This window comes from Falco rusticolus, chromosome Z, assembly GCF_015220075.1.
Source record: "Falco rusticolus isolate bFalRus1 chromosome Z, bFalRus1.pri, whole genome shotgun sequence".
Lineage (NCBI taxonomy): Eukaryota > Metazoa > Chordata > Aves > Falconiformes > Falconidae > Falco > Falco rusticolus.
This window is the reverse complement of record NC_051210.1, coordinates 2380985-2453073: the sequence shown is the minus strand read 5'-3', so window position 1 is coordinate 2453073 and position 72089 is coordinate 2380985. Positions and strand designations below refer to the sequence as shown.

At 41.5% G+C, this 72089-nt stretch overlaps 1 protein-coding gene across 1 annotated transcript; it reads left to right on the top strand.

The window, feature by feature from the left end:
* Positions 1 to 41140: 41140 nt before the first annotated feature.
* On the top strand, positions 41141 to 70755 carry HAPLN1 (hyaluronan and proteoglycan link protein 1). Its single transcript, XM_037373953.1, has 4 exons — positions 41141 to 41240; positions 53114 to 53488; positions 62520 to 62822; positions 70379 to 70755. Exons 1-4 carry the CDS (start codon positions 41141 to 41143, stop codon positions 70666 to 70668), a joined length of 1068 nt encoding a protein of 355 aa, XP_037229850.1. The 3' UTR covers positions 70669 to 70755.
* The last annotated feature ends 1334 nt before the right edge of the window (positions 70756 to 72089 follow it).

Genomic DNA, 72089 nt, shown 5'->3' with positions numbered 1-72089 from the left:
TTTAAACTTTGCAAATGGTGAAACTTCTCAAATAGCATTACCTCTCATGAAATATTTCTCAAATATTAACACCTCTCATTTGGGGCATGTCCCATAAGAAACCACAAAGCAGTAGTTAAAGAAATAAGAAAGTGATAAAGGAGCTTCACATGGTTATTCAAACACATCCTAGCTATTACTGAAGCCAGGGAGCTACAATCAAGATGATCCTTATTAAAATACACTAATGAGATTTGACAGAATATGAAATTAAGCCTAAATACCAACAATGTCATGCTGTCAGCAAATATGAAATATATTAACTAAAAACTGTTGCATTTGATTTAAGGCCCTATCATGCAAAATGAGAAAAGAGGTCACCCTGGACCTTCAGGGAATCTGTTCTTACAGAAATTTTAATTTTGTTCACAGCCCATGGGAAGAAAATATAATGAATTGCCTTGCTCAGAGATGTAAGAGGTGCACCAGCCACACTGGCAGCATTACAGTTCATATTACCTCATCTACCTACACAAAATATTCAGCTAAAATAGCAATAATCATTGGGACTAGATAGTATGCTCCTTTATTCACATTAGAAATCCCACTTCAACGGAACTGCCGATCCGAGCAAGTGTTAATAATTTCCCAGAACAAGTGGTATACCACGTCTATCTCTTGTTTCAGTCAGATGCAGAAGGAATGGGTTTTGTACATTTTAAGTGTAATACAATAGCTCCTTCCATAGCATGGATGCTGTAAAATAGGTAGAATGAGTCATACATTCCTTACAGAAGAACTCTTTGGGTCAGTTACCCGACAGCAACTTGTAAATGCAGACACCTGAGCCTGTGCAGCTTTGAACAGAAATATTCACTCATCCAAACATCAGACTGCTTCTGCAAATCCAGGCAATGATATTTGCAAATAAAAAAGTGACCAAAAACTGTGCAACACAGTTTCAGTCATACATATTTCTAGGCCAGTTGGCCTCAGAGTGTGAGCAAGCCAGCTTGAAGGCTTAACTCTCAGCCTCTGGATAGCAGCTGGTGTTTTGCCCTGGTATCTGCAGCCAAACACAGTGTGCTCTATCTGCTGCCTTTTTGACAGCCAAGTGGCTACAGCTACTGCCTCCCGCATGGACTTCACGATTCGAACTCTTCTAACACTAAAATTTTTAGAGGCACTATTACTTGAAGTTAACTACAATCTCCCCCATTTCCAAACACCTCAGAAAACACCATTTAGCACAAGACAAATGCACTGCAAAGTTGCAACTCCTGCAGCACAGTCCTAGCTCAGAGGCAGAGCAGGTCACAAGCCAGGACTAGACAGCAGTCACCCAAGCTCACTAGTGTGCTCTCTACCTGCAAAATACACATGTGAAAATACACCACTGGAAAGCTAAAGCTGTCTCTTTTGATATTGGTACAACCAGCTGGTTAAAAGCTGTACTGAGACTGCTCAGTGGACATTTTGGAAACTGGCCAAAATCTTCTCTTCAGCACTTCAATTCTGATAATTTAGGAGGACATGCAAGAGTAAGCAAAAAACCCTACTGCTAGGGGCTTGGATTGGCCTAGTAGTTCAGCAATAAAATGTGGGTTTTTTTCCTGTCTGAATGGCTTGAAAGAGGACAGCACAATCAGGATTGGGGCTTCAGTTTAGCAACATTTTGCTGATATTGGTCCAACACTGAGTGACAACTGCCATGGTCTTCTGCGAGTAGGAAAATCCTTGGACCCGTGTGTTTTAGTTTTGAGAACACCACCACTGCCTGAAATCATCTCTTTCACGCTATCAAATACTAAAGATCAGTCACATTCGTATGGACTGAAAAAATGTTACCTAGTCTCTGTGGGGGAGTATCTCTGATCTTTCTGGCATGATACATTTATCACACACACAGAATACTGACTTTCCAACAGTCACAGCGGACATTCATTGACTGTTTCTGAGAGTCTATGGACATTGCAGTCATACATACTACTTTTAACAAATGACTGTGGTAAAAGCAAATCAAGCAGCATCCAAGAACTGAAGATTTTTTTCATCTTAAGGGCTATCAGAAAAAACAGCATCTAAGACAACTGAAGTTGGTAGCTTAAGAAGTATCTTATCCACTACTGAACTTGCAGTTCAAAGACTACCTCCAATATTCTCCTTATCATTTCCTAAGACATTTTTCAAGGGTTGGTTTTCTTCTAGCTAATGAAATAAAACCTGTTTATTTCTGGAGCATGCATGAACACTCGTGAGACCTTTGAGATCTGCAGGAGGTACAGTGTAAATGCAAAGTATTTTGCTAACTTGCATACCAACCGGAGAAAAATTCCTGCTTTGGCTTATACATGACATTACAAAGTCTTTCTTCTTATCTTCCTTTCCTTTCTGCCATCTTTGATTCTTGATCACACTCTATTTCCATCTCACCAATTCATCTTCAGGGTCTCCCAGGAAAACAGAAACATAATTAAGAACAAAACATATAGAGCTCACAGAAGATAAGAAGAAAAAACATAACTGGTCTGGTGTGTTGAAGAAGCACAATTACTTGCAAGACACATTATTAACACTAAGAGTTCTCAGAAAAGCCTGGAGATGGCCAAAGTTTGTAATAAGTCAAATCAAATTCCAAGGCAAAGATAACATAGATCAGAAGACAAAAATCAATTAATATTCTGGACGGAAATGTGTAAAGTTTGTGTGATGAAGTGCTAAGTCAAAAGGGTATTTATATGAAAATGATTCTCCTGATACTATCTGGCAAAATGAAGACCATGCAAATCCCTTTTACAGATCCCATACATCTATCTCCAGAGAAAGCGATGTTAAAAGTGAGATAATCTGTATTTTTTTCATGAACTTTTTTTGGTGCTCCATTTCTTAAGCAGTAGAAATGAGAATACTGTAAAGAGGAAAAGATTATCTAGCCAGGAGTATTAAGCAGCTATGAATGTCCAAACCCTAGTCCCATCGAAACTTGACAGTTTGAAGAAAACAGCTTCATACGGTAAAAAGCCTAACTTGTGAAAAGAAAGAGAAAACACTGTAGTCTGAGAGACTATAAATAATTCCAAATGGAAAGCCGGTGATTCAGCTGGCATAAAATAATTTCCTTTATTTTCAGTCAGCTTGGAAAACTAATGTTTTAATATATCACCTTTCGATCATTATTTTATTTTTTGCAGAAGTTGCTTGATTTCTCCCCATGCTTGTATTTTTCTTCAGTGGTTTTTCTTTTTTTCAGTAAAAAAAATTTCATTAATATGTAGGGTCTGTTTTAAAATTAGTATGTTCTGCTGCCTTTTTTCCTGTAGATTTCTGTAGCTTTATACTGGTGAGTCATAGTGTCCATACTGCTGAATTTTCCAAACAGAGGAAGCGCATAACCTGCATTTTTCACCATATTGCCACCTTCTACCCTACATCTTCTTCATCAGCAGGATCAAGTCTGCTTAATTTTTGCTGTCAAGCAGACTCCTTAGCAGCCTTCTCCTTTTCCGGCTTAAGACCAAACACCTTACTCTAAAAGAACATATTATCAAAAGATAATCACTCTTATGCTAAAACTGCACAGTCACAACATCTAGTTTTGAACTCAATGAGAACTGAGGACAAAAGCTAAGGTAAACCTCATATTTTTTTTTATGGACACAAAGTTTACATAAATCTTGACAGGTTACTCTAGTTGAGTGTTGTAGCACAGCATTAGTTTCCAGAGCCCTGCAGTTTCTACTAGCTGTTTATCCTTCTTTAAAGAAAGTGATTCACAGGTTTTAAGAGTGTCTAGCAAAAGAAGATCACTGTCACAGGAACTGGAAGGCAAGTGAATAACTGCAAACAAAAATCACGATGAGTGGCAGTAAACAGAACTGAGGGAGCATCTGAAGGTGGTAGTGTCTGTGTTGCCTTTGGAACCAGTGTCACTTGGCAGATCCATTACTGATTAGAAAGATATGTGTAAGAAGAGTGATACTGAAATTTGAAGAAGTTTGTAAATAAAGGAGCACTAAGAACAAAAAACAGTTGCAAAAGAAGAATGGACTATACATTTCTTATAGGACAATAATCTTCTTGCAGGAAGATGTGCCTGGCAGTGTTCGCTAACACCTGGTGTTTTGGCAGATCCTAAATGGACCAGATCACAACACTGAGGAACAGTGATTTTTATATTAGCTGTGTACGTTTATGGTTGCCACCCCCTCTCCCTCTCCAAAACCCCAGACAGGCACCAACTATGGTTATTTGAAAACTTCTAAGCAGAATTTCAGGATGACACGACTTTTTTGCATGCCCTGAAAGTGGCTGGCTAACTGAAGAACTGATCAACCCAAAATCAAGCTAGGTTAAGAAATGATAAACCTGTTCAAACCAAACCAAACCCCTGAAACTTTTCCTCTCCTCTTCTGATTTATCAGGAAGCTTATGTTTTAGATGTTGTTTTCTCAGTATGCTTCTCCTCAAATCCTGAAAAATAGTCACTATTAAGTGGTACCAGTGTGAACTTCCAAAGTCTTTTCAAAAGTGGTCCAATGCAGCATCATGAATCACAATACTTGCTTTTGCAGAAAAGGTCCTCTTTGCAGCCATATTGAAAAGGAACATTCAAAATCTTTGGTACAACGATACCGAACATTCATTTTTGGAGTTGTTGCCATGGTCTGAGGTGCTAGGAATAATAATGAGCAGGCCTATGAAGTTGCCCGTCGTGACAGCTCTCCTAGCTGTCATAATATATTATGTCATAGCATACATAATATCCATTCATCTTATCTGGGCTCAGTTTAAGCACACAGCTTTCATTCTGCATGCTTTCATGGTCAGATACAAGGCGGGGGGAGGGGGGGGGGGGAATCCAAATTATGCTGGAAGAAAGGCAATGCAACAAGCTTCACCACTACTATAGATATGATCCTGCAGTTACTTATGCTTCCCAAAGATGATGAATGCACACGGAGCAGTGATCTGCATGTGGAACTGCTCTTCAGATGGAGTTAACTGAACATCTCTCTGAAACCCTCTATGGTATTTATACAGAAACATCACTATCAAGATATGCAGATTAAGCCTCCAAATGTGACAGAACAATATGAAATCACTTTTTTTCACCTTTGTTGAGTGCTCATCAGGCAAGTACCTTGGAGACAGCACACTGTAGCTCACATTGTGCTGTGCATGTGCAGAGCTTTTTTTTTTTTTAATCCATCTCCTGCAATATCATGACTGTCTTCTTAAGTGAAGCCTATAATTAACATTATGCTTAATTTGAATCTACATCTTTGCTCAACAAGATGAAAACATTTTGCTAGAACTTAATACATAAAACCAACCATACTGCCTCAAAGTAACATCCATCTAGCCTAGCATCTTGCTCAGTAACTTCTAGTCATGGTGGCCTGAAAATGACTATGAAAAAGACAGCAAGGAAAAAAATTAGGTTTTCACTGATACATCTTCTTGGTATCCAGCAACCAGCAGCTTAGGAACTTCCTCAACCACAGACTGCTTCTGAGTAAATACTGTGCACTAGACTTTCAGTTACACATCTAGCTGCGATTGTAAAGCCCCTAAATCCAATACAGCATTGCATGTGTAATTCCAAGTTTAAAAAACAGCATAAAATAAAACAAAACAATGGAATTTTATGAGTTCATTCAATTTCATTCCCATCTCTTTTAAACGTATGTATTGAGCTGGTATCTCTTCATCAAAGATTCAGAAGACTACCTTAGTTTTGTACCCGTCTAGGGAATGCTACGGACTTCCCACATGCCCCTGCCTTCTTTCTCATCCATTAGCATCAGGAAGGAGTAGGTATTTCGCTCATGCTGCTTGTGGGCTTTGTATAACCCTGCATTCTTTTCATACACTGTTAGATGCACAGAAACAGAGCATCCCAGCCCCACTCAGCCCACAGTCCGCACTGGAACAGCTCACCGCCTCCGTAACTCATAAAAATACATGTTGTATCAATATTTAACACCATTCTACTAGCAAATCTTCAAATGCCATGAAGCGCCAGAATTAATTTTAAGACCTACTATAAGGCTTCATATTAAGACACTGTGGCATTTCATTCTTTACTTGTACCTGATTTGTAATTGGAAAATACAGTGAAAAACCATACAGGTTCTTTCTGGGACATTCCTGTTGTTTCTTTTGCTTTACTACTGTATCATAAAACAAAAATAGGGCCCCTGAAAGACTCGCTGACATAAACCCCACAGCACAGGCATTACATCGGGGCACCAGTGGTGTAAATTAGCTGCAGTCTATCAGCTCCTGGCAGCCGGCAGCCAGCTCTGTCTAATTGCAGTAGCTTTCCCCAGACACTTCAATTTCCCAGGCTCTCTCCCAGTGCTATAGCTGGCATGACCCTTTCCAGCTTTCAAAGTATGACTACACCGAAGAGGGGTGAAGGAGGGGAAAAAAAAAGAATAAAGCTCGTCGTCGTGCACTACAAAAACCCCTCACTAACTAACCCCAACCCCCCTACAAGTAAAACAAACAAAGGGCTGGGGAAGTAAGCAACTTGAAAAATAACGGCAGCGGGACAAACTCGGCGCACGGGCCTTCCGGGTGGCTTTAGCCACGCTGCCCGGAGCGGAGGAGCTGCGGAACCCGCGCCTCGCCTCACGGCCCGCCGAGGGGCTGCCGGGCTGGGGGGCCGCGCATCCCCGGCGCCCGCCTCTGCCGCCGGCCGCTGCGGGCAGCCCCACCGCGGTGGGACGAGGCGGACGGGCAGAAGCCGCGGCGGGTCCCCTCGCGGGCGGCAGCCCCCTCCGCGCCGCCTCAGGCCGCCGCTTCGCCCAGCCGTATCCCTCCGCGCCACGGCCCCGGGGCGCGGCCCGGGCGGGCAGGAGGCGGCCCGGCCCGGGCGGGAAGGAGGCGGCCCGCCCCGCGGCCCCCGCTCCCCGCCGCCGCCGGAGGTGTGTTTTCGCGCCGTGCCCCATCAAAGCCCCCTCTGTTATTGAAATGTGAGGCCGCTTCCTCCCCGGCGGAGGCCGCTGGCGGGAGGCGCGGGGCGGCGGGGCGGGCCGGGCCGGTCACCCGCCGCCGGGAAGAAACGTCTCTTTGTTCGGGCGGGAGGGGCCGGCGCGGCCCCGCCTCAGGCCGGGGCACCCCCGGCCACCCCGCCCGGCTCTCTGAGACACCCCTCAGCGCGGACCCCTGCCCCGAGGGGTGCGGGCAGCCGCGGCCCGGCGCCGGGGCGTTCTGCCTGGGGCCGGGCGTGGGCCTGCGCCAGGCGTCGGAGGGGACCCGGTCCCCAGCGTCCCCCGTGCCACCTCGGCACCCCAAACGCCTCGCTGGTGGCCACCTGCACCTCGTTATCCTACAGCGCAGCGATGCGTGCCACCTCTCTATTTTCACTTGTAATAATGACCGCAAACCAACACCCTGATACTTCGAGGCAGAGCCCTGGTTGGGGTTGTGTGGGTGGGTTTTTTGCCTTCCCAGTGGGGTCTGCTGTGAAGTGGCTGATGACACACAGCAGTGGCTGACCCCTTGCTTGGTGACTGGTGAAGCCAGTGTCTTCAGATGTGCTTTTGCACCAGGATGTGTCAGGCTCTGGCATTTCCTGATGGAGTGGGATTGATGGGCTGCAGCCTCTTTTGATGGTGCGGGCTGAGAGTTTTGACACCCGCAATGATAAAAGCTTAGCAGGGTCCAGGCTGAAAAACGACGTTGGAAAGTTGCAGTGGATGTGACACCGTGGGCAAAAAGGGATAAAATGAATCTGCAAAACCAAGTTGCCTGGGTTACCTGTGCTGTCTAATTACCAGGTTGAGGATTCATGCATACGTTTTGTACAGCTGTTGGCAGATCAGGAATCAAGAGCCTTACTTTTTTTTTTTGAAGTGGAGGAAGAGCAACTACACCTGCTTTCAAGTCTAGTAGTATTATTTGGGTCCCAGTGTGCCAACCTGTAGTACATTATCAAGGCTTAGCCTTTCCCTCCCCCTCCCCCCTTCTTTCCTTTCTTCTGTGATGGTTTGGTTTGGGGTTTTGGTTTTTGCTTGTTTTTTTTAAATAACAGGCACATTTAGAGATACAACAACGGCAGCACCTTTTGTCTGCAGTTGTAAGAGGTGACATTTAATGTGCATGCTTTTCATGGCATGGGATATAGGGGGTTAAAGCCACATATTGCATGGGGTTTAGCAGACTCCTTTGGGGTTGTGTATCTCGATGTGAAATGCACCATAATCCAGAGACGTTTGATGCTGGAGGAGCACTTTCACCCGAGGTGGTGGTTAGAAATTGCATAAAGGCTTGGGGCCAACGGTTGCCAGACTGTAGGGTTTTGTGATGCCAGTGCCAGGAGCAACGCGTGTTCTGTATTTGGGGTGTAATAAGAGAACCTGGGCTCGTTTCCTGGATAAATAATTCAATTGGAAGTTGGGGTAAAACAAAAACACAACGGGATCCTGTTAGGTCCAGCTGTTTCCACCCCACTACACATCCCCCGCCTTTCATGCATCACTTTCTCCCTGTCTGAAACGAAGTTCCCACCCTCAGTTAATGGTAGGGTGGGGGGTAAATAAGGAGCGGGGGTGGGAGCGAGCAGAAGCAAGTGGTCAGAAGTATCATGTTTCTCAGGGTGTCACACACCCTAAATCCCTAAATTCAACGGTCCCTTCACGAGGAACACTACCAAATTCTTGTTTTATTTTTTCCTCTTTTTTTTTTTTTTTTTTTTTTTTAGCCCCGTGGAGTTTTTAGCTCGGGACTTGCGTGCGTTGTGAGAGGCTTTTTTAGGTGCGGATCTCGGAGGGCTGGACCTAAGGGGCGAGGACAGGGACCGACTTGGGGGGACAGGGCAGCGTGCTGTGACGGGGCGGGTGGGTGTGGGTGCATGTGAGAGAGAAACCGCGTGTGTGGGTTTATTTTTTCCTCCCATTCCTGGGGTCTGAATGGAAAGCACGTTGAGCTGTAATTAAGACATCTTGGAGGCGTACTTAACTCATGACGTGTTGCTTTTCTTTTCCTCTCGGTGAGAAAGTGGCTCTCTCTTCCCTGAATCGGGTCCTCTGCCACCCAGAGCCACAAAGAGACATTCGGGACATAGGCACACACACGCACACACTGACTTAAGGTGAGCACCAAAAACTTCCTCCGCACTTCGCTGTCCTCTGTTTCAAACTGCTGGAGAGTTCTGAGAGCATCTCAACTCAGGAGCTCTGCACAAGGTAAAAATACTGATCAAACTTTTGGGAAGGGCTTTTACTTCTTTATTTTTTGAAAGCTGGATGGGAATCCAGTAAGCAATGTCTGTGGCACCAGCTCCAGGGCTACCCTGAAGGGATTTTGAAGCTATCTAATTTGGTGGGGCGGGGGGCAAGGGCGAAAGAGGGATTGAAACCGGCTAACTTCAATGTGTTTGACTTTTAAGTGCTCTGTGTTACCAAAGGAGAGATCATATTGCAACTGCAGATTCTGTCTGAAAGACAAAAGTTGTATACTTCTGCTCTGTGGCTTCCTCCTATGGGATTATACATTTCACAGGGATTTGTCTTTCTTGAGGGATTTGTCCATCCAGTCAGATGCTTTTAGCAGTTTTTAGGACATAGGAAAAGGAGGACAGTAGACCTCGCAATGATTTCAGGGGCTGCAAGTAGTTTTGCATAAAGTACTGACCATCCATTTAGAAGTAAAAAGATTTGGCTAAGATGTGATAATTTACATACTGATGTCGTATTTGGCTATTTATTGTCAGGGAAAGCTTGAATAACATTTGGCATGAGTTTCTGCATCATCTCCACTCACCAAGAAAGTTAGGATGCCACAGCATTTCGAACGTGTATCTGCACATCAGCTGGTCCATGGCTATGATAACTATCATTTTACTGGCCGTTTGTTTCTTGGGGTCAAATGCGTATAAATATGTCATCCAGAATGTTTTCATGGCAGAACTGCGTGTGTGGTGGGTTAGATAGGAAGGGTTGGAAAGCCTTTGCATGTTTGAATTAGAGGTTTATTGCGATTTGTGTATCATTAGAAAGGGGATTCATTACTGCTAGGACCTTTTGGGGCAGAAAATATTGCCATGTATGTTGCTGTGTGATGTCATGTAATTGACATAGACTCTGGGAACCTGGCAAAGTGACCAAGAAAATCATGTAGTTTGTTAACAGCGATGCATTTGTGTTAATGGCTAGCAAGACTGTTTTAGTGCCTAAATGTGGAAAGAAGCAATCTGGAAGGATTCCTATTGTTTTGTTAGGAAAACATTGTTAGGAATATGTATGATGTGGTAGCTGAAACATAGATGCAGTAAGGCTGTGTAACTATGGATACACACACGCTCAATCAACATTTTATAGAGACAGAGTATTTTCAGCACGTGGAGAAATGTATCATAAACAGAAAAATTATTATCGGCTCCTGTGGAGAGGGAACCAGGAGTCAGCAGTCTCATGCCAAGGCATGTCACACGGAATGCCAAATTCTCGTGCTGCAAAGAGACAGCTCATGCTTCCCTGGTTTTTCGTATCTAATGAAGGCAGATCTTCAACTCCTGTAAAGCATAGCTAAGTGGAGTTGCTCTGAATTCATTATATGAAACCCTAACCCATGTGTACTTACCTGTCTCACATTTAGTGACAAGGGGAAAGGGAGGAAGGAAGAATGCAGAAAGGAACAGAAAGAAAAAAATAGTAATTTGTGATACTTTTGAACACAACAGTTAAAGCAAAATGGGAAAAATAATTTTGTAGAGAGCAGAGAGCAGCTTTTTCAAGTTAAGTAATAAAAAAAAAAGTCAATGTCATAATCAAGACACTGCTGGTCTGCACTGAAAGTGTGCCAAAAGGCCTCTCTTTCTAATAAGATTCCTGAATGTATAAGCAGATTTCAATAAGAAAGAGAAAAAAAACCCTGGTTCACTATGAAGGAAAGTACTATCCACAGCAATGTCCTCTTCAGAGACATGACTGACAGCGTAATTCACAGCAAAGCATCCTTTCGTAATAAAAGTAGTGGGCTCAGTTTCATTTTCAGTTAGCATAGTTAATACAACTAGCAGCTACTAAAAAAAAATCCCTGAAGTTGTACATCGGCTTGGGACTGGAAGGGGAGAGATTTTAGAGAAGGGTGGAGGGATTCTGCGGCAAACTGCAGTGCACCCTTGTTTTCACAGTTTGTAAAAGGATAAGAAGAACACTTCTATTACAGTTCCCCAACCTCTCTGATCTTATACTGATATTGGCTAAAGGAAATATTTTTGTCCACTATTGCTCACAGTCTGGAGCCAAAAGAACTGTTATCAATACTTCCTTAATCAAGTCATTTAACCTCCTTGCCCTGCAGTAAAAATCTGGAAATAATATTGATCAGTCTTTAAAAAGCGTTTTGAGAACTTCAAGTGAAGAGTGACTTTGGAATTGCTCAAATTTAAATATATTCAAAGTTTTCTAATTCATTGCAAGGATTAAAGTGTGAGAACTGAAATTAATGTTTTCTGCTTTTCATTTGCCTTTTCATTGAAGCGGTAGTTAAACTATCCTTGGAAGTTGAAATACTTTGCATTTCTGTTTCGTTGTAAACCTGACAGTGTATTTCATTACTTAAAACACTCAGAAAATGAAAAGTTTTGGGAAAAAGATTATTTTCATATGGCAAGCTGCTACTGTTGCTTGTGAGGAAGTATTAGACATTCAGTCTCCACTGTTAGTAACTGTAGTACACAGTACTGCACATGAAAAGGCAGCTTGTAGCTTGTAGGTAACAAAATGTTCTTTGGGGTAAAAAAAAGGCTGAATATACTCAGGATTTCAATCAATGGTGTTTAAGGAGGATTAGAGGAAGCAGCTGGCTAAACAAATATTAGGTGTAGAGTGGATGCAGTGGTATAAATTAATAATGCAGTTCTTTATCTGCTGTATGAATGGGAGGTTTTGTGGAGCCAAGACGACCTAAACATGGTCACTGTGTGCCACCTAGTGGACATTGCAAGACGTCTTTCAAAAGATTTTTCTTTTATTCAGAACATCTGCAACTAATCCAGGTGCAGCTTAACTGTAAATGGTTAGTTTTATTCGGTTCTACCATTAAAAGCTATCAGCTAGATTCTGCACCCTCCCCCTCAGATTTTTAGGGGAAGTTCTTTCTGCGTTTTAAGTGCCTATTAGATCTGGTAAAAATCAGTTCAGCTTTTAATGTGATTTGCCACTCATATCTGTTTCCAAAGACTTGTTAAATCATTCCGTAACAAATAGCTACAAATTAACACTTAGTCTAACATACTGAGCGGTTACTGTAAAAGTAAAGAGATTTCTGTACAAATATTGTGGGAGGAGAAGCTATTTTCAGCAGTAAGGATTTCAAAGCTCCTTCCAAAACTCCTTGATCACATAGGATGTGCTTTTGTTAAACCCCGTTTTGTTTTTTCCCTGGATATTTTGTCAATGATAGGCACAGACAAAGAAAGGGTCAAATTATTTCAGCTGGCTAATAAAAGATCATAAATCCTCTCTATCTTCTTTTTCTATGCATGTCATCTGTCTCCTGCTCTCTCAGACCTCGCACACACTTACATCTAGACTGTCCTTTCTCTTTGTTAGGGAAAGGAAAATCGTTTTTTGGTCTACCGGATTGTTTATTCAGTAGGAGATCTTCACGTGCAAGCTCTAAAGGATCCCATGAAACAACAAGGTTTTAAGCTGGCATACTGTAATCTGGATATATTTTGTGACTGGTTTTATGCTATGTGATCAGCACATATGCTGCCACTTCCTATGGTTTTTGAAAATCTCACCATCATCGCAACTTCCACTGCAGTCATCTCCTAGGCACCTAAATGAAGTGCTGAATCTGTGGTTCTGATCCCACAGTTTTCAAGTAAGTGCAACAATGGCTACTGGGCAAAGAGGTGTTAAAATGCTTGCCAAAGTCAAGCTGCCTGTGCTTTGCTTCCTCCTGATTTTCATCACTGTCTGAACAGTAAATCAAACAGCAACATCACACTTAGCAGAACAAACAGTTTCGGTGCCCTTCTCATTCACTTAGCTTTGAAAACACATTTTTTTTTGTTTCTTTTTAGCACAACAGAATGGAAGTCTTGAAAATGATCAATGGCTCTGAAAGCAAACATTTTAAACATTCATTAAGAAGTCACAGAGCGGTGGTACTCTGTACTGGCTACTTCGAAAACTTTTCTCAGGAGTTGTTAACACGACGCATGAGTTAGTGGCTTAATGAGAAGGAAATCTGCCTTTCCATTAATCAGGCAAAGTTTGCAAATGGCGGTCTAGGAAGGTGAAATACCACACCAGCAAATGGGCCAATCAATTTGGTGCTATGCTTCATAGGTGGCTACTTTTTAGCTCTGCCTGGCCTGGTGCTGTGCATCACAAGAGCTGCTAATGGAGCCCGACCCAGACTGTATTAATGAGAGTCTTTGCAAGGCTTGCAAGCTTTTCACTGGTGTCCCTGGCACAGAGAGTCACTGCTGTTTCCTAGAGCAGGGCACATCAGATATTGCAGCAGAATCTACATCATTAATTGTCTGGCATAATAGATATAAAATTGTGAGACTAGAAGAACATCCCTGGTTATATGACTCTTGCTTCAAAAAATGTCATTTTGGCATTTATCTAATAGCAGAACACCATTATCTTGAGACAGCTTTCCATTAATAATATCTCCAAATTACTTTAAATGCTTGCAGCCTACAAGGAACATATGGGCAATGGAGACAGGTTAGATTAGAAATGTGACAGAAATCTTAGTAGTAGAAAACAAATCTTCCAAATTGCACCAGGGGAAAAAGAAGGAAAAGTTACTTAGAGGTGGTTCAAATTTGGTTTGATCACTTTTGCAAGTGGAGGTATTACATTTGGATCTGGTTGGGATTTTTGTGCATGTTAATTTACACTGCTTATGTCATGGTACCTGGTAACTCATCATCTAAAGTGTATCAATAACTTGTTAGTGCATTGTACCATGAGGCATACTGACATCTGTTGTGACTAATGTTTCTTTACATTCAGAATTCCTTTCCTACAACAATGCCTATACGCATAGAGAAGAAGCAGTCTGTGTGCATCTATGCGTATGTATGTGTGTACATAAAAATATATAAGTATATATGCTCACATGCCCTATTAGAATGTGTAATGTAGTTTTTGGAACCTGGTGATTGAAAATCAATTGTGTAAAATGGCACACTGCTGCTGATTTGTAGGTTTTAGTGTACAGACTATTACCCTCCATTGTTTTAAAACTGCTGATTCATTTTTCCACTAGTTAGTGGCTATCAGTGCTTGGCACTTGCGTTTTGGAAGATCATATACACAAAAGGCATGGTACAGTACCACTGCACTGTGAGATTCTGATCCAACAAAACAATACATAAGCAACTTTACTTACATTAGTAATTCAGTGAAATCAATAGAAACTCAAGAGAGGGCTCAGTGAATAAAACTATTCAGCTCTTTGCAGAATGGCACCCATAATACCACACATGGCTGATCCAAAAGCAGTACATAAAGGTCCTAACCTGCAAATCTCTTTAGCTTTATAGACATAGTACCTCAATGATGTCAATAAAGTGTTAAGTAAAACTGCACACTTACAAAGCATAGCGGAATCAAGACCTGCACCTATGGAATGTCTGTGTAGAAGTACATGGTTAATCACAGAATGGTCAAGGTTGGAAGGGACTTCTGGAGGTCATCTAGATTAATGTAGGAAAAAAAAATTAATTGCTAAAATAACTTCCCAAACTCTCCAACTGGAACTGAGTAACTACTCATCTATTTATTAATATTTGAGAAAATACATGCTATGCCCTGAAATGTCTGTGTGGTGGGGTTTTTTTCCCCCATGAATGTATTTTCAAGAGAAAGAAAAAAAAAAAACCCAAGCCTGAGTCGGATGCAAAAATACTGCCTAGAAAAGGGAAAAGCACATTGCAAATTTTACTGTTTTGTAATAGCTGTGAAAACATTATACTGTTGGGCCCAACTAAGAGATTTATAAGTCACATCAGAGAAAAATAGTGTTACTGTAGGGGCAGTGGGTCTTTTACTCAATTGCGGTGGTACATGTATTGCAACCACAGCAGTCCGTAACAGTGCTGCCCCCTTCTGATACACGCTGCTTGTTGCCTGAGATAATTTGCTCCCCATTTTCTAAAACCCGAGATTCTGTATATGCAGTCGTGAAACTGCGGTTTTAATTTCATGCATAACCTGAAAGATTAATGAGGACATTTTTATTTTCAGATAAACTGTGTTTCTCGATTTCAAATGTCTGAAGTAAAATGTGAAGTTTAGCTGAGTCTTTGTAACTTGTTTCTTTACTAGCTTTGATAATACAGATTTCACATAGGTGTGCAAAGTTTGATTCAGCTTTTATTAGCAAGTCAAGCAGGCAAGCAGATCTTTTTTGTTTGGTTTGGGTTTTTGGTTCAGATGTTGCTGTATTTATTCTTTGATTGGTTTGATTAGAACACGTTTTCACTGGTGTACCAAAATAAACTATGGTTGGACTCGGTTATCTTAAAGGTCTTTTCCAATCTAGATGATTCTAAAAACTGTATTAATGCAGTGACTGTGTGTTTGTCTGGTTGTGCATGTGGTGGTGTGTCTGGTCACATATATCATGTCATGCAGTTTTGATGTACTTTGGAACTTAATGGTCAACTTTGTGAGCCAAGAACCAATGAGAGACGGTAAAGATGTTGATGTCTCAGGCATTTTTCAGATTTTGCCCAGCTGGCACAGTGAATAGAGATGATGGTAATTCAGCTGTTATTACTGGTAAAGATAACTCCAGTCTACTAAATTTTTACTCTTTTAAATATTGATTAAAAGGCTTGGTAAACCAGATTATAGTCTGGCCACATTGTACTGCAGATGTGTTCTCTCAAATGTCGTTACAAATGAGAAAAGACACAGAAGTCAACAGATCAGCTTTAGCTTTTGCTAAAGAAGTAGGCTATCAACACATTTGATTGCCAGGCTAAGAGGCACCATGTTCAGAGCCATTTATCCCGTGGCTGGTGCCTGCTATGGCACCCTGATGATACTGTTCCGTGGGCTGGTTTGAAGTGACGTGGTCCCTTATGCCCCCTGCATAAGGGAGCACATAGTAGGAGACAGATAGAAGCACTTGGCTGCTGCAGGGGCTCTATGTCTTTCAGCACAGCTCCTTTGAGCCTGTAAACCATGTGCCCGACAAAAAACTGTTGCGCTTCAGATGTGTGACATGCTGGTCTCATTCTGACAACATAAAATACAAAAAAGCAGAAAAGAGCAGGTAGAAATAGAATGTCTTCACAGGAGCCAGAGGTGCTGTGCAATTAAATAAACAATGATGTGTCATGGGTAGTCCAGCAGGACAAAATGCAATTTTTAACCAAAAATCTCTCAGAGTAGTTCAAAAGAATAATAAAACATTTGTCAGTGTGTCTGAATGGTTCTCTTTAATACCAACATCTGGTCTTTTAGCCAGTGAATGGGTTGTTGCTTCCAATTTCCAGGCATTTCATTGTGTTTTTCCCCATGAGCAGGCTAAGACAAGCATGCAACTATTACATTTTTTTCCAAAGCAACCTCCATATCTGATTGCATCTACATTTTAATGTATGCCTTACTCTGATCAAATCAGACAATAAGAAAAACTTTAAATCTAGTAGGGCATTCCCCCTAGGAGGGGGGGAATGACAGTGGCATGTATAACATCATCATAAACAAGCTAGAAAGATACTGCCTTGATAAAGCTAGTGTGACGTGTTTTCAAACTTGGTTAGGAAACCAATAGCTCACTGTGAAAATTGAAACACATAGCAAATGGGATTCTGCCAGGGCTAGCCAGCTTTGGAACTCTTCAGTATTTTTGTTGGTAACTCGGATAATGGAACAGAAAACAAGCTTAATTTTTTTAGAAAATTCAAAATAGGAAGAGATTAAATTATTTTGGAAGCTATGCTTTAAAGTTAAAATGTTCTTTTCTAATGGCAGAAAAAAATGGGGAAATTTTTTTTTCAACAGAATGTGGCAAACTGGGGCAGAAAGAAAACAATCCACAAAGGTGGATAAGGTTAAAGCTCTCATTTGAGCTTGTTCTGGTGCCAGGTATTGCATGTTGAGAGCTGTATAGGCCAGCTAAAAAAGTCATAAAGAAAATGATAAAAATGACAAGGGCATGGACCTGTTGAGGTGAGTCCAGAGGAGGGTCACAAGGAGGATTAGAGGGCTGGAGCACCTCTCCTGTGAAGACAGGCTGAGAGAGTGGGGGTTGTTCAACCTGGAGAAGAGAAGGCTCCAGGGAGACCTCAGAGTGGCATTCCAGCACCTAAAGGGGATGACAGGAAAGCTGGAGAAGGACTTCTTATAAGGGTGTGTAGCGATAGGACAAAGGGGAATGGTGTGAAGATGAAAGAGGATAGATTTAGATTAGATATTAGGAACAAATTATGAATTGTGAGGGTGGTGAGGCATTGGAACAGGTTGCACAGAGAAACTGTGGATGCTCCACCCCTAGAAGTGTTCCAGGCCAGGCTGGATGGGGCTTGGAGCAACCTGGTCTGGTGGCAGGTGTCCCTGACCATGGCAGGGGGGTGGGAATTAGATGTTCTTTAAGGTCCGTTCCAACCCAAACCATTCCATGATTCTAGGAAGCACGAGTTGGAAGAACCAGCTGAAAAAAGTAGCCTAGCCTAGCCTAGCCTAAAGATGAACACACTGAAGGACAGGTGTAATCATAAGTCTTTAAATCATAAAAAGGAGCTACAAAGATAAAGAAAATCATCTGGTCCCTATGTCTGTAGCAGAGAAAAGGACAAGTACAGGGTGCATATTCCAGGAAGAGAGACAGGAGAAAGAGATTTCTAAAAAATGAGAAGGCTCAGACATAGGTTGTCTGGAAAGCCTGTAAAGTCCCATTGGTTCAGTTTTCAATACCATGTCAGACAAAATGGATAGAAGTATAAAGGTGGTGACTCCTTTTGGCTTTCTGTTGGACAACTTTTCTACAATTCCACTGAATTGGACAGTTTTGCTTGGGAGAAATACTATTGAAAATTATGACGCGTTGATATCTAAACAAGCAGAAGATTTAACAAAATCTGAAGAGGTTAATAAGTTTTCACAGTTGTGGCTCATGAATAGAAATCTTTGTTCTTGAATTTAGTAATGCAAATATGTTATCTTCGCAGATACATTTGAGTCCAGTCTGGCTTCAAATAGCATTTGGGTAAATGGAACTTGAGATTACTTACTTTTAATCATGTACTGCAAACCTGAGACAAAGAAAGCATCCTCACCTATGCATATCACCACTCCAAGTTATTCATTTTAGGTACCAAGTTGATAGAAACTTTAGATTCACTGTTTTTCAAGAAATATCAAACAGCAAAAAATATGCAGAGAATTATGAGGTGTCACTTGAATAGAACATTGGCAAGGAATAATGGCCATCTATCAGAAAATTAAAGCTACCACATTTATGGAAAACAGTTAAGTGTCAAGGGAGAGCACAAACATTTATTTTCAGACCAGGAGACATAGATCCTGTCAAGTCATATGGTGAGGGTGACTTATTTTTGGTGCATTTGATGATCGATGCAGATTCTGTTATTCTATCTGAGGAACATTGGTTCAGAACTGCACCATTACTGAATTACTTCAGTTTGTTTGTTTGGACTTCAGCCTTCTCCTGACATTATTTTAGAGAAATGTGACTTTTTATTTCTAGCTGATTATGAGTTTCAGCAAATCTATATTTATTTCTGTGACTTCCAGCATGCAAAATAGTAATCTCAGAAAACCACCCTCCTTTTGCAGACAATGATATTCATTGATTCTTTTTTTTTATTATTTTATTTTATTACTCCAGAAACTGCCATGGAACTATGATTTACAGGTTTTATGCTTTTAAAAAATATATATATTAGTACCAACTGCCCAGTTTATATTGAATTTCTCACATAAAAGTTAAATAAAGTCTTACAGATGTAGTGTAATAATGGAGACCACATGTTGGAGGGCAAGATCTCACCCTAACAAATACATCTAAAGAGAGGGAGATGGGGGTCTCCAATGTGGAAGCACACCATCTTTGAGTTCCTTTGACACCAAATAGCCAATTTAGCATATTTCTTGTATCAGTCTTGAATACACCCTAAACTATGACCTGAAGTTATTAGAAATCCAGGATCTTGGTTCAATAAATTTTGGCTTTCTGTGTTCTAAGTCCACAGAAATGCCATCTATGAGCAAGAGCTCTTTTGGCAATGGAGTCACAGTCCCATTGTGTCTACTTCAGGGAAATTTATAGATGGTCTTTGTAGTCTGGAAGAAAACCAGAAGCAAGAGCACGCCTCTTCTTTTGCAATTAAAAGTTTGCAAGTTCAGTGACTGTGCAGTGTGTAAATAAATAAGAACAAAAGGACAAATTGAACACTCTGCTGGTCAACAGCTGTAACTTTTTATTCCCGCGTTTTTAGGATGCATATTGTCATTTTGGGAAATCTTGCAGATCTGAAATAAGAAATTAAAAGGCAATTCTGGTTCCCTGTAGGTACATAAGCTCTTCCCAGACTTCAGTAAGGACAAAGGAAATACGTGTGGGCTTACCTCAAGGAGAATTTGGTTCATATTTCTCTGTCATGGAAGCCTGAGCATGGCAGGTGGCCTAGAAAGCATAACAGTCTACTCTTGCATTTTCATAACATTTTGTGGGTTTGTTTTATTAGGTCATCAGTTTTAAAGTCATAATATTAGATGAAAGTCTTGACTCCCACTAAGAAAAATCTTTTTGGCCTTTGCGCTTACAATGGAAATCTTGAATATGTGAACTGCAGAAGTAAATTGGAGTCCTAACTACATGATTTGGTTTAGCAATTCTCTGTATCATTGGGTTCAGTGAGACTGAAAGAGGCATTATCATCTCAGTGGCACCCAGTGACAGAAACAAGAGGCAACGAACCCACACAGAAATAACAGAAATTCTGTTTAAACATAAGTGAAAACTGGGGGGTGGGGGTGGGTGGGGTGTGTGTGATTGAACACTGGAACAGGTTACCCCTGACATGGTGGAAGTGTCTCCATTCTTGGAGACAGTCCAAACCCAACAGGACCTAAGCAGCCTGCTCCGCCTGACCCTGCTGTGAGCAGAGCGGTTGGACTAGACAATCTCCAGAGGCCTTTTCCGACCTCAGCTAATCTCTGACTTTTTCTTTGCTACGGTCAAATTCATATTTGCTCATGTATTATCTAAACTCAGAATACTGAAGAGAGAAAAAGTCATTGATTGTAGCTAAAAGGGCTATGCTATGGGTTCTCTCTTCGCTGCCTGGGTATACAAAAGCACAAGAATAAAGAAGGATGAGATGCTACAAAATGATGCCAAACCTCCAGTTTAGCAGCATTTCCCAATGCTGTTCAAGGAAAGGGGAAGAAGGGCAAAGGTAGTGGGAAAGAAAGGGTAAAAAATACCAAAATTGCAATACTGCTTTTCCTCAGACAGGAACAGAGAGACGTGAAGAGGAAGGTTATCCCTTCTGTGTGTGGTAATGACTGCTGTCAAGTGTTGAACAAGTCTCTTAAAACTGTGTTTAGCTGAATCTAGAGAAGGAAGCGAAGAAAGACCATGTGCAGAAAACACAGGGCTCATTTACACTGTTTCCCAGTTGACTCTTCAATTTCCTGTCATGCAGCCCTTAATTGCTCTTGGCTTTGACCTTTAATGTAATTCTCCGGCACTGAACTGATCAGCATCCCTAGACTGACTCAGGAAGCTATGGGTACTTCATGGTTGATTCAGTGTTAGAAGAGCCTTTGGAAGTGTTATCTTTCATCTCACAATGATTTCAGATATATACCATATAGCGTATTGCTTGGACAGTGAGGAATGAGCCAAAAGATTTGCCTATGATGCTGACCTTTGCTTTCCTCCTGAAATAAAATTACAGTAGAGGATAGCCGAAAGCCCATAGGCACAAACCACACCATTAGGGATAGATAAGTTAGTGCTGGCTGTGTCCTTGTAATACAGTTTATCACTTCACTGCTGCAGGAATTCTAGTATGATTGTAAGTCAGGCACCATTATTGAAAAGCTGAAGACCAGCATCTTACTGCTTGTATCTCCCTGCCCCTGAGACTGAGACTTGGGCTTGCAGGGAATCGCTACTGCCGTCTTAACTCCTTGTTGTTTGAATGCTTTACTAGCAGAGAGAGTGTAACACAGTATCAACGAGAGATTCAGCCCTCTGATAACAGGTATTAATTGTTATCTTTTAATTATGTATTACTTGCAATTGGGAAGAAAGTATTACTGAGTAGTTAAGGCATTTTACTCTGAGGATATTTTACTGTTGCTTGAGAAGCATAGTTTCAATTCCTTGCTCAGATTTAAATCCCTGCATGACCTTGCATAGGTTGGGAGCCCTTAGTCTTTTGGTCTTCCATCTATAAAAACGGGATGATAAAGCTTCCCCTCCGCAGAGCTATGCTGTGAAGATACAGGTATTCTTGTGTCATGGTGTAACCACGTGCTTGGCCCAACCCAGCAGGTTGCTCACTGCCCCGTTAGGATGGGGGAGAGAACTGGAAGGGTAGAAGCAAGAAAGCCGGTGGGTTGAGGTAAAGGCAGTTTAGTAAGGAAAACAAAAGCCGCTCACACAAGCAAAACTAAACAAGAAATTTGTGCGCTGCTTCCCATTGGCAGGCAGGTGTGCAGCCATCTCCAGGATAGCAGTAACTTCTTGCTACAGTAGCATCCACTGTTACAGTCACCCTCCAAAGTGGAAACAGCATCAGCCTTCTTTCTCTTTAATTCTGGGGTAGGCAAACAGGGTGAGACCATGTCTCTTCCAATAGTCTTAGCAACAACCCTGAGCCACCTTTGATAGCATACATATCAAAGAGGCTTGACTTTAATCAATGCATTAGAAATGTATGTCACATCACCCATGTCAAACTTTCCTCTGTTTTCCTTTTATTCAGCCCAGTCAGTGCAGCCCATTTTGTGCATATTTATTTCATAAGGAGCACTGGGCCAGGGCACCATTTTGCATGCTCTTAAGGTACGCTCCCAAGATACCTTGATATTAAAACCAGTTTCTATACACCATGCTCACATCTTAAGCTGAGTATTTATAGCATAAGAAAATATCAGGGATTTTAGAGAATTTAGGGTATTCAAGGTTTTAGCATGTGGGAGAGGACATTTATGACCTTGGAGTTTCAGGAAAGCCCATAGGAACTTAGGCAAACAGTAGTAACGATACTTTAAGAAGTGTGAGGTCTAATCCTGTCCCCTTTGTGTGTAGATCTGATACGTGCCATAGCAATGTGGCAGAAGTGGCTTGTGGAAGGACCAGAGGTTTAAACCCGTTATCTCCCAGCAGTATGTGCCCGTCCACCTGTTTGCAGTAGTTGACTTAGGCAAACTAGCTGAGTATTCCTGCTAAAGCTCTTACCCATGAAAGCATTGTGATGTATTTAAGTAGTAATTGCTACACTTCTGACATGACACCTTTACTTCTCTGAATAAATAGGAGCTGTGGGCCACTCTGAGAGATACCTTTTGAGGCAGAATACTGCAGACTGAGCTAGGAAACATGTAGTTGCTGGCCGCAAGCTCACATTTGGAACATTTTCTTCAGAATCATGAAAATAATACTTTGTTCTTACAAATCTCTTTTCATCCCTATGTCTTAAATTGCATTACAAAGATGGCCACTAGCATTAAGTCATTTGGTAGAAGTGGAGGTAAGTTTATTATTATTATTATTATTAATAATAATAATAATAATAACTTGTTTTGGAACACATTTAGTGGTTTCAAAGCAAAGAGAAATCTTAAGGGTTTTGTTTGTTTGTACACACGCATTATGCAGAGAGCCCTAAAAATGCCGATGCATGCAGATGGTGACAAACTCCAAAAGTTTCTATGGAAATGTCTATGGAAGGACTGCTTCCTGTGCACTGCTCAGAGATACTGTACAGTCACAATGAGATTCAAGTAACAGACGAGCAAAGAACACTTTGCCAGAAAACATTTTCAGGTCAGGATATTGCCTCAGCTAGCTTGCAGTGCTGAAAATGTTTACTGGATTTATAGCGTATCACTACAGTAAGCAGTGGATGTCTCTTGTGAAATTAATAACCTTTGCTTCAGTGACCAAGAAGTATAGACAGTGTTGTTTAACCACTCCTCTTGCATGCTAAAAAACAAACAGTATTTGTCTTTGACAGCACCGATTACTCTGTTTTGCCAACCCCAAAAAGTTAGATCACTTTTCCTTTTTTTCTGATGGCCAGCAAAATGGAAGCTATGCCTACACAGATATTTTTGTCTTTTTCTTTATCCTTGTAAAACATTAAAAACTAGTGGTCACAAGTACCCTCATACACTTTAGCAAGGTTTGTTTACCTTAGGATTTTTTGTTTGGTTAGTTCATTTTTCATAGATTTTTTTCCCCCACAGGTATTAGTGTTGTTCTGGGTGTTTTACAACATCTAGAGGATCTATTTCTAGATGTCCTAGGGAATGCTAAGTAGTAAGATTTTATTCTTTTATTTTCTTACCATGTAAACACAAGAAAGGAGGATTTTTCAGCTGGAGGTGAACACACAGTTGGACACTGAAAAATGGTTATAACTTTTCATGAAGGGGAAAAAGGCTTCTGAGGAAAACTAATTTTTTAATTTTTTTTTTTATAAAATCACAACTGACTGACAAAGTGGAGGTACTTAACACCCACAAAAATTTGCAGGGACTATGCCAAGGTTGGATATTATTGAAAGGTGCTGGACCATGGTCCTGGATGTTCTTTCTTCCTGGCATTTATTGCTTGTTATACCATGGAACAGTAAGGAACTGCACTGTATTGCTCACTGAGCAGCAAGTGTGAGGCCTTTCACTGCAAACACATCTTTTCTTTCCTGTCTGAATAATATTATGGAAAAAGTTTCTTCCAGAATTTTATTAAAAGGTGAATAAACAGTAAATAAATGGTAGCAGTGATGAAGAATTATAAAGAAAGAAATCAGCTAAAGTCCAAATATTGTTTCTGAATTCAGAGCACACAGTGAAAGTCTATGTTGTAGTCAAGGTGCTATTTATAGCTTGTACGTTTAGAGTTTACGCTAGAAATGAGTTTATAACGGAAAGTATGTCGGGTTATGAGTATGCCAGTATCTTTTTTCCAACAAAATCTAATTTGAGACATTTGAACAGAGGTGTTTGGAGTAGGGGACTAGTGCTGAAGCCTTTTTTTTTTTTTTTTTCTTTTCTTATGACCAATTTGAAATCCTTCATAAAATATATGTGCCAGTCCTTTTATAGTAAAAATGAAGGGAATTTCTTGGCTTTTAAATAGCATCTGGCGTTTACAGCCTTTGACGTCCCAGCTGTAAAATAGAGGTCACCCACTATTTTTTAATCTATTTAAACTATTTAATCACACAGAGACTGTAGGGACTGGTGCACAGCCACAGCACATTCTCAGTTCTTTCTCTGATTTTGGTTTTCTTCTCTTGCTGTCATTGTACTCCCAAGAAATGCGATGTGTTGCAGCCACCCTCTGCTTTACACAGAACGGTCTGTCAATTGCCAGTTTGTAAGTATGAATGTTAGAGCTGACTCAGTCTCCACTCCTGTTTCCCACTTTTGTCAGCTGGTAACCTGCAGTCCTTCCTGCAGTCGCACTTTTGCCTTTACCGCCAAAGTCTAGACTACAGTCTGCTTTGTTTAGTATAGCATTTATGCATTTAGAGCTGCATTACATCTGAGGAAGAGCTGTCTTCCCAGGGGTAACCCATGTAAAGCACACCTAGAAGTGAAGTCCCAATCAGATGCTCAGCCAAAAAGTGTTCCTGTCCTCTCCCCCAGCTCCTTGCATACATGCTTGGAGAAGAAACTTGTTTGTTGCTGCAGTTGCTCTCCCCTTCCCATAGAAGAGAAAATATCACATTTCTTTAATTGTTTTTGCCTGCAGCACGTCTGAGACACTGTGACTCCCTGAGAGTAGAATGCCTCTGGAATCTTAACGACAGGAGTTGTTCCATCTTGACACCAACAAAGATCAAAGCTAAATGCCGCAAGTTAGTCTAGAAGTGCAAGAAAAATGATCCTTACTCTACATTTATATAAAATAGATCCATGACTGTACCTTAAAAGATGTGTCATGTAAATTTCAGATGAAAATAGCCGAAGACATTGATTTTGTGTAGTGTCATCTTTTAGTTGGAGGGGCAAAATTGTTCTTCGTTAAATGCAGGCTTTATATGCGTGCTTTTATGCCTATGTCAGGTCCAATTAGAGCAGTGACTTGATTTTTTTAGAAGTAGATTTCTACTTTCTACAGCATTTCCAGTGAGACTAGATTATTAAAAAGCTCATTTTATTATATTTATGCTTTTCAGATTATTTCATTTTGAGGTTCATGAAAGTACTTTTAAAATCATATCCATTCCTCGAACTGACCAGAAGACAAGGGTATTTTGTAAGATTATTATCATGTGTTAGCCATTTAAACCATGTATTTTGACCCGCTAATTTCAGTGACACTTGCTTTACTAATTCTTGCTGTACCTACTAACTATGGCCCCTAAAATGACAAACTCTTCTACCCTTGAATGTACAGTCCTTGTGAGAATGTTAAAATGGCTGTTGTACATGAATAACCCGTTTTAGAAAAGATGAGCCCTTACACAAGTATGAAGGAGGGTTGGGTGTTGCATCTGGTACCTGCTCAGGTCCATACTGTGAGTTTCCAGTCCCAGAGAACAGCAAGTTAGTAGCTTGTGAATAAGTATTCACTTTCTGCCTGAAATTCATAATCCCTGTGTAAGTAATCATTCTTCCTTAACAGCAGATAATAATGTCTCTTCACGTTTCAAGAGTAAAAAAGAGAGATTCATTACTTTATTGCCGATTTTGGTTTTCGTGATTTCTCTCCTTGTCTCAAGTAGACATCTCTAGAAAGAGGATGACAACATTCCTGCATGCTGGTTTATCTCACCAGCTTTTACTGGTGCACTCATGTCAGCCAAATGCCTATCTTGCTTTATCAGAGTATGTTCCACAGCAAAAGTCTGAATGGTCATCCATACATTGGTACATATACATACACTGGTACGTGACAGATACATATACACACATATACAGAAATGCATGTATATATGTGTAGCATTGTATGTGGACAGTGGGGGACCTAGGATGGGTTTCACCTTTTTTTCTTCTTGTGGCTCAGGCAGAGCGTCTGCCCTGCAGTTCACAGTAGTAGCAGCCACTGCAGCAGCAGATACCCCATCATGACCGAAATAGGGGCGCGTTGCTGGGCTGGTTCAAGCATGCAAACCATAGGCTTTCTGCAAGGCAGCCACGGGCACAGGAAAGTGGGGCTCAAGGTCTGCAGTTGCTCCACAGGTCGCTTGTCCACTAAGTTACATACCATGCTTGTACCAGTTGCACAAGTGTAAGAAGCCTGTGCTTTCCATAGAGTTCATTTTGCTCACCAGCTGCTCTCAGTTATGCTCTTGGAGGCTTTTTTTTCCTCTTACAGCTATGCCTACATTAGGGCTGACCTGTCAGCATTGCTCTGCCTATCTAGGTAAATCAACAAACCTTCTCTAGTGTAGATTAAATTTAATTAGGGATTAGCCCAGCTCCCAGCCTCTTGTTTGGCAGCCCTCAGGCTGGGAGTTGGAGCTCTGCTAGGGTTAGTTTATGGAGGCCTTCACAGGGAGGGGTCTGGGTGTTTGGGGCTTTTTTTTTCTAAAACCTGCTATTTGACTCTGAGAACCTTGCCCTGGCAAAACAGCCTGGAGAATGGCATTTAGATTGCAAACCCTGACATTTGAATGTAAGTGAATCTACACATTTGGCCCCTGAGAAGGAAATGGAACTGAGCTGACCCTATGAGATTGAAACCACTGGTAAGACAGAGATCCTAGAGCAGCGACCCATGCCTTGCATGCTCTGCAGTTTGTGTGGCTTGGGAAATTTCTACAAATCACTGAGATGAAAGCTGGCTTAAGTAGAAGCTGGTATCTGTTAGTTTATTTGATAATTTATGGTCCTAGTTGAAAATCATAACCCTAACCTCTGAAAGCCATAAGGAAATAGTAAGCCTCGCTGGTGCTGGGCACAGGTCTCATGGACTGACAAATACTTAAGGTAGGTGATGTTACGTGTGGTGTGGAGAAAAAATTTGATCATTCCGTAGTACAGACTGTGGAGCATCTGAAAGAGATTAGCAGAAATACCAACTTTCCAGAGCCATCCTTGGTAGATTCCTCGTGTTTTCTCCTCCTCCCTGTGGGGCCGTGGGGGCTAGAGGCAGCAACGCCTGCCACTAGCACACCAAAGGGAAAACCAGTCCTTTTTCCACTAGTAGTGCTTTTGGCCAGGGAGTGTCCATGCAGACAATTTTTGAGAGGTGTAGTGCGTTGTTTGGTTGCTTTTCAGTTCTTCACCCCAGGCTAGTAGTTTTAAGACCCCTATCTGCAATGCGGGGAGCTTGCTGTGGATATTTTCCCACTGTCCTCACAAGCGGTTTGAAACTCTAGTCTCTGGGACAGGTACTTGGTGTGAAAGTATCAGCAAAGCTTTAGTACCTGAAAAAAAGAGCATGAGAAGGGCTACACTGTGTTAGGGCAAATGTCAAGCTTGCCCAGTGCCCAGTGATCATTGCTTAGGGAAGGAATATATATTTAAAGAAAAAAAAGAAAAAAAAAGAAAAAAAAAAAGGAAGGAATAGTGCAGACCTTCTCTGGCTCATTTTTCCAATGCATTTGTCAGAGATCCCTATCTGTAGCATATGGCGGTTCCTAGGATTCCCACCATCCTTCACAGTGTGACAAGCCCTGCCTGATAAGCACAGGTTCACTTCAGGTGTGAGGATGTGGATTGGGTAACACTGCTTGGAGGGTGTTCAAAGCCTTGGCAAGTGGTATTTAGGAACTGGGAATTCCATCTGTGCAGTTGAAACAGCCTGCCTAATCCCGAGGACATTAAAGCACAAACAAAAGCCTTGCATTTACTGTAGAAATGCTGATCCCTCTAATTAACTTGGTTGAGTGGCACTTGCGAAAAGTATGTGAATCCTATCTGTTTGCCGTTTGTTTAAACTGGATAGCCTACTGAAGTATCTTTGAAATGCCATTCATTTTCAGCCTACCAGTGTCGCAGGTATTCCTATTATTGCCTACGCAAGGGTATGGCCTCATCTGACGTGATCCAGATCAATACAATTTCCTTGTTAACCAAGTTTTCCAATTCAGAGATTGTCAAGAAAACCTGTTCTTGGGTTTATGGTTTGGTTGGGTTTTTTTGTGTGAAATCTGCACAGGTTTATTTTACCTGAAGGATTGACCAAAAGCCAATAGAGATTGCTGGCGTCCAAAATAAATGTCAGAACAGTTCAATTGATAATGACATTGATTTTTGTAAAATGTCTTCTGTTTCATGTCATATCTCTGCAAATTAAAACCCATCCTTAGGCTTTTGTTCTCACAGTCTCTATCGTGTATAATAAACTCAACCCTGTGCAGTCTGTGCCTTTCCACTCATTCTTTTTCATAATATATGCTTATATGTTACTTAATTTTGTCAGAATGTGGGTGCTTTCTGGATGTAGATTCTTCAGTCACATCTTCCTACATCTGAATATATCTGAATCTGAAATACAATGTACTTTTGTTCATCGGAAGTACGCTGCATTAGTACGGTGCGCTAAACTGCGTACTCTGCAAGCTGTTTTGCTTACACAGTAAGAGAGTTTTATTTACCGTTATATGTTGTGAGTGATGTTTTGTCGTGATTTAACCCCGGCCGGCAACCCAGCCCCACGCAGCCGCTTGCCCACTCCCCCTCACCCAGAGGATGGGGAGGAGGATCAGAAAGGAATGTAAAACTCCAGGGTTGAGATAAGAACAATTTAACAGGTAAAGCGAAAGCCTCGCACGCAAGCCAAGCCAAGCAGGGAATTCCTTCCCCACTCCCCACGGGCAGGCAGGCTCAGCCATCCCAGGGCAGCCGGGCTCCATCACGTAACGGGTACTCGGGAGGACAAACGCCATAATGCCAAATGTCCCCCCTTCCTCCTCCTTCCCCCAGGGTATATACTCAGCATGACGTCCCACGGTATGGAATCCCTCTCTGGCTGGCTTGGGTCACCTGTCCTGGCTGTGTCCCCTCCCCATGTCCCGTGCCCCCCCAGCCCGCTGGCTGGCAGGGCCCAGGAAACTGAAAAGCCCTTGGTTTAGTAGAAACATCACCCAGCAACAACTAAAACCATCAGTGTCCTGTCAACGCTGTTCTCACATCAGAGCCAAAGCACCGGCACTGTACTAACTACTAAGAAGAAAATTAACTCCATCCCAGCTGAAACCAGGACATGTTTTTATCAAACAGTTGCAAATTATGCAGTTAATCTTAATTCTGTATTCTACATTTTCTGAAATTTACTCATGATTCTATTTCCTTATGATGATCTTAAACCAGGATAATGTGTTTGGAGGAGCACCTCTATTCTTTTTCACATTACACCTTTGATTTACAGTTATGTGTTCGAATTCCCTTTATTTTCTCAACTTAATTATCCTGAGTCTTTCTTCTTAGTAGTTGAGAGTGGAAATGAAACTGCCATTTTCCTCTGGGTTTACGTTATCCTAAATCTCAAAAGCATCACAACTAAAATGCATCATGGAAAGTTTGCATTGCCCTACCACGCCTCTGGAACATGAGCTGTCTTCTTGGCATTTTGCACATAACTGCTGCAGCAGACAGAGACAGACCTTCCATATGACTGAGCATTGCAAAAGTCAGGCCATTAAGCCAGCCACATGTGTCTCCATCTCATTTGCAGATATTTAATGATCTGTATCAGGGACGACAGTGTCGTTACATAAAGCAGAGTCTACTTAGGAAATTACAGGAGTCAGATACCAAGTCAGAATATTAAAAGCTGCGTTGAGATATCTCTCACAAGAAGCCCCGATGTTGAGGAAGGTGCTCTGCTGCCAGTGCTGAGTATTAATGAGGGCATGTTTGTTGCTGTATGTGGAGCAATAGGAAGCCCTGGCTGAGTATATTGGATCATACCGTTAACAGCAGTAGCCAGGAGACTTTGAGTCTGTCATAAAAGGGAAGAAAATTTTTCTGCTTGAAATAAGAATTGATTAACTTGCTTAAATTGAGGCCTTTACCAAAAGTTAGGTATACTTTTGGGATGTCCTGTGTCATAACTTATCTTCTGTATGGATCTTCTATCCACATTCTCCTTAATCTCAGGCAGTTTTTCACAGATTTCTGATTTTAAACTAGCAGTGGTTCTTTTCTCCCTGCTAAAATGTCTTTAGGAAGACTGTGATGTTTTTCTACAGCTTAAAATCATTTAATTTTCAGTTTAAACTTATTTATGGCCCCACGTGTTCTGCTCCTCAATTTTAGCTGAAATGTTCTTTTTCTTCTCTGGCATTTACTCTGTGATATATTTATAGAGAGCAATTACATCTTTGCTCAGCTGCGTTATGCCAAACTAACCAAGACAAGCTCTTTTGGTCTCCTTTTATAAAACAGGTTGTCCTGATTGCCCCAATAAACCCTTGCCTGCGTGTGTCCCATTCTAAATTACTGCCTCCTAATGCCATGGGAGCAGGGATGCAGACAGTATGTCTGAAAGTGTTACCGGCAGTGTGGAGTTGGAAAAGAGAAGGCCAAGGTGATGGTGACATAAAGTGGTCAGTCCAGCTCTGCAGTGCTCCCTGGCAACTCCACTGCCAGAACTTCCAGCTTCTGTTGCAGCACTCATGGAAACCACCTAGCTAACCACCCATTTAATGCAGCACCATGTGCTGATTCCGCTCGGTACAGACAATGCCTTCAACATTTTTTCATCCACAGATTGCTATGTATCTGCTATCTGCGCCAGCTCATTAATTAAAATACTCCATGTAACAAATCTGGTCCTGAGATTGGTCCTTGAACTCAGCTGGTGATGCCCTGTAGCAGAATTTTGGGGTGTAGCACAACTATAATATTGTGTACCTTTTTTCATATTCTTTGCCTCCTTATACTAGTTTCTTCCTTCTCTATCCTAAATAATAATTTCCCATGTTTTGACGCTCCCCTGGAAACCAAGTAGCATAATAGGATCAAGTTCTGGTGTGAGCTACCTGTAGCAAAGCTTTCTCCTTTGCTGGCACACTCACTGTTCGCTCATCACCAAGAACTGTTCCCGCTTCCCAGATGTATTTCTTCAGGACTGTCAGTTTACAACTTCAGTTTGCAGATTGTTACCTTTTCCTCTTGAATCTTATAAATTCTCTTCCTGTTTCTTTCTAGTGCTGTTGTTAACTTACTTAGTTCAAAGTGCAGATCTGCAGTCACCTTTAGCCAGTACCTGCAACTGGTATATATACGGAGTCTTGACCTTTGAATAAAGACTAACTTTTGGCATCTTCCTCACATCTGACTGACCAAAGATGTCTGTGTAAATTTCTGTTATCACTGCTGTAACTAGCAAAGAATATTTTGTAATAAATGAGTCATGCACGTTCTGAACTTATAATAAAAAGCTGCTTTAAGACCATAGATTCAATTTGTGATATTCTCGCTCTTGTAAACGACACAAAAAAAACCAACCAAAAACAAACAACAAACCAAACAAAAAAAAAACACCACCAAAAAACACACAAGTGTAATACTGAGGTGACACTAATTAGTGGTAAAGTCTTACAAACAACATCCACTATCTTAAATATGTTTATTGTTTTTTAAAAATAATTTAACTAACAAGAAGTTAACTAGACCATCGTAGGCCTTGTATTTTTCCAGTGCTCTTCAGGCTTAAGGTATTGCAGTGGAAAGAATTTAAGAAAAGCAGGAGGAAGCTTGGTACAAGTCAACATCTGCATGTTTTTCTGCATATATATGTATGGTCAACTATCACATGGTACTTCAGCTTGTGAAAGTGTATAATGTTTGTAAGTTGTCCCCATATGAAGAAGTCCCTTTCTGTTCTAGATACTGACAAGTCTCATTGCAGCAATGTGAGAGCTCCTTCTAGCTGTAAATACATTCACTTCCACGATACCCTCTAAGCAACAGAAAATACTGTTAGGCGGTGACACAGATAGCAAGCTAAGATGATGAAAACTAATGCTCCTCGCCACTTCCACACATCCCAAGGTCTCACATGAAGGGTAGAGAGGGCAGAGTTGAACTCATGTCCCCCGACATCTGAACTCATGCCCTAACCCCTAGACCTTCCTCCTCTTTAGAATAACTGATCTCAGTAGAAAGTATGTTTTGCCATTGACTACTGATTAATTCAATTGGAAAAATTGTTGAAAGAATTGTGCTTTTACAAGTGATCCCCATATGGCTTTGATCTGACTGCACCCACAGCTAATTCTTTGTGGCCAAATATCCAAAGAAAACTTATCTACCATTGCAGTAAGAAGCAGATGTTTGATGAAAACAGCGCTGTTGTAAAATTAAAGTGTTTACCTTTTTAGAAGCAATGATTCAACGGGGACTTGCACTGACAATGTGTAACAGCAATTTGAAAATTATGCAGAGCATTATATCACTGTTATTATTTCTTTAGGAAACAGTGGCTTGTTAAAAGTCATTCTCAATGACATTGAGAGTGCAGACAGTGCAATTCTCAGACCACAAAAAAGAGGGAGGACAGGACTAAGCACTCAACGGTTGGCTGGACAAGGAGTCCCATTTTATGCTTTGCGCCAGGACCTATGCCAAAGATGGTGTACAGCTAGTAATTCCTTACAGCAGGCTGGCACCAGGCTCCTGCTCAGTAAGTCTGGCAATGCATCTGTTCTTTCACATAGCGGTATCCTTCAAGGATGTGAAAGCACTGTTAATTTTTTTAATTTTTATTGTTATGTTGCTGGTACAGTCAGCTTAGCTAGAGAAAAGGAATGAGAACTCAATTAAATTAAATGTGAGACAGTCAGAATAGAGATATCACATCCCTTGGATAAAACAGGTATGATCTGGCCTACTGCATATCTCAAGGTATTATTATTATTACATGGACTGTTTCCTAACTTTACCATTCCAGTAACTTTCACAATATTTCCTAAGCAAAAAATGTAAGACTTAAGTGTCAAGTTGTCATTAAATTGTTTGGCTTAAGTGTCTTCTCAGAAAGTTTGAAAGAGTTTAGAAAGCTGCTGCCTACAATGGCACAGAATTTCTGTGTATAGTATCAGCGTGTGTTTTTTTCTGGCTTCTCTTGAATTCATTCCTTTTTACAATATTTCCAGAAAAAAAAATATTCCTTACTTTTTTTGTCCTTATAGAGGGGTTATGTTTGGGTCTCATTCTGGTTTTAATGTGTAATAACATTTTTTCCACCAAGTTTACGCTTGTACTTGGTGGAAACTGGACAAGAATTAAGTTACATAAACACATCTTCTAGGTGTACTTCAAAACATCAGCAGTTTTTAGGTGGCTAAAAGCACAGGAGGATGCTGGGGGAGACGTGGCATGGGGCGTTGGATGGATAAGCAACCATTCTCCACAGGAAACTATCAAATGAGACTAGTATTTAGAAAACTTGGTTCTTGCCATCCTGGGTCCTGTGCCTGGCAGAGCTTAGTGGCCAGCATCAATTAATAGTGATGCTTTGAGGGCCAGTAAACCGAACATTACCAATGGGAGCTAACAGTCCTAGAGTCTCCCTACTCAAATGTCCCAACGTAATGCTAACTAATTAAATGTCAGCATGTCCAATCACTTGAATGGGCTCTGAGTGAAATTTTTTGCCTTTGCACTGTACACAAAAACCTCCAAAATTCTGTCGGACTGCTTAGAAATGGTCCATGGATTGGACTAAACATTCACTTTAAAGCATGAAATCTAACATTGCAAGTTTAGAGACAGAAAGGCACTTCAAATTCCCAAGACAGCAATTATAGTAGTAATAATAATACAATCATATTATTTTTATTATAAACAGGTCAAAAGAACAGTTGATAAGAACCTCTCCAATTCTATATGTGAGATTTTTTTAATGATCCAGAGAAGATAAGCATCTATCTTCCATTCACCTTTGGCAGGGGAACAGAGCACTAGAAACTTGTCATTTATGTCCGTGGAAAAATCCAAGCGTCCAAAGGACTGGCAGAACTGGACGCATCAACAGGGTGAAGGGTAGACAAGAAAAAACTCTAGCAGAACTTCCCAAAGTGAACAGCCTTGCAGAAGTTACACAGGCAACTGGGAAGTATAGCTGCAACCAAGAAAGCACCTTGAAGAAGAGGTGTAGGTAACAGGAGGGGACCTGGGAAGCGGTGAAGGCCTGATGAAAAGCTAGCTTCATAAATATGACCAAGAAGCAACAAAATTGCGGGAGAAATATCAAGTGTTCTCACTGACCCCCAGAGACTCCAGGCTTACGTGCTCAAGGCTAAAAGAGGGGGTTTGATGAAGAAGATGTCAGAATACAAGCACAATCTTGCTGGAGAGCCAGCTCTTCAGCTGGATTGCAGAAATTCTTTGAGAACACTGCTATGTGGTGGCTGCAGTACATACTTTCCCTAAAGGAAGAGACTGCAAACAAGTGAATCTGCTTTATAAAGCAAAAAAGTGGGGTTACCTTTCCATGGCATTGCACTGTTATCAAAGAATATTCTGTTGCCATACTTCAAGCAAAAACATCCAGATTCCTGAACTAAAGGCATATTTGTATAGTCTGTTTCACAGATCAAGAAAGAAAATTACTCAGAGCACTGAGTGACCAGTATTCCATCAATGATAGACCTTAAGTGCAGCACATTTGCCTTATCCCTGTTTACATTAAACCTGGAGTACCAAATTTTCTAACTTCTAGTCTTAAAGCCAGACCACATGACCTTGGCTGTACTCTATGAATAACGTACAAACTATTGTTGCTATTGTTACCCTGTGTGTCTGGAATAAATTTCATATCTAATACAAAGCAGATACTTCAAAGACTGTAAAGATATTTTCTTTCTCCCTGCAAGCAATTTATCAGCATTCTTCCCAGGGAATTAATAGACTCCAGGGGATTCCAGATGTCTTTGAATGGTCATGCTGCTTTTCAGCTGAACTGTTCTGCCTGTGGTTAGGGAACTACTATGACAAACTGTTCTCCAGACATTGACCGTCTGGCACTTTAAATGGCCCCAAGTCTCACACAGTCTCACAAATTTTCAAATTGCCTTAACTAATGAAGTAGCATGGGAGGAGGTCTTGGAAAGCTTGCTCTAAGTCATTCTAATAGAGCATGTAAACTTTATCATTCTTATGCCATCAATCGCTCTTTCTTTTTGCAAAATTTGCTTTGTGGGAACAATTTAGCTTGGGGACCAGTCTGCTGAATCTGTCTTGCCTTAATTCCATCACCCTGGGGGGGCTGTTTTACTGAGAAAAAACTGTTGTCTTAGCAAAATAAGTGAGAAGCAGAATCAAGACTAGATGATGTAAGGGCTTACCAGGGCAAGAAGTGGATTTTCATTTGATTTTACTAACTGAGGTGTTAAGTCTCTAGCTGAAACTGAATATTTTACTTTTGCCCTTGGAGAATGGAAGATCTTTGAAGGAGGCTGTAAATACTTATGAGAAGCAACATGGCCTTCAAGAATAAGGTTAACTTGGCTGTTGCCTACTTTAAATGCTCAATTTGGGGATCAGGACATCTAAACCAGTGCATCAGTACTACCAGGGTGAGCCAGAACACTCACCCTCCTCCTGCAGTTAGTAGACATGAGGTTTTGTTTCATAAAATACTGCAGGAAGATGCCTAGAGCTGGCCAAAAGAAATGCTAATTACAAGAAGGACCCTGAATCTTGGCTTGTAAGGGGCCCCTGAGTCAGACCTGCACTTCAGGCACCTCTGTCCATTGCTGTCCCTTTAATCCTGAGGTGATGAGTCTTTGACTAAAAGTATTTTCACCTGTACCGTGTTTGCAAAACAGCCTCATGCTAGAGCGCTTCGCTGAAGAGGCCATGCAAGGAGTGCCCTCCTCATCAGTGTGCAAGATTCAAGCCCGCAATTCCCACTTCTCCAAAGGTCACACTGTGGATAGATGAAGTTGCTCAAAGACAAAAGTGAACAGACAAAAGACATCCTAGGTCAGCTAAACACACACCTGCCTTCCACTGTCTACATTGGTTAGGGATAAACTGACCATAGCAATAGCTTAGACTCCTACTAAACATTTTACATACAGACACAGTGTTCGGTGTCCACAATCTGGAGTTGAATTCCATCCTTTATGACCTGACTCAGTTGCCTAAATGAAGATGTCTATACATATATATAAGGTATTATCTTTAGGAGACTTGGGCCAGTCATTTGATAGCAGAAATCTGTCCAATCAGCTATACTGAAGTATTCTGCTCCAACCCCCAGTTTCAGGAAAGGCCATGGAAGAGAGTGTGTGAGTACTGCTTAGACTGGTCTTCATCCTATTCTATTATCTGCCAGCACTGCCTAAGGATGAGAGACTCTCGGTTACAGCAGCTGACATCCTCTCCCTAAAAATACATAAATTTGATTTCATTAATAGGTACTTCTATAATGCCTAGCACCTATTCAGAGATGGAACAGAGGTCCACAGACAGGGGGCCTGTAAAGGCTTAAATTATACAGTAGGTTTGTGCACAGATATGAATAGTCCACTGATACGGGGGCTGTTTCAACCCTAATTTTAACTGATTTAACTAAATCTGGTTTTACTGGCTCTTTTAGATACCACTGATTACTGCCTTTACCTGCTGAGTCTCACTGTTTTAAATATAGAAGACTCCAGAGAAAGAAAGAACCTTTTATGAAGTCCCCTGTGTCTGCCCTAGCAAGTTGGGTTTTTCAAAAAAAAAAAACAAACACCTAGTTTGGGTTTTTTCTCTGTCCCTGTGCACTGGTACCTCAGCTCCTTCTTCCACAGGTGTCTGCTTTTGGCCTTCGCGCCTCCTAAACCTTCTTCGCACCATGAAGTTACATGGACCCTCTTCTCTGAGGGTCCTGTATATACCTGGGTGGCTGTGAGGGAATCACAGTCCTGCAAGATCCGAAGCAGCAAGGATGCTTCCACAAAAGCAGCCACATTTTTGCATGGGTTAAGTTGAATTTAGTTCAAGTACCTGTCTTACTAGGATGACAGTGTCAGCAGCTGGATCATAGGAGGTGGTGGTGGAGCCATTGCGAGTTCAGGCTGCCATAGGTCTTCTCAGGGAAGTGAGCGTTTGATACAGGACATCATCATGCCTTAATATAAGACAAAAATTGCCTCCTGTGAACAGAGGCATTCCCCAGACTTTTAAGTATTGTCAATGAGAGAGAAAACATTGAACTAGGTGGTCCTTTGCGCTCACGCAGCGGATGCTCTCTGTAGCTAGAAAGTAGTTGCAGTAGTGAGTAATAAATATGTTATTTTGTTAAAAACAGAGATTGGTATGTAATGCTATTTTTCAGTACTCTGTTCTTTAGAAAAAGGCTTGTTACTTACCCAGTGACATAACTTGTAGGCATTCTGTGAATTTTCAGAATATTATACTAAAATACAAACACTGATGCTTTAGAGCCTTTTAGATTTGCCAGTAGTAGATGAATTATGACTGGGCAAGTGTGAAAAAAATTATGATTAATATCAGAATTTCATATTGTATCTAAGAGTGAACAGTTCTTGAGAATTTAAAAAATTAATGTACAGCCACCTTGACCACATCCCCGAGCCCTGAGGTCTCCCTTTAAAAGCTATTTTTCAGCCTCTTTGTGTCCCTGTCCAGGGAGATAGCAGATTCATAAACTGCAGTAATTGAAACCAGCGCAGATTTCTTGAGTATGACTAATCATTACCATTTCTCACAAAAGATTCACTTACTCCCAGCCAAGATTTATTAATTTTAATATGAAAACATCCACACCTATCATGTCTCCCCTGAGGTCTTCCCAGGCTGCTGCAGAAATGGAGTCTGACTTCTATTGCTTTGGCTAGAGTTGAGGATGTGAATTCCTCTGGCTAATTGCTTTTTGGATGACCTACAAAACACCAGGGGTCAGATTCTTGGCCTGGTAACGTTGCTTTGCACTGCTCTGGCTCAATGCCACAGCTCCCATCATGGGGAATCCCAGGAGGAGGGTGGTGCAAGGTCAGGGTATTCCTGACTTCAGATACCCATGTTCTCCCCGCTGCTGCTGTACGTGGCAATAAAAGGGAGCAGCCTTAAAACTGCTCAGACTTAAGTGGAGGGTTGAAGTGGCCCCCAGTGGGATGCTTCTGCGCCGCTAGAACTTTACTCTCAGTTGACTGACATAAAGTATGGAGCATCTGGTGACTTAAGCAAAGATAATGTGATGGATACATTTTTAAAAACACGGATCAGGCATTTGGTCCCCTGGGACAGAGCTTTTAAGTTCTTAATAATTTTATGCAGTCTGGCAAACATACCTGAGCAGTGCAGATGAACATTGCCAGAGTCAAGAATAGCACAGGCGTGCACACACGTGCTATTTGTGCGTGTGCTCCTGCACACGCAATGAATGCTTTAGGCTGCCCTTTCTGTCCATGGCAATTAGGGAAAACCAGAAACCGAGCCGCTTTAAACTTTGCCTATTAACAAAGGTAAAGTACCACCATCTTAGGAATATCCCACCAAAAAATATCTTGATCTGTAACCACAGGGTTAATTCTGTACCATGTCTGTGGCATGTGACATATGAAATTGTTCTGCATCCAGAAATTAAGGAAAGGGAAGAGCAGGTCTCCATGTCATAGCTGACCTGCCTCTCATCCTGCTTGTGCAATGCTGTCACATAAAATCTATAGGGAACACGATAATTGCTTGAAGGTATAGGCAAGTGTCTTTAAAAGGTATATCCTTCCCCTTCAGTGCTCCAGGCTAACCCTGAAATTAATTGTTCTGACAGTCATCACCTGATGATGCTACATGGAGGACTTTTCCTCATCATATTAGGGAGACCTTGACAAGGAATGGGGGCATGTCTGGTGTTCTCCATCCGTGTAACCAGAAGGTAAATCTTCCTTATTGCACAGTAGAGCCCCAGTCCCTGTGCACACTGAATCTGCTGGAGATGGGGATGCCGTCCCGAAAAGAGGGAGCAGTACCTGTCATCTGGTTATACGGCTGTTTCTTTTCACTAGTGCCACGGAAAAGAGCAGGTTTGTGGCAAGAGTTAGAGGCAAAGTGTTAATGAGCAGCTAAGGTGCTCCCAGAGCAGGTCTGTGGAGCCCCTGTGGGTTTTACTTGCACTCACTGGGTCTGGGTGTTTTTGCATCCAGTGTAGGCTCCAAGCTGCAGGTTGCGGTGGGAATACCCCTACAGACTTCACCTTCAAAATCAAAGCTGCTTAGTTAACTAGCCTGTTTCTAAATCAGTAACGCTCCCCTCCACCGATAAAAAACCCACCCTGTCAGTTGTTAGTCAACAGCCAAAACAACCCAACCCCAAACCCGCAGCTTTTTTTCACCCTGAGGGGCAGCAGAGGGGGTGCCTGGTCTGGGATTTGTGAGGGGAAGGGCAGTGCGGTCTCAGACTAGCGTGCCCTGCTGCCTCGAGCAGCCAGCCCGCGGTCCCATGCAGGAGGGACACCTGGCTGCACGTGTGTGACCCCTGTGGTCTGGCCAAGCCGGGGCAGATGTTCTCCAGAGGGAGCCACATCTGCCCTGGCTGTCCTGACGGAGCTCAGCAGCCTGACCAGCTTTCCAGGAAAGAGGGAGTGGCCGTAGAGTCTTCAGTTACTGAGCGTGGACCACCTGGAATATCATGTGCAGAGAGCACTTGTCCTACCTCTAGGCACTCCACAGTAAGGAGTAGGGGATGCTGAATTGGCTTTGAACTCCCACCCACACTGGCTTTGAAGAAATGGAAGGGCAGGCAAGTAACGTGCATGTTCTGCTATGAAAAAAAACGGCAATGGCGCTTCTGCAGTGTGGTCTGTAGGGGCTGGTTCAGGTTTACAGTATTTGGGTCTAGACTTGAAACATAGGTGCTTGTTTCTAGCTGGGGACAGGGACTGTGCAAAGCTCGGACCCTGACCCAGGTTCTGGCTGAAGAGTAGCCTGCAACTTCGAGGTGTTTCTAGCTCTGATAGAGAAAAAGGGGAAAAAACCAATTTTCTTTCCACATTAGAAATGCTGCCACTATTTGATGACTGGAGAAAAAATCCTAGTCTCTGGAAAGGCAAAGTGGGGAAATAGCTATTTTTTATTTCAAGAAATCAGGGACATAAAAATTAAAGCTGTAAAATACACAGCAGCCTGAACCCTTTACATAAAACCTCTTGTATTTTATGCCTCCTTTCTATTTCAGGTCTTCATTTGCCTAATTACTACTCAGAGGCTGGCAGAGATTTCCCCTGCAGTGCTCAGCTCTGCTGACTGCAGAGACCCTACCTGGCACACTGACTTAGTGCGTCAGCATTCTAGGTAGAAATGAATGAAAAATCAATCAGGGCAACTGCAGTGGTAGCATATACAACTCTAACCTACTTTGTGCATGGTTTCGAACATTTGATTGTGTATTTAGGCATCTTTTAAAATGGTAAGTGGATCTGAAATAAAATAGGTCTCTCTAGTCAGCCTAAGAAATGTTTTGTCATCTTTACTGCTTAGGTAAAAGCAAACTTACCACCCTGACTGCTAAGTTAACTTGCAGTCTTGGTTGAAACGCCAAAACCTAAGAGAAGATTGTTTTAGTCTTGAAAATCTGTCACCAGCAGATTGCATCATGCAGTGGCTGTAGATGCAGTGATAGCTTTGATTGTTTTAACTGTATTTACAGATGAGATCTAGAGTAGGTCTGGAAAAGCAAAAGTACACGGGAACCTTTTTTGAAACACAGGTATTGCTGGCATATGGTCTTGCAAGGAGTTTGGTTTATGGATATTTGTGTGTATGCTTTTATTTTTTTCGTGTTGTATGTCTGCATAGGCAGAGTTAAATATGGATTGCCAGTTTCCTTTCATTAAAGTCCATGATAAAAAGGACCACTCTTCATGTCTATAAAGTTAGTAGCTCTTGTAACTTTTTCAGCTGAGTGGGTTAAATATGTTACAGATCCATCATAAGATCATTGCTGTAACAAGTTGTGCAGTGCAACAATTTAAAGGTTTCCAAAAATTCACAAGCCTCTTTGCATGCGATGCCTTTACAGTGAAGAAGATTCTTTTGATTATAAAGATGAAGAGTCTACTTTTTCTGGTGCTGATTTCTGTCTGCTGGGCTGAACCTCACCCTGACAACTCAAGCCTGGAGCATGAAAGAATTATTCATATTCAAGGTAAGGAAATACATGAGAAAATACCAGTATCTTCATATTGCTGAGGGAAACAGAATAAGGTGCTTAATGGTCCTTATTTTTTTATTCTGCTGTACTGTTTTTTAAATGCTGTTATTACTGGTGACAAAACTTTTTCTTTTCTGGTTCTGTTGCACTGTTATTACTCCTAAGGAAAGTAAAAAAACGAAAGTTGCACTGTGTATTAGCACCTAGTCAAAGCCTTGCAAAGATTGGTGAGTAAAGTGCAGCATGATTTAAGATTAAGGACAAAAGCATGCATCCTAAAGTAATAAGCAGCTGCAAAGGGGTGAAATACCTTTAGTTTATTATGGAATATATTTTGATTGTAAGAAGACTGTCATGCATAGTTCTTCACATTACAGAAACTTACTGCTGTTTATTATTTAAAAAGCCTCAGCACATCTGAGATCATAACTGGGCGATTTAAAACGGGGAAGGGGGATGGGGGACGGGGGGTGGGGTGGGGGGGTGGGGAAGGGGAGGAAAGTAGCTTACCCCAAAAGCAACGTGTCTTTCCTCATACCTTTAATTCACACTGAGTATAATACTGGCCTTCTGCACAATCCCGTTTGGTTCATGTCTGAATCCTAGAGCTGTAGCAGGATTTGAGTCTGCAGTACAATGCAGCTGTTTTTTCAGTCCCAGCTTCAGTCGTTGAGGGTCATCCTGTATAAGAAAAAAACAGGGGATTTATGCAGTAAGGACAGGCAGAACTAACAGAGATTCTTCTGCTTTCATTTATATGTTTCTTGAGGCTGGCTAAAATTAATATTGCAAAATTAAGAAACGCAGCACCATTGTTCTTTCTCTTTAAAGTTTGATTCCTTTCTCTTAACAGCTGGCAGATTGTGTTACTTGAATGTTTGTGTAAATACGAATTACCAAGTTAGGGCAGGTTGCTAAGAAAGCCTGAACATTTAGAAGTTCATAGGAAAGTCACAGAAGTTAAAGGTACCCTGCACCTATTAAAACAGCCACTTGGATTTTCAAGGTCAAATAAGGAATAGCAGAGAGGTGGTTTCACTCTAAGAAAACTCACAGGATGAAGGTCAATGGAGACAGCGCTTTTGGGAGGTGATGGATGTTTGTTCCCCAGGGTAAATTTCAAATTTGACATCAATATCTAATAAACACACAGTTTGCCTTTCCTTGTGTAATTCAGTTTCCGATCTCTGAACCTTATTTATCTTTTTGGAACATTAAATTAGTGGAAGTAATTAAACCAAATCAAAATTATTTTTCCTTAATATGTGTGTGTTAAACTTCCTTAGTCAGCAGTTTAATTCACAAGTCATATGTGTCACTTATTACTAGCCCTTCAGCATGTGTACAGTGCAGTCTGCAAGAGCTAAATAGTCCAAAGCTGATAGAATTTTCAAGGTGGAGCATTCTCCCTACCCGTGAAAGCCTGTCTGAACATCGAGACTTTATTCCTTCAGGGAAAGATGGATAAAGCTTAAAATTGAGCTGTACCATGACCTTTGTACATCAGCTGATTCAGGCTCTGAAATACACAGACCACAAATCAAAAGGAATAAAACTACTTGGAACTTGGTATTTTTACTATTAATTTTTTTTTTAATTCCTCTGTGCATTGTGGAATCCCATCACAGCTGGGATTCTGCTCTGCCCAGTGCTGCATAAACACACACGATGATCTACACCTGGAAAGGACTGGAAATCAGGGAAGCTTGTGGAACACATGTTATAGCTTCATACAAAAGGTATTTTATATTACATTGAAGAATGTATCATCCCCCTTCACAGCTGAAATCCAGGAGATGTGTAGCTAAACTAATCCTGGACTGCATATTTTGGAATTCCTTGGAATAACAAAAGGTGAGGATAGATGTTGTGTAGTCAAGTCCACAGAACTGAAAGGGATCTCCTGAGGCAATGAACGAAACTGTCTTCTGCTTCCCCTTCTTTACATCACGTAATCTCCTGTGGGTTTAGTTTCATTGTTTAAAAAGTTGGGCTTCAAATCTCATTACTGCAAGATAGTTTTGGACGCTATTTTTCTGAGACGAAGGACACTTTCCTAATTCTCCGTGTTTATTCACAGCCATGGTGTAGCCTTGTGCTTCTTCTACTATTCCTTAGCTTCAAAAAACATTTTTTCTTCTTTGATGTTCACCTTAAAACATTAATAAGAAAACACCATATCCTCACAGCTATCATTTGAGTAAACTTTTTCAAATTCTTCTCTAAGTGTACAACCTCTAGTTACCTGATAATATTAGTAGTTCATCTCTACACTGGTTCTAGTTTGAATTCATACTTCTTGAGTGCATCCAGCCAGGATTTTATTCCAGTTAAGATCTTAGGCTGTTATTAGTATTTTTGTTTTCCAGCTAACGACACTTTGTTTTTCAGACCTTGGATCAAATTTGTACTTTTCCCAATCACGCTGCAGTGCTGATCGATAGTCTATTGTGATAGACAGTATTTAATAGTCATCCTCCTTCATTATCACTTGCAATTGACAAACAGAAAGTTTGTATGAATAGTTATTCATGCTAGGCCTTAAAAATCTAGGTTACCGATTCAGTATTAAATGCTATCACACTCTTTCCACCCTTCTTTCTTCAGACATTCTAAATATCCGTTCTCCTCCCTTCAGTGACACTTAATATGCCACCTGAAAATTTCATTAATTCAATATTCATGTTTACTTTGTAAAGTAAAATTAGTGGAAATATTAGAGAGTCTCAGAAATTATGCTGGAGACAGTTCATTGGCCTTTTTCTAGGCTGGTCATTTCTGTTTCAGCCCAAGCAATTGCAGTCTCCTCCATGTCTTGTTCTTAGACACTTAGCAAAGTTTCTACCAAAACACCTATTTTCTCCATCCTGCCTACTTTCAGATATTTCCCATATCACTCACTTCCCTGAGCTCCAAGCAATCAGTACATCATGTTTCCCTGGCCTTATACATTTATTTTTATTACATACTTGATGTCAAATTAGTCTGGCACCCTTTGGTAGGTGTCTGCTACATTTTACCCCTCTTTCTAGTGAATTACTCTGATTTCATTCTTCAACAGCTTTTCTTCAAAAGCCATTCGAAGGTCTTGATCCTGTTTGCTGTTGAGGTCAGACTAATCAGCCTGTTAATGGTTAAATTACATTATATAAATTACATATATTTATTATTCTGCCGTTGTCCAGAAACACAAGATACCATTCTGAAAGTGACAGGTGAGCTAATATCTCTGCGGTCAGGTCTGCCATACCAAGTGTCAGCAGTAACATCAGTACTTCAGGCTGTGAGGTTTTCTACCCTTTGCTTTGAACAGGCTGTGTTTTCTGAGTTCAGCTTTCATCTTTATGTTTTCATTTCATATCAATGCCTTCATGTACTTTAAACCACATCATGCTTTCAGAGCATCAAACCCAACGTTGTTAAAAAGAGAGGATTTGTTAATACAGAACTGGGGTCATTTCTCTGTTGCCTTCCGCCTTTATCTCTGGAGTGACTCCGCACTACAAAATTAACTGTTCAGAAGATTTTTTTGCACTGCTACGGTAAGATCTTTTGCAGTACTACCTGACATGCTTTTGATCCATGCTCCGTTTTGCACTCACCGTCACTTCTTATTACTTCACAGCCTGCTAAATCACTAATGCATACAGTGCCACCCCATCGCCTTTGTCTTTCATTTGGCCTTCCGAAGGAGCAGCCACCTATTAGTGTTGCGTTATCTCTGACAGCAGTTTCAGCTTGCTTCTGACTCCCCGAACAGCTCCGCTTCAGGAACTGGAAGGTCTAGTTACCCCACCTTGCTGCCCCTCCATGAGCACGGAAACTCCTGCCACCTCTCTCAGGCTCAGCATCTGCTAACCAGGGTGAACACGCTTCATAAACCGCATCGTTCCGCCTGTCGGTGTCCAGTCTAGTCCCGGTTCTGCCCTTGGCAGTTAGCAAAGTGAAACTCAACCTCAATCACATTTCTCACCTGGCAGACAGTCTTACCTCCCTGCCCTCACCAGTATTCTTTATGCTTCTTTCCTCTGGCTTGCTTCTTTTGTTTATATCCTTTCTTCTTTGGTTTTATTCCAATATCTATGAACAAAATTTATAAAATAGCCGAAGCTGCATTTTGTCTCTTCTGTGACTGTATTTTCTGGGGAAGGGAAGCCCGTGGCGGGTTTCACGGTTTTGGTCAGGCTGCTCTGTTATCCCAGACTGCTTGGCCAGTTTACTTTCCTCTCTGGTAGTTTGCCTGCATACAAAAGTAATTCCAGTTTAACTTTTGTGGACAAGAGCAGATGAGAGAACTATACCTGAATAAGATGTGTCATCCCCCTCACTGCCCTCCCCCCAACACCCACCCCCAGTAATCTGTGTGTGCCTTAGGGGACACCAGCTTCACTCTTTAGAAAAAAATCTTAATCCTAAAAGAAATCATCTGGTGAATGTTGAAATGGGACAGAAGTATACCCTAGCCAAGTAAGTTTCCACAACAAGAAAACAATACTACTCTAAGCATCTACATGTCATCAAAGACCCTTTTTTTCCTCTGAAGTCAAGATTGGCAGAGGACTCTGTGACCCATGAGAGTGCATGATGACTCTTTTCAGTGCTCAGTTTTGTATACCTCTCTAATCTATTTATAGTGCTAGTTACTGACCAATTATTCAAAGAGGCAGAGTACTCTTTGGAGATAAGGGCATTCTTCTGTGTGTAGCTGTTCTGCAAAATAAAGGAAGTTGACTTAACGGTAATTGCTAAGTTAATTACTTAACCGTGGCAGGAGCCTTTAACATATGCCTCCAGTTTGTTCAGGTTTTAGAAATACAAGAAGGGCCAGGGAAGGCATATAAAATTTGATTGGTGAGGGAAAAACCTTTAACTTTTCCTTAAACACAAGTAAATTTATATTGTGCAGCATTTCATTACCTTTCAGATACAAGAATACACCCATTCACCTGTCAAGATCTTAGCACAGATTTGTTTATACAAACAAATAAATACGTCAACATGGAATGAGAAGAAAACTTTCTAATATTGCCTTATTAAAAAAAAATTAAAATTAAATCAGTTAATAACAAATAATAACAAAAGCAGAAGAAATCTTTGTCCAACTTGTTCTTTCATGATAATGAGTTTTATTTACAGTCCGCTTCCTTTCCTTCAGAACAAGCCAGAACCAACAGAGAGAAAGAAACTGGACTAGTCAAAAACATAAGAGATTCAATGCACTACTGCTTTGACCTCTCACATTAATTCTTATCGTGCTTTACCACTTTCCTTTTGACTTTGTTCCTTTGGTCCACCTTTCGCATGTTTTTTTTCAATTTTCAGTGATGTTACCTATTACTTCTTTCCATTTTCTACCATTTATCTTTTCCACTTAAAATTTCTTACTAGTTTTGATGCCATTCAGGACACTTTAGATTATGGCATGATCCATTTAGTAGTTTCTTCTTATAATTGAGCTGCCCCTATCGCATCAACACAACTTGCTTTCCTCTTCAGTGTATGGCAGGTTGCAACAGCATGTAATGGAAATGTCAGCAAAGAGCAACCTCATCTCTTGCTGGTGTAGTGGTTTCCTGGTATTCAGGGCTGCATATTCTGGAACAGACCTTAAATGATAGGTGTGAGTATATTTGGATACTAAAAAATTATTACAGAAGCAAAAGTATTCACATTAAACATAAATCTAAATTACTGATTTGCCTTTACTTGCTACATCACTCTAATTCCATATATGTAGCATTTGAAGGTAATCAAAGAACTGGAAGAGCTCCTCACTGGTTCTGTGTGACACTTTGGTTTTGTCGAACAGCCTCAGTGGCCACCCGTGAGGATTTCCTTCTGCGCGGAAGGGGTGCAGAGACACTGCCATGACTTCTGCCCTGTTCTGGTCTATGAGGCCTGATGTTCATGCAGTTTCTTTATCTACACTGAAGTAAACACATGCTTAAGGTTTGTTTAAGGCAATAGGTGGCAATACTTTAAAGAGCTGAAGTTTGTTGTTTCCCTGCTGGTTTTATGTGCTGTTACGTCTCCTATAAACCTAAGCTGGAGTTAATAAGACCTGTTTAACAATTCCCCCCAACGTGTTACTGTGGTTGAACACATGGGGTCAGCTGAAAAATGTTTCACTTCAGTCTTGTCATCTCTGTGTTGGAGAGACAGATGTCTTCTCTTCCATTTCTAAAATAGGTATTTTTAGCGGTACAAGTATTTGGAACCATGTACCTGAACTTTCTAGATTTACGTAGCATCTCTCTTACCCATTTGTATGTCAAAACTTAAAACTAACATATAGAAAGTAATTTATTCCTGTCAGTTTAGGGTAGGAACATGGGCGTTTGATACTTACGTTTGCTTTCTCATGACATTAACAAAAATTACATTAATGCTTGGGCCAAATAAGAATGGTTTTTCCCAGTTTTACAGCTGATACACAACAATTTTTGGATTTTTTTTCCCTAGAAGAAAAAGTAAAAAGTGTTAGTTAAAAACACATTTAGAAAAAATGTAGTAGGAAAAGTAAAGTGGAAAAAAGTGTTTGCTTAGTTCTTCCTCATGTTTTTCCCTTCAGATTCTCTGAGTAATACACACATATATGTGTATGCCAGTAATGCACTTCTATACATATTGTAGCAATTGGGAATTACTGTTATCACAGAAATAATTTCTGAGCTTTAAATAAGCATGGTAGCATAATAAACCGTGCCACTGCTATGGAAAGAGTGAGGATATTTTGGCATGAGAGTTTAAGTCCCAGGTAACACTACAGGAAGGCAAGAGACAACTCCGTGTTTATTTAAAGTAGGATGGCACAGGGTGTTATTAACCTAATATGGTTAATAACGTATGGCCTGCTAATGGCTTGCTAACAGTGGCTTGCTAACAATGCCTGGTGGCTTGCTGGCAGTGTGGAACATTTAGGCAATACATGAGTTTATCTAAAAAAACACATCTCTAATGTGATCCCTAAGTTACAATTTTTTTCCCCTCTAAAAATGCACATTTTTTCCCCACTGTTGCTCTGTATGTTAGTCCATTAAAATGTGGGAATAATCAAGTTTCTTAACCAGGTCAGCATAAGCTTTTGGACATTTCTGATGGATCAAGTGGGTAAAGCTGTTTGCCAAAGGTCGTGGCGTGACGCATCCTCTCTGCCCCGCACCATGTTCCTGGCCTTCCAGACCTGGCTTGCTATTACCCTTGAGTGCAGAAGCCAATCAAGAGAGGGGAAAAAACACCACCAAAAAAAAAAAAACCCACAAAAAAGCAAACATAAAAAGACAAACAAATCTGAATACGTGTCCAGCAGTAAAATTTGGAACTAAACCAATAAGCCAGCAGGTGAGACTGAATTGAGAGCTGTAGGAGCATGAGAGAAGCCCGCTTACTGTCCTTAAAGCAGGATTCACTCTGAAGAAAAGGTTAGATGTGTACAAAGTAATGACCAGCACAGCAGTGCTAATTGCATAGCGTTCAGACAAGGGAGGAGGAGAGGTAGAGAATGAAACAGAGGCAGATAGCGTGCTGCTGCCTGTGACTTACTACTAGCAAGATACTCTTTTGCCTACACTATATTCCCGCTTGGTTTGGCACCACAGAGATACAGCAAAACTGACCAAAATAGCAAGTTTCCAAATGAGTTTTCATTTGTGGCAGTCAGTCTTTCCCTCAAGCTTGGAAAAGCAGCTCCCAGAGCTGTATGTTGTTCCATGCAGCTGGACAGCTTCTGCAACTCTGACAAATTCATTTTTAGCTAGCTTAGCTGGTTTTGCATGATGTTTGCCTTTGTCATCCATCTAATTGCACCAAGAGGATTAACAAAAGGCCACAGCCTGTCAGAATCAATAGTAGGGAAGCAGGAGTGGAAGAAATATGCCAGATTAGTCACCAGTGGTGCCTGATTCTGTGCCAACAGCTAAGCCGCTGCTAGCTGCCATCTTAGAAGGCAAAATATGCCTGGAAGAGTGAAAACCCCACCTAGCAAAGCTTTCTCATCCCACTTCAGACCTTGGAGCTGAGACCAGAGCCAATAACCAGGCTGTTGCCATCTCTGTTCCCAGCAGAAGGAGCAACTGGAGGTTGCCCAGCACATCCCTCACTGCTGGTCCACCATCTGAGGCTCTCGAGCGGCCATGCACGTGGTCTGTCTTGTCTCCAGCAAGGATCAAGCCGTCCTGTTGCAGACAACTGTTTAGTGAGGGATTATCTGGGGTTTGCAGAGTTTATAGTTGTTTGGCCGTTCACCTTACAAATTCTCTGGTGGTACTTCTGAAGAAAGTAGTTCTGGGGAAAAAGAAGTATTGTCTTCTTCAAGTAACATGCCTGGCCTCTGTGGTAACACTCACATGTCCCATCTTTTCCTCCTCATACTCATCTTTTAGATATTCTTTCCATCTAGATACAAAGGTAATTTTATTCAGAAGCAGCAGCCTTGTCAGAAAGGGAGCCACTCTGACAAGCCTTTAAGTCTTCCGTGACCAGATCACTGTTTCACAACAGATCGTTGCTCATTGTGTTAAGGTAACCCTTTGCATTAAGGTCATTTAAGATGACTTTCACAGCAGTAATCCAGAATGCTTCATCCAGAGTCCTAAACATATAGTGAGTGAAGGAATTCTGGTTTGCTCTGTCCTTGGGCATTATTTTGTTTGTTGTTTTTTTTCTTTAAACTCCTCCTCTGTCAGCTCCAGAAAGACCATGACCATTCATTTTGCCATGGTCCCAAAAATGTGCCAGAAATTCGGCCCTGGTTCTCACTGGCTGCTGGATAATAAAGACCTCTTTGCCTTTTGCCAAACCCCAGTCATTTTTAATCCTGAGTCCCCGCTGCCTGCATGTTTTCTTCATCTCTTCCAGCCCAAAAAGCAGGTGTGCAGCATCTCCCAGTCTGACATAGGCTTTTCCTCAGAAGCCAGAGATCCTTCCTTCTCTCCTAAGTCTGGGAGCAGCAGCAATGTAATTTTCTGCCCCGCTGTCTTACCAGAGAGAAGGGCGCAGCATCTCTTTTTCTGTAAAAAAGAACTGGCTTTTAGAAAACTTGACAGTGGAGGTGTATTTCAGGTGTTGCATCTCCCCTTGAGCCTCCGGGGATGTAAGAGATGCTCCAGACTGAGAAAAGCCATGCTTTCCTTTCCCGGGTTGCCGTCCCCTCTGTTCTTTACACCTACCGAGACACAGCCTGGGGTAGTGGCTGCTGCAAAGGGCCAGAGGAGGTGGGAAGCAGCCAGGAGAGAGGCACAGCACCGCATCAGGATGATAATGCTGGAGTCAGAGGTGACAGTGCTCTCGGCAAGTCTCCAGGACTTGCTGGCACGGGCCCATTGTTGTTAGAAAGAGTGAGCCTTAGCAGCCTGAGTCAGACTCTCCCTCCTGCCCCAGTCCTGCCAATATTTATTAACTTGACTATTTCAATATTAAAGACCCAACATAGCTGAGCTCTGATTCAGATTTCTTGGTAATAACCACCCCAAAGTATAACATTTCTCCTCCCAAAGTGGACAGAAGTTTGTGGAACGTCTTTGTACCTGAAGGAAACAGGGAAATTCAGAGACAAACCATCCTGGCCGCCTTCACTTTCTTCCTTCTCCTCATCCTGTGGAAACAGTGTTAGCAACACTTTCCATGGTGCCTTGCCTCAGCTCACCTCTCTCCTTGGATGCTCTCCTCTGGAAGTAGGAAGATGGGCTACCAGAGCCCTACTGGTTTTTTGGTTGTTTTTTTTTTTTTTTTTAATTAATTAATAAAAATTAACTACTGTTCCACAGTAATCATTTGTCACTATGTAGGAAGGTCTGTTATCCTGGTAAAACAACTTGTGATGCTCAAGCTTGTTCATTCTTAAGGAGGCTGGTGCCCTGGCTGGCCTGCCCGGTGCGGGTAACAGCAGCGCTCTTGACACAGCAGCTCCTGACAAAGAAGTACACGCCTGGGATACCTGTTTTTCTTAAGCAGATGCACGTTTGCACTCGGCGAGCTTGTCTTCACAGTTGTGATCCCTGAACGTGTTAGCATAATCCTAAAATCGTGCACCCCCTGGGGTTTCTTCTGCTGCTTAGTGTAGCCAGCACGGGCAGATAGTGAATTCAAGCTGGAACTGCAGTTCAGGTGAGTGTATCATTTAGCCTGCAGACTCAGAAGCCTCAGAGTGTCTGGTGGCATTTATGAGCTACAGATACTGACGTTTCCCTGCACCTCCATGGCTGCAGACACACCGCAGGATTTTTCAGTGCTGTGGTCAGACAGCTGGCTGGGTGGGATGCTACTCACTGGTGGGCTCCTCACTGAAACTTCCATGTGCCAGCCCACCTCCATCCCACTCCCTCCCTCTTTCAGTTATCCACACCTCTCTCTGGCTGATGATATTTTTGTACATGTTTCTGTGGTTTTGTCCTATCGATCCAGATTCATCCCTGCACGTGCCAGCAGAAAATTCCTGCTAGCCTTCGTAGGGGCAGCCTCTTGGCAGCCTCCACCTTCAGGAACTGAGCCTCGGCTTTTGCTGGTGCTGGAGAGCCAGACCAAGCCTTAGGGTCAGAAATGACATTTCTAGGTGGTTGCATTGACTTGCTGAACAAATATAGGAAATTGCAGTCTTTCTTCACGATCTGTTAGGTAGAGCAAGGTCGGTAACTCTTTCCCGGCGAGCAGAGCACTGGTGATTCATTGCTAGTCCCGGTCGGTGCCTCGGTGATAGAGGCAGAATATCTGCAGAAGCGCTGACCTCCATAAATCAGTTTTGCAAACTGCACATGAGAGCAGAGGCAAGAGGTAATGAAAGGAGGAAATATTCTTGCTTTTGGATACGTCTGCCACCATGAAATCTGTGTTTTGCAGGGTTTTCCCAAGGCAGCACAGCCTGTCAAGCTGCAGAGACTCTGGGCTGGAAGCGAGCACCTGCTGGGGCTGGCTGTCCTAAAGATAATGATTTCACAGAGCAGCATCAGCTGTAGTGACCTCCTAGGGAGAACTGAGAGCAGGGAGCATGGGCTGGGGGTGAGGAGGAGAGGGGCCAGCCAGTTAAATGAGGGTTTGTGTGAGAAGGGAGATCAAAATGGCAAAGATAAAATAGTGATAAGTTTGAAGGAGATGAGGAAAACAGATGAGGAAAAGTCAGATTGAGATGATGGAGAAAGTGGGCAGGAGAGGACTGGATTTTACATTTGAACATTAAGTTGTCTTCCTTCCTTTAGTGGAAGTATGTCAGAAGAGGAGTTCAAACTCAATAGTTAGAATAAAATAGAAATAAAAAATGAGACAGTGCAGAATCATGCTGACACTTTTCATGTCAATATAAACAGTGCTGTTTGATACAGTAATGGTTTTCCTTTTTTTGTGAATATGATATACACTGCATCCCGGATCGTGAGGTGCTTTGTGTGCTGCTGCTTGAATAAGTGAGTCCATAAGTGAAAACTGAATTACAAAAAAAAAAAAAAAAAAAATTCAGCATTGATAGACAGCTCTTGAGCAACATGCAGGGAAATACAGGATGTTTGTGTGAAACCTTTTATGGATGATGGCATCCATCCACCAGCTGTACAACTCTGTAAATAGGTTTATACAACTCTATGACTATGGAGTATATAGGATGACCTGTGCTATATGGCGGGGCCATGCTGCAAACCAGTTTGCCTCTCTGCCTGTCTGGGAGTGTACACACGCAGACATACTTGCCGCTAAGTAAACATTTATATATAACTGGTTTATGCACCCTGCTACTGCATGGGTACAAAATGATTGCAGGGAAACAATCCTGCAGACCTAACATATAATATTGCAGATGGTTGTAATGGCATTGATCATATCCATTCTTTAAAAGGTGGGTTGCCCGACTAATTCTTGTTTCTGTTTTTCTCCTTGAATCCTAGCAGAAAATGGACCCCGTCTACTTGTGGTAGCAGAGCAAGCTAAAATCTTCTCACACCGGGGTGGCAATGTCACACTGCCATGTAAATTTTACCATGAACACACATCAACAGCTGGCTCAGGAACCCACAAAATCCGGGTCAAGTGGACCAAACTCACCTCAGATTACCTCAAAGAAGTGGACGTCTTTGTTGCAATGGGACACCACAGAAAGAGCTACGGAAACTACCAAGGCAGAGTGTTTCTGAGGGAAAGCAGTGAAAACGATGCCTCTCTTATAATCACAAATATAATACTGGAGGATTATGGAAGATATAAGTGTGAGGTTATTGAAGGATTAGAGGATGACACAGCAGTGGTAGCTCTGAATTTGGAAGGTAGGTAACACCTGAATTATACATAAATTCAGATTTGCATGGTGTTAAGGAATACCTGGGGTTTTTGTCCTAATACTGCTGGTATTGTATTGTCAGTGATCCCAGCAAACTGAGAAGTTGGATTCATTGTGCTCTGGGGATCTTGGCCTGACAGCCCATGACAGTGATCATAAATTAGAAGAACATTAGGACTTCTATAACTTATGCTACCATATGGCATATTCAGCTCCCAGTGAGACCCGGTGCGAGGGGACCCAAAAAAGAATGACCAAAGATAGTATGAAGAACTCTGTATGTTTTTAATTTGCTCCTATCACTTTACAGAAGTCATTGCATGTTTTTACAGGAGACTTAGGCAAAATTGTATTAAATATTCCCGTAACAGCCATTTTACAGAACTTCAGGCCATTTTAGATTAACAAGCAAATACAAATCTTCTTACAAAGGCAAAAAATATTAAAGTAGTTTTCCAGAGACAATGGTGTTGGTTTTTTCCAGCCTTATAATTACATAAAAAAGATCTCTATATTGCCTGCCAGGACGACTCCAACATATAGTCTGTAGTCATTTCCTTCAGCAATATTCGTGAAAACAGTAGAGTACAAATCATTAGGAAAATTAGTGAAACAGGTTTCAAGAGGGCCAAATATTCAGCATTCCTTTACTCTTAGGAAATTCAGATAAATTTTATGAGGTTCAATGCATGTAAACCAGCATTTTTCCTCTTCCCTCAAAATACTGCACTGAGCTAGGCAGTAACCTGAACATTGCATGAAGATGTCTCCCTCACCCTCACGCTTACCAGGAAGCATGAGCCAGAGAGAACTTCATAACAGCCATGTTATCTGTGAAAAGTAGTGAGGGAGAAAAAGAAAAGAAGAAAAGCAAACCCTTGGCTCTCACACCTCTAAGTGGGTGAAATAGGTGGCTCTTTCACTGAGGGTTATTGTGCATCGTGATGGTTATATAGTTACCCTGCAAAGTAATACTGGCTGAGTGGTTCTTGGAACCAAATAAATGTCATGGGCTTAGCTTACTCCTTTACATCCATTTTTCCATTCCTGGTTGGAGGCTGCTGAAGCCTTCCGTTTCTATGTGCAGAAAGGACCTGCACAGTTTCTGTGCCGGCAGGATAGTCAACTTAGGTTGTTTCACCTCATGTAATCCATCTTTAATAGGAATGCACACTGTTCTTTTCAAACTTATGAGATAAAGCAATCAAGGATGCTCAATGTATTCATTAATATTATTTTGGCAGTTTGCTTACATCCTAAGTACATACCTCTCACCAGGCTTCGAGATATTCCAGATAAGTAACTATATATCTTGTTCCCCATCAGATCCTGGGGTTTGCCTGCGTTTTACGGCATTATGGGGTTTTTTTGGCAGTGTAAAAGGGTCAGAGCCAGTGTAAAGCCTTTGAAGTGTTCATCACACCACACGTCTGGATCAGATACTTGTCTGGTGCCACTTAGCATTTTGCCCCTGAAGCAAAAGTTCATTATCTTTCTGCTGTTGAAAGTGTTGAAAATGAGGATGTTCCAGTACAAATGCTTTGTGCTGTGCCAGGAGAGCCTGGGGAAGGGGAGATGCTGACGGCTGTAGCGGCAGGTTGGGAGGTTTTGCCTGAAGCTCGGTGCTTTTGCATGTGCGCAGACCTGCATTTGAAAGGCAATATTTGGTTGACACTAGAGTAAGAAAGCAATGAGAAATCTTTACTGCATTCAGTAACACAGCTGAAAAAAGGAGATTTTCTATGTATTGTTACCGCGACTGTTTTGTGGTATAGCACCAGCCCACTGGATACAAGGTCTGGGTCCCACCTCCTGGTAGACACTGTCCCCTCTAGCTTACTGCTGTTACCCTACAGTGTCTCTCTCTGAAATATGCCAACTCCAGCCCGTCCTGTATGACAGCACCATTCCTTCCTGTTCCCCACCCCCACCCCCTCCAAAACAAGGAAATTCATAAGGATGGGAGGAATCTTATGTCTTCAACCAAGTATGTTCCAATCTGTGCTCAAAGGAAAGTTTTAATATTTTAACTAGTGTCTGGCTAACGTAAGGAACAATGTCGTTTTAATGGTTTTTGTCAGACATGGGACGTGTAAGGCTGTTCCCTCCTGACGTTATAGAGTGATGTTTCCTAAACTGACAGGAAAACTTCATTTGTGAAAGCCCAAGGTAAAATGTAACCTTTAGGTTACTGTCTCAGTGTCGGTCCTGCGTATGGCAGCTAAATCCAGTCACTCTGGGTCTAGGTTATAGTAAAGTTTCCTTCTAAAATGATGATTAAAATACACTTCTGTTTACAACGGGCATATATAGGTGATGGAACATACTCTGTCTGCATCTCCTGTGTATATTTTTCACCTCATTTGCAGCTCTCTGTAGTGCTGGCTTTAACTGCCGTTTCATGTCTCTGAGCCATGCAGAACAGATCAAGGAAAAAAAAAAAATCAATCTTTGGAGAAAAAGAAAAATCTATCAGCCCATCGCAACATCCTACATTTGTTATAAATAATAAGGTTAATCTCACAGTGGGAAGGATTTGCATCAATATCTTGATGTCCTGAGATGATGGCCCTAAGGATGTTAACTGGCAGCAAAACAAAACCATTTATAACCAGGAATGCCCACTAGCAGTGCGAAACAGCTGATCGCTCCAGTGTGAGCCTACTGTACAAACGGTATAGCTTTGGCTAGGCAAAAAGCCTGTTAATATATCAATATGAAAATAGTTGGCCTCTACCTCAGTGGACCTTTTTCTTCTCCAAATGAGATAGTGCTTTATTCTTATAGACTTAAAGGCCTCCTAGGATTGTCATTAAATAGACTGTTTGTAATGATTGGGTACTTTTAGCTTTGAAAAAGCAGTGGAATTAGGTTCGGTCTCTGTTTGTTATATACCTTAACATGTTTTTGGTGTGTTTTCTTTACTATTATTTAATGCAGAACCATGCCATTTCCCCCTACACTAGTGAGACAGTGCTGTCTAGCAGCTAAAGGTCGGGACTGGGATTCACTCACCATTTCGCAGCCACCAGCTTTAAGAACTATTCAGTCATGTCAGAGTATCATCCTGTTTGTAGCCTGAAGTACCAGGACTGGTCTAAGGGCAGGAGGGTTGGTCTGGGCACGGTGGCCACAAGAAATGTCAAGCACGGCAGAGAGCAGGACGCTTTGTACGTTGGCCTTGTCACCAGATCCATTTTCTCACGAACCTGGCCTTACTCTCCTCCTGCACAGAAAGTATAGATCATTAGCTTTACACTCTTCTGAGAGTCAAAACCTTAACAAATTAAGCAGTCTCCTATGGCAGGTAGCTATTGTTGCCCAAGTCATAAGTAAAGAAAGGTTTCTCAGCTTACATTAGATTTTCTTTATGTTGGTGATTTACTGCGCTAGACTAAATTTTCTTTATGTTAGTGCTTTACTATTTCCCCTTCTTAGCAATACTAGGCACTGTGATGGATCTGGCCACATCAGGTTTGTGTGCTTCAGCTTCCCGGGCATGCAAAGGCTCCAGCACTGGCCCTCGATTCTACTGCTGAGGCACAGATTTTGTGTGCTGTTTGTTTGTGAGATTCATGGGCCAGGTGACAAAGAAAGCGGAACAACACGACAGCGCCAAAGGCAGATTTTTGCTCTATTAGAATTTTTTTTAATAGTCTCTGTCTCCAGGGAGAGGTGATAACTGAACACATTAGTTTTGCGATACAGGCTATCAAATAATTACTTTGTACCTTCAATAGTACCAGAAATAGGCAGATCTAGGTAAAGCCATTAAAAATCTTGGTGGGAAGCTGCTTCTAGATTGAAGGCAACTCTTTGGGTGGCTCCACAGGAACCAAAAAACCCATCAGGTTTTATGGTCTTGCTTAGAGGTATGTTAGCTTTTATGTTCAAGACAGAGTTAGAAAAAGAACAGGCATCTCTTTCCAAATCAGACTTTCTAGTTCAAAATACATCAAACAAATCCATAAGCTTCATATAAAAAGTTCTTCCGAAGTGTCATAGCAATCATTTTCTAATCTAGTCATTCACTATTAAGCTGGGTATAAACAATGGGGATTTCATAGCTTAAGCCAATATGAAACCAGCTCCATGCTCTCAACAGCAGGAGAGATCAGACCTAGCATAATACTGTGTGTCATACTGGTTTATTCTGTGTGTTGCTGCTACAGTCATACACGAAGAGCTATTTTAAATATCCTTTGTGTGGCAATCTGTTGTACTCTCTACTATAACACTGATTTTATAGGACACACTATTTGTGGATCCCTAGAAGACAGCAAAAAGCCTTGTAAAAGACAACAGGAGTTTGTTAAGAGTCAGTCAGTCATGACAGACCGATGTAATTCTTTCTGTGAGACGGTAACAGGTCTTTGCAGACACAGCTGTGTTTACAAGTGCTGTGAGTAATGGCACCTGAAAGATGCAGGTGAAGTAAAAAGTTCAAAATACAGCAGCAAAAAACTATCTGGAAATAATGACCCAAAAGGAAAATGCTAAAAGAATTAGGACTAGTTAGCCTAAGGAGAGCCAGGAAAGACAACAGCCTCCAAATTTTGCTAAAGACTATGGAAAAATAAGGGAATAATCTGTTCCCAGGCCAGATAAGCCTAGTTCGTATGCCTGCATTAGTCAGAAATAAGCAGCCCCACTGACAGGTCGGTTATGGGATGCGGTGGGCTGAACAAACACCACCTCAGGCTTCAGGTTCATTTTTAAGGAGACTGATACCTGCCGGCAGCCAGTGTCCCACCCTGTGGCTGAATGATCAGGTATCTGACAGTCCTGACAGGCAGACAAATGGGGGTAGAATCCCAAAGAAAGAGAGGGATTTGGCGCTTTTTATACAATTTTAGAAATGCAGCATGGAAATTTTTGCCATCAGGTGTATGACCTGCCAGCATAAAACTGTACCCTACAGTGCAGTATATAGCAAACACTACTGTTACCCCGTGTTTACACTGGCTACAGGAAATCTTACTTTTCTCTTTGGGGTAGAACTCAAAGAAGTCCATTTCTTTACCCTGGCTGTAAAAAGATCTTTTTCTTCCACATGGGTCAACAGAAAATTGTGTTATTTTGATGTGTAAATACTCTTAAAACTGCTAATTGTGCATGGTGGTGGCTTAATAGATACCCATAAATTGTTACAGGAGTTGAGCTTTCTAAGGTTATTTCCTCACTTTGTTGTCTTGGGTAACCATTGCAGCCCCTTGCGCTGGCAACATGCCTGTAGCGACTGAGTAATCGCAAAGAACTTGCACTGAATTTTAGGGATTACCTGCTCGTTAGACTCTGAAATGCAAGTAGTTTATGGAGGACACGCAAATATCACCTCTTTTGCACTCCGTAAAATGCACAGTAACCTAAGCAGAGCTGTGCATTTGTGGAACTGAATGTAAGGCATTCATGGAAATACAGGTGTGCATATGGGGACGGCACGTTATACATGCGGTTCTTGTGTTCCAGTTTGGTAGAAATCCTAATTTCCATTACAACAGTCATTTTCTGGACTGTGATTGCATTGCCACAGGTGCATTCAGCAAGCCTCATCTGGCCCTCCTCTTTCACCGAGAGATTTACTCTCCACTGAATTGATGTGTCTCAGGTTCTTCTGCTCTTGCTTGGAGGAAAGGAGGCCCTTCCCTGGGGGTAGGACCTGTTCCAGAGAACCGCATGGCTGGGAGAGGAGCCACACTGTGAAGTCGGTGTTGTAAATTAATATTCCCCATCCAGGCTCCACAAGTGGCTCAGCTGCTTCCTTAGGGTAGGGAGCCGAATCACTAAGGTCAAGTTAAGGCCCCTCAGCTCAGTCTTCCCACAGACTGACCAGAATTTAACCATCTGAGGCTGGAAATTTTTATTTTCCTCCATTCTTTAGGCTGTATTTGTTCACGTTTGGAAGCGGGTGTTTTGTCTAGTGGTAAAACACAGGGTTGGAGTCAGGAGTTTAGGTTCGGTCTTTAGTTTGGGAACAGTAACAATCCTCAGGACAGCTTTTGTCCTTTCGGGAACAGATGGGATGGATTATCTTTTGATAGGTTATAAGATTCAAGGCTGAAGAAGATGTTTGGCAATTAACTAGAAAGTTCGGTACTCCTAAATTGTAACAAAAGGAAGATGAATAGTAAGATCTAACTATAAATTTCAGCTAGGTTTGATAAGGAAATGAAGAAGAAAAATAATACTAAAGATGCAAGACAGTGCAAAGCTCACATACCCAGTCAATTTAGCTCTATAAAATCAACAATGGCCACCCCCATCTGCAGGGTGAAATTAATGTTAATCAGTTGCAGGCTTGTACTGCAGATGAACTCAAACAAAATTCAGCTTCTATGTAGTCTACCCAAATATAGCCCAAAGCTAATATTACAGTTTTGTGCATATTTATGTTATTAAAACATTATGTCCTGAACTGTCAATTTCAAATAGCTTTGTAACAAATTTACATACATATTTAACGCCTTTTAAAAAGCGATTTTGGAAACCTTAAGGAATCCATTTCAGTAATTTCCAATTAATTGTTGCTCAGTTTTTGTAATTATGTAAGTTTAGAACTTGATTAAAAAATAAACATCTCTGATTAATTTAGGGATTTTTTAACATGTATATGCAAATCAGACACAGGTACTGGCCAAGGAATTGGTTGTCTGGGGAAGTGTAGTTCTGGAAAAATAGTAAGTATTGGATTTCTAATAAAGTAATAAAGCTTGGACTCCTCTGACATTTGCTACATTTTTATTATAGCCAGTGATAGTTCTAACCATTAGCACTGAAGGGGAACAAATACTTCTTAAAAAAAGAGGCGAGGAGGAGGAGGGGAAAACATAGATCCAGAAAAATATAAGACGTCTACAGCTTTTATTTATGAATTACAGTTAAAAGTACATGTTCTGTTACATTACATTCATGCTTTATAGTTGAGAACGGCTAATAACTGAAAAGCCCTTTGACAAAGGATTTACAAGAGGAAAGAACCTCAGCAGACACTAGTTAATTGCTGAAGGAGAGCAAAATATTGTTTATTATTACCCTGCCAAGTTTAGATTTGCATGCTTTATTTTCCTGGACCAAGTCACTGAGGTTTAGTAATAACAAAGATTCTGTTTAACGAAAATAACACTTCTTGGACGATAGATGGGCGAGGGAGAGAGGGAAGGAAGGGAGGCATTAAGATACCAGTGGAATAGGCACCGAAGTGGGTTTGCATGTTCAGAAAGAACTGCTTCTTGCATGTCCGTCATGTAATTTCTCTATCCTGTGCTACATTGCCCTGGAGAGAAGGGACTTGTTAGAGGCAGAAGAATTCATCAGCAGGGAGAAAGTAAAAAGAAGGATGGATGTTTACACTGGTGTAAAGTTTTTGGCTCATCTCATGCGTTGTGTTGTCTTCAGTCCCTCTGCATCCTACGGCACTTAGTTCTACAGAGATGTTTGAGAGTAAACATTTTGAGCTGGATCTTCCCTGATGCCGTTTTATTTCAGCTTATTATGAAACTGGGCTAAAGCCAACTGTAAAATTTAGATCTGGGTTAAGTTTCTGAACCTTGCCAAAGATTTGATCCAAACTTTTGTTTCAAGTCTCTCTCTTCACTTTTATCAGAGCCACATGGGGGTGTTGGGGGGGTGGTGTGTGTGTCTTCAGCATTTTTTGAAAGATATTTCGTGCTTTAAGAAGTAATCTTTAACTGCAGATCTTTTTCATAAAGGTGGAAAATGCACTGTGGAAAGATCTGTCAGGTAAGGGCAATGACTTCAATGAAATGTTGCTGCTGAAACAGTTCCGGAGGTGTCCCCGCATTGCCCATCTCCACTTGGATGCCCTCTGCTGTGAGGTCTCTCTGCCATACTTGTCTGCGGTGGCTCTCCACCGATGAGCAGCAGACAAGGCTTTGGGCCAGCTGCCTCTCTGGGGTTGAAGGGAGCATCTGGCAGGTCCATGCTCCTTGCGCAGCGGCTCTGGCAGGCGCCCTTCGGTTTGGCGGCAGTGCTTCTGGCAGCCGTAGGGGTAGCGAGGGAAGGTGGTGTTCCACGTGGCTTCCCTGCTAGGGTTGTCTTAGGTTGCGGCATGCTGTGTGCTACATGGCTCGCCATCTGCAGTTCAGGAAACCTGACTTCTGCTCAAGGAACCGTGCTCCCTGATGCCCTCTATGAGGAGCTCACCCGCCTTGGGTGGTGACAAACTGCCAAAAACCAGCTGGAAAACAGCCGAGAAGTCTCCCTAAAACCACACAGGACTTCACTGATTTTATTTCCCCATAGATTCCCTACTTCAAGACCTCAGGACACTGAAATTATGACTCCTGCCAATCCAGCCTTGAAATGTTACCGTTAAGCCAGGCACGAAATAACTTCCCATTCCTAGGATAATGTGAAATAAAATAAAAGCAAACAAACAAAACCCAACTGTCTTGAACCTCTTGGGAAATCTTGGCAATGCAAAGACCATATCATTCTTTTATGTCAATCAAACCACTTTTAATGTCTATGTGTAAAAAGAAATAGTTCACGTACCTCTGTACTACAATTTCTTCTTTCTAAACGACTGCCAGAAAATACCATCCCACAAAAAAATAGAACCAGGCTGGGCTTTAATTTTCTTTTTTTAAAATGAGAAAATGATCTTAACAGCTGATAAACTGGAAAAATACGTAGCTGCAAAACTTCAGCCATCTCTGCCCGTCTTTAGGCACTCTGGGAGTGCACGTGGGAGAGGTGACAGTGGGGACAGAGAGGCTGCAGATGGGAGCAGCGTGCAGACCTGGCACGGTTCCTGCTGGGAAAGGGATGAGGTTACGGGGAGAGGAGCTGGCTAGGAAGGCGGCAGCCCTATCCCCTTCTCAAACCTAATGGCTGATGTGTGCTGACTGTGCTTTTCCCCAGAAGTAAAACCGCTTATCAGCCTGACACACATCATGGAGTTAACCTTTCTTTCTCCTTCTGGTGACTGTGCATGCTGCTTCCCTTTCTTCTGCTCTTGCAGTGCCTAGTAACTCACCCTCTTTCTACCACTTCAGGTGTTGTGTTCCCTTACGCTCCGCGGCTGGGTCGTTACAACTTAAACTTCCACGAGGCTCAGCGAGCGTGTCTGGACCAAGACTCTGTTATCGCCTCCTTTGACCAGCTCTACGATGCCTGGAGGTCAGGGCTGGACTGGTGCAACGCCGGCTGGCTCAGCGATGGCTCCGTGCAGTACCCCATCACTAAGCCCAGGGAGCCCTGCGGAGGGAAGAACACAGTGCCTGGGGTCAGGAATTACGGGTTCTGGGATAAAGATAAAAGCCGATACGATGTCTTCTGTTTTACTTCAAACTTCAATGGTAAGAGTCTTCCTCTTCACCCCTACCTTGTAAACGACTCGTTCTGTGCTTAGGAAACTCCAACGGCAGCAAGTAATGTTTGAATTCTCAAAGCTTATGTTAGGCTCGGAAAATGTTGTTGAATTTACGAGGACACATGCACAGAGTGAAGTTGTCTTTGCCACATGTTCACATAGATTGTTTTTACAATTCAGAACTTGTATTGGCAGGAGTTTCTAATATCTCCACTTTCACCCCGTTAAAATTTATATGTACTCTTTTAATGTTGATACAAGCCCAGTTTATTTCAGTTACAGTGATGAAGAAACCTGTAATTCATTAATTGAGCTTTCCTGTTTAATTCAGTTATAATTATGATGCTTTAGAACTTAAACATATAATCCAAACAAAATTCTGATCTCTACTTCAGCTCTGCTGTTGTGTCAAGCAGCTCCTACTTCTGTACCAGGTCTAATATGACTAATACTTCCTTATCAGCAAAGCTATTTCTAGCTTTTATGCCTAACAATTTAGATTCCTAATCTTAGTACACTGCCAAAAGCCTGTTCACTTCTTCTCTGAGCCTGGTCTGCACTAAACCTTATTTTAGCAATTGCAGGCTTTTTTTGCTATTACTAGATGTTACTTTAGGTATGAAATGACTTGATCTCAGCTTGCTATTATTTCAGGTTTAATCTAGTGGCTGAAAAGGATTTAGAAAGCATTGCTGTGAATGAAAGGAATGCTGCAAGTAAACACGTGCAAAAGGAAACTACAATCCTCTACAGCATCATACTTGCAGATAATTCCTATGCAACTTTGCACATTTGGCTTGCAGCCCACCCAGACCACGGAGCATGGCCTTTTTTGTTTCTGCACAGATTGCTTATCCACAATGAGGCATTTTTGTCCTACAGCACACCAAAAAATAAAGATTAGCCTTGCTCTCAGGATATATGCCCTAGTGTTAATAGTGCTCCACCCTCTCAAAAAAACCCCCCGATCTTCAAATCAACAATATTAAATTAGGGTGGATGCAGTCCAAAACAAAGTTTAGGTGATTTTTGTTGTGCTGCATCATTCCCTGAAATGCTGGCTCATTTTTTTCTTGCTTCATTATCCAACACAAAATCCTGTATGAGCTCATCTCTTATGTGCAGATTTAACACTGTACTATAGAAATAGTACTGAGGGGAAGATAAAAGGAAAAAGAATTAAAATGTAATAGCTGCACTACCTACGATGCTTGCGGAGGAAACATTTCTCACTACTGGTCACTAACCACCACCCTCTTCCACACTAGCCACTGGACAGTATCTCTTAAGGAAAGAGAAAAATCATTCTGGGGAGAAAAAAAAAAAAAAAAAAAAAAAAAAGTACTGACAGATACATGTGGTCTGTGCATTGATACAGCAAGAGAGAGGGAGAAAGAGGGTTTAAGTAAGGTGAGGATAAGTTATACAGGTAGCAGAGAAATCAAAGACAAGACACTGAAATTAATTTCATCCTTGGTGAGTCTGTTAAACTGACCTCCTGTTAAAGTGCCTGTTAAAGACAGAGTACCGTGCAGCGATAGGATGACCTATAGAGCTGAGCAGCACCTTTTCCAGCGCGCTGCAGCTCAGTGCCATGTAAGTCTCTCAAGGTGTCAGCAGAAAATCTGGACTTCTGCTTCTCTCGGCATCCATTTCCTTCATCAGCAGCTCACCAGGTGATGTTATGCTCACACGTCCCTGCTGTCTGTGTCCTCTGCTACTCGTGTCCCTGGCTTACCGAAATACCCAGTCACTCTCTCAAAACGCCAGCTTCCTATTTTCAGCTCAACACTTCAGGCAGTTCACGTATGCTTAACAGCTTACATTAGCTTTCTCACTGTAAATGGAAGAGCTTATAATAACCCTTTTTGCCACCAGGTTGCAGTTGCCAAAGATGGTGGCTATAGGCAAAGAGCTATTTCTGCAACACCCGATATTGATTCTTTCAGCTCAGGAACAGCCAAGGAAAATGAGAAGTGGTTAGGACACCATGCATTTCCAGCGGTGGCAGTGACTGCTGGAGTCTCCTGACAGTATGAAACAGAGAAGCCTTCAGCTTTATGTGAGGGAGCTGGAAAAAATGCCAGGAGCCCCAGGATCAGGGGAGCATAAAGTGAACTAAAAAAAAAAAAAGAACCCAAAGATTGTGGGGTCTACTATGAATAAAGAGGGTGCGTGGGGTTTAGATTTCTGCTAACTGGGTTAATTAAGGGAAATAAATCCCCAAAATACATTATGATCTCAGGCATCATACCAAAAAAAACCCCCAAAAAACCCCAAAAAACACACACACACACACAAAAAGGTTTTACACTGGGTTTTAAATAACTCAGCAGTCAGACCAAAAGGTCTGTCTAACACACATGCAAAGCTTGTTTTTTACCTGAAGAAGAAAGACAGCAAAATTACATTCAGGCATTAAGGTGAAAAAAGAAAATGTTGTCATGAATTAAGTGATTTCAAATCCAGATTCAGTGTTTTCACTCTGGAACTGTGGGAACCCATCTGTGATGAGCAGCATACACCAAAAAATACTGACTGGTAAAAGGGGTTTTATATCGTTAGCGAAGAATTCTACATGCACTCCTGTTACGTGCACAGGGAAACTGCTCTAGCAGATTGTCTGCAATACAATATAAAATAATCTGAGTACTTTCTGAAATTACCCTCTACAGCGTCTTTTCTGAGACTCGTGTAAGTGCAATACTTGAACATTTTGTTCTGTCTGTATAACTGCTTTATACTCCAGTCTTTCCATTGGCTCACAGAGGAACTGTTCAGGTTTTGTGTCTGTGCAACAAAGCCAAAAATCTGAAAATCTTTCATATACTTAGTATACAGTATACCACTTACCAGTTTATAAGAATATATAGTAATGCGTTTCATAAAACAATGCAAAGAATAACATTAACATAATGCTGTCCATGAAATCCATCAAAATATTGTGAAAGAACATAATTTTTCTGCCTGCATAGAGATAACCATTGCATGGCAACATGTTTCCCTACCTGCTTTTATGTTCCTCGTGTTGATAAAGGCTATTGAAAATGAATATACACAAGTGGGAACTATCCAACTTAAATTAGGAAATTCCATGCTGGAATTTCCTGACGTCTGAGGGCTCAGCTCTGCTCCTTCACAGCTGATTTATCCTTCACTTTTCCTTCTGAGTAGGAGCCACTTCAGTCCATGTTCTCTGTAGGAAAGCTGAAGGTTCCTGCCCCATGTGGTGGGACAACCTGCCACAATGTAGTTTTGCAGGGGCTGCAGACCACCCCAGTTTCTCTCCCTGCCCTGTCCCAAGGAATAGGGATGCCCATCTTCCATACATTCCCTCTAGAAGGTTCATTTGGGTTTCTACACACCAGTTCAGGGGGAATAAATGCAGAATCCTTTTGTTGCAGTTTCCCCCACAGAGCCCAAAAGGCACAGGATAAAGAATATATAATGCTAGAGCTGAGTGGTTATTCTTTGCTTAATTTCAAAGGCTTCCTGAAGGAGAACAGTGGGTTTCTCAAAGGAAAAACCATGGGAATCTTTTGCACTGAAAACAGCATGTTGAGTGAGCTAAACATAAACATGTCTAACATCTCCTCTATAATTAGGCATTTTCAAAGAAGGAAAGGTGTAAGTAGAGCTTGTATCACACTTTTGCCTCATTAACATGCATTTTGTTATATACTTTGCGCACAGAACAACAGTGCATAATTTGTTTGTTACCAGCTCTAGCAGGATCAAGTAAAAGTATCACATTAACAAAGTTAAGAACACAAAGAATAAATTTTAGTGATCATGTTAGAAATGCAGCTGCAAACCACCCATCTGTTACAGCAATGCATGTGATAAGCTAACCACCTCTGCCATTTAAATAAGAGAAAGGTATAACAATTTGTCTCTGAATGATGCCTGCTGACTGCTCCTCTGACCATTGCAGAATATTTTATCACTGGGAACGTGTAGCCATTGTTCCAAAAAGAGAAACAAGCCCACCCAAAATCAAACTACGTGCCCTCTTCTTTGAAGTGGTTGCCTCTGAGTCACTGGAGTCACTGCTGGTATTGGGGGGTGGGGGCACTGGAAGAGGGTTTTTAAAAAATATTCCCCCCTATATTTAATGTAGCCATTCAAAATCAGTTACCTGAGATGATCAGTGGAGATCAAAACACTTATCAGGACCTGGTGATTAAAGGAAGGGAAAGCATCTAACTTCACACAAATTTTTAGCATGTTCTTAAACTCTGAGGAGCAGCGGCCTCGCTCAGCCGTTGGGCATCGCTGTGAGATATGCTGGGTCCAGCCTGCGGAGCAGACGACGGGGTCTGTGTGTTGTGCCAGCCACAGATATACCCCACCAGCTGCTGAGAATGCCTGCTGTGGCCATATGAAACCGCAAGTCAGAGCATATTACACAGTAAAACAACTGATTTCTGTGGCTGTGAGCTTTTCAGCGTACGCATCGATTGCTGCCCGCGGAGGCAGCCCTGCACTCGGCGTGCCTCCCGTGCGTGCTGCCACCCACCAGGCAGGTCTTCTGCTCCTCTGCCCCTGCACAGCGTTGAAGCCATGAGGCTGAGCAAGGGGCTGCCCCAGTGAAACCAGTAAGCTGTTGGGAGTAGTCTTAGGGCTGAGCACAAGCCCTTGGGGGCTTGATGGCTGGCCGCATGTGGAGGTGTCCTCTCCGGGAGCTCCACCAAGAACACCCTTCCCAGGGCATTGCCTTAACACCTTCTGCAGAAAATAACGCAGGGGGTGGCACTGCCTTTCTGTGCCACTGAGGATGATGGCACACTGTCTAGCATACCCAGCCACAAGATAAAAGCTTACTAATACATCTCCCAGTTGAGAACTGAGCTTGGACAGATCTCCAAGGGTGGTGCATGCCTCAAACTCCCACAGTCACAAAGGTGTAGGCTATTTAGGTCAAGTGCTCAAATTTTCCTCTTTAAGCTGTTCTGTTACAGCAAAAGTGAGTTATAAATAATATAAATAATTAATCTGATATACAATTTTATATAAATTATTCTGTATGGTTTCATTTTTTACATATAATATAATAATATGAATGTAAATTTAGAAAAAATAAAAATATATATAGTATAAATAAAGATATTGGTATAAATAAATAAATAAATGGGCTAAAATAGCCATTATAGATGGGGTTTGATTAGGTTTGCGTAAACCCTCTGCACCATTATTTAGATGTGAGAACTCAAATCAAGCAAGCTTATCCTCTGTAGGAGTGACCCAACTACCAGATACTAATGACAGCGAGACAGTTAATGCCTCCCTCTCCTTCCACATCGATTAATAAGTACTAAGATTGAACAGTTAGGAACCCTTTTAACCTATTAGCAGGAGAAACCCATCAAATATGTACCGAGTGTATTAACAACATTTTATTTAATCAGACATTCTGGATACACACTGCACCCCTGTGGGGTTTACTTTTAAAGTTCTCCTATTTAAGGAAGGGGCAGAGTATAGGAGATTTTATTACTGGCGTCATATGTCAAAAGCCTGACCTTACTGCAAATCCCTAGGAAATTACATTCCATTGACATATGGTTTGAAGAGCAACTAATAAGCTAGGTGAAGTTTACATACTATCAGTTCAAATCCCTCTTACCCTAAGTCTGAAATCCTGTTTGCTTTGGGGAAACCTCTTAATAACATAGTAGGAACAGGTTCCCTCTTAATAAACATTCCCTTTAGCAACACCTTGTAAATGCTCTCAACCTGGTGAAATGGAGTTCAGCAAGCATTTTACAAAGGGGTGGATTATCTACTCTCAACAGTTTTCTGCGGAAATACTGCAGATACTGTCTCTGACAGCAATGAAATCTTTTTCAAGTTTCTTCTCCACCACAGCTGCAATGTAAACTCCTTTTTTTTTAAAAAAAAAAAATGTTCTTTCATAGTATACAATTTCCAAGCTTTACACAAAGGTAATTCGATTACCTTTATATCATCATCTGACCTGACTTTTCTACACTGAGAAAAAAGCTGCATGTTTTTTGCAGGGATCCGGAGCTAACATAATTCTTCATCTCGCTCACTGCTTTATCTTCCCCAAGAAAGTAATCTGAAACTGAGCAGAATTCTGTTTGTGTGCTTACCTGTTTTTTTATGAGGAAGAAAAAGGATAGTATTCAGGGGCACATTCTTAATTTTGCTTTACATTCTTAATAATTCTTAAGAAGTAAAGAGTGTGCTCTGGAATTAGAAGATCCCCACATGACTAAATTCCTTTGTTTTTCATCTAACTTGTCTCTTACAGGACAGCCAGATTGAAAAGCAGTGATAGTTTTTGGAAATCATTATTCCTTTAAAAAAAAAAAAAAAATCTTGCAATTAATTTCTACCCCACCCCTGGTTAATTGTCAAATCAGTGATGATAAATAACCCTAAGTATAATGAACGAAAGGCTTACAATGAATTGCCTTGATAAATGAAATTGTTAGTATTATTGCTGATTATGGATTAGTAGGGGAGACTTCCTTTTTGAGCTTTACTCACTGCATATGTTTTCATTACGCTGAGAGGGAGGCACATTTTTCTTAGCAGCGCTATCAGTTCAATGCCATCTCACAGTGAAGATATACCCTTTGATGCCTAAAGAGAAACAGGACTGCAGAACTGCTGCACGTGGTTTTGACACTGCTAATGAAGACTTACGACAGACATGGTTTTGATCTACCACAGGCTCAAACTTTGCTTCTAAGGAGCTGTGCAATATCTCAGCTTTCTTACAAAAAAAAAAAAAAAAAAGTGCTTGTACTTAATCAGAAGCAAGGTCACCGCCTTGTCAGAGAATAAGACTGTGTGCGTTAGCTCCAGCCACCCTCACCCAAATACTATCAGAGGCCAGGTCTTGCTATGCCATGTTTCTGAGAGGAAAACCCCTGTGGGTTTTAGGCTAATGCTGGGAGCGTGATGTAGAAGTGCACTGCTTTGGATGTTTAACTGGTTTCCCTTCTCCGGCAGTAATCTACAGCTGTATCGGGTCCGCTTTGCCTGAAATCTACACGGTTCCTTAGAGGTTTCACTGGATTATCATTGTCACCATGTTGCTAAACACATCTGGTACCATAAAGTTGAATTCAGAGCAGGGGCCCTCCTCCGAATCCCGGGGTGTCTTCCATAATCCCTCTCCCCTGATCTTTTTCCTCCTGTTTTCCTGCACCTGAGGATGAAAATGAATACACTGAATACAAGTGAGGGTAGGGATGCCATACCATGCTAAGTTAGCAGAAATAAATACAGCACTACTCTCTTTTTGTTCAAATAGTCTCTTTTAGCTACCTGGCTGCTTTTTTTTTTTTTTTTTTTTCTCCCCCCTCCTGATGTTTACCAACTCATCATACTAAAAAATTAAGATCTTTTTAACAGCACAACATCCAGCTTGCACAGTCCAGATCCAACCACTCTTTGATACGGTTCTGCAGTGGAACATCTCCATTTCTCCTCAAAAGCCACCGTTACATTATCACACCATCTGAATCATGTTGCTGATGGCCCTTTTCCCCTTCTTTCTCTTACTAGGTCGTTTTTACTACCTAATTCACCCGACCAAGCTGACCTACGATGAAGCCGTCCAGGCGTGCTTGAAGGATGGAGCTCAGATTGCTAAAGTTGGCCAGATATTTGCTGCCTGGAAGCTCCTGGGGTACGACCGCTGCGATGCTGGCTGGCTGGCTGACGGCAGCGTCCGCTACCCCATCTCCAGGCCAAGGAAACGCTGCAGTCCTAACGAAGCAGCTGTTCGCTTTGTAGGCTTCCCTGATAAAAAGCACAAGCTGTATGGTGTCTACTGTTTCAGAGCATACAACTGAAAATACCTAGAGCACAAAAGTTTTAAATCCATTAAGAACATGTGAAATTTTTTTTTTTTATATGAACTCATGCAAGTTACCAAAACTGTGATAAACCTTTTTTACTTACTGTAAAGAGTCATTTTCATAAACTCAACCCATTAATTTGTTTGGGGTTTGGGTTTTTTTTTTGGTTGGTTTTTTTTTTTTTTTTTTTTTGGCTTTCGTATTTTTGTAAAAGTATCATTCCATAGATATTTTAAATTAATATAATTTAATGGAAGCTCTAGGTAAGAAAGTTTTAGAGCCAAATTCTTTAAGCTACATCACTCCAATGAAATATACTTTTCATGAATGGGCCATGCAATAGAGCTTGACAATTGCTAAGGCACAATTATGGAATGTAAGGCTACTCAAAGCAGAAGCTTTTAAAAGCACAGATTTTACATATTTGTACCAGTTTGAGAAACACTGCAAATTGATTATATCAGGAATTTTGAAATAAGATTTTTGTTTGTTTGTTTGTTTTGTTAAAGGGGATCAGTGAGGTTTTACAAAAAAAGCCTCGCAACAATGTATGTTGGGAAATAAATGCTTTCACTGGTTTCACAGGGGAACAACACAACATTTAACAAAAGCAGCTAAAACAGTTCACACAAATAGGACTAGTTTTACAATTTAAAATCCTGCCTTTCTGAAAAACAAGCTCACGGTCCCATGCACAGGAACAAGCACAGTTAGTTCTCCTGAACATTTCAATTGTGTTTTTGTCATGTATAAATCATTGTTGAGGGAGTGAATTATTAACTAATGAGGAAACCGTGTTTTCTTCTTAACTCCAATTAAAGATGCCTAAGAAGTGTTGTATTATCTTTGAGTAGCTTTACTGAGTTATTTTTAAACTCTTAAAGGCCATTTGCTAAGCAGCATATAGCATCTACTCAGGGCAGTTGTATAAATGAACTGCTGGACAGAGAAATTGTAAAATTTAGCAGCTTGATTTTACATTAGCCTTTGAAATGTTATTGTCTTAACAAAGGAACATTACAATATTTGCTATTTCTTAACTATTTACACATCACAAGAAATAAAAATTAGAAAAAAAACCATGAAAATTATGAAGTCTTAGAACAAGATTATCAAATAAAATCTGAAACCAGCTATTAAGGCTTAGAAGAGAAAAAAAGACTTTATTTCCTTACATCTCATTTGTATCTGAAAAGTACATCTGTTTTTTAGACTATCAGTGGAAAAATAGTATTGCTAGCCCTGAATCATTTAGCTAATCCTCCTTAGAGTTAACAGGGAAAAGCTATTGAAATACTTCTTTTCACTAAATCTGCAGTGGTCTCGGTGGGAGATGTTTACCTTTATCTGCCAGTGTCAGAGATAAACACACACTGTGCATGGTGCCTAGGATTTTCAGAGCTGCTTAAAGCACT

What these genes read in the sequence shown, in the direction of transcription:
- HAPLN1 (XM_037373953.1), top strand. Translation starts at nt 41,141, where the DNA reads ATGAAGAGTCTACTTTTTCTGGTGCTGATTTCTGTCTGCTGGGCTGAA. An exon ending in GGTAGCTCTGAATTTGGAAG is followed by an intron (nt 53,489 to 62,519) that starts GTAGGTAACACC and finishes CTACCACTTCAG; the next exon opens with GTGTTGTGTTCCCTTACGCT. An exon ending in TTTTACTTCAAACTTCAATG is followed by an intron (nt 62,823 to 70,378) that starts GTAAGAGTCTTC and finishes TTCTCTTACTAG; the next exon opens with GTCGTTTTTACTACCTAATT.